Here is a 72,089-nt window from a genome sequence, read left to right on the forward strand (position 1 = left end):
AAAGCCAGCAGAATCTGCCGACGGATCGGGGCAGGGTTGTGAGAGACAGAGGAGTCAAGATGACTGCATTTGGCCTGAGCAACTACAAGTGCGGAGTTCCTGTTAACAGGTGGCGAGTACTATAGAAGGAGCCGGTTTGTGCTAGAAGATTGGAGGTTGGGTTTTGAATGTGTTAAATTTGAGATGCCAATTACATATCCACATGGAGACACAAGTGTGTGCTTGAGTGTGTACAGTTGGAGTTCGGGGAGGAAGTTTGACCTGGGGATAAACATATTTGTGAATTGTTGGAGAATAGATAGTATTTAAAGGCCCGAGACTGGATCCAGTCACCAAGCAAGTGAGTAGAAATTTAAAAAAAAGATTCTGGGGCACCTGGGTGGCTCAGTCAGTTGAGCGTCTGACTTCGGCTCAGGTCGTGATCTCGAGTTTGAGCCCCACATCCGGGGCTCTCTGCTGTCAGTGCAGAGACCGGTGCAGATCCTCTGCCCCGCATCCCCGCACCTCCTCCGCTAACACTCTCTCTCTGAAAAGTAAACATTAAGGGTCACCTGGGTGGCTCGGTCGGTTAAGCGTCCGACTTCGGCTCGGGTCATGATCTTGCAATGTGTGGGTTCGGGCCCCGCATCGGGCTCTCTGCTGTCAGCACGGAGCCTGGAGCCTGCTTCGGATCCTCCGTCCCCCCCTCTCTCTACCCCTCCCCCACTTGTGTTCTGTCTCTGTCTCTCAAAAATAAATAAACGTTTTAAAAAAAAAACTTTAGAAAAAGATTCAAACACTGAGCCCTGGGCAAAGTACAAAGTTAAGTCAGAAGATGAGAGGGAGCTAGGCAAGGAGATGAGAAAGGGAGGCCAGGAAAACAAGAAAAGAGGGAGAGTGGAATGTGGAGTCCCGAAAGGTAAGAGGACAAAGGGTTTCCAGGACTGACCAATTCAGCCACATATTGCTGGTGAGTCAAATAGCATGGGGCACGGGAACCACGTCTTGCGTTTGAAAACGTGGAGGTCGCAGGTGAGCTCGAGAAGGCCGGTTTAGAGTGGAGCGGTGAGAGAGAAAGCCAGCTTGAAATGGACTCAAGAAGAAATGAAGGAAAGGAAAAGAGTGAGTCTAGATAACCCCCGAGCAAAGGGATGGCCCAAGAGTTGGAGGGGAAGCGAGGTGGAGGGAGAATTGTTTTTAACTGAGAGCAATCCCGAGGTGCTTGTACGGCGACTGGGACCGTTCAGAATTGCTGGATCCAGCAGAGGGGGGAAAGTTAATGATGGCGAAGAGAAAAGGAGGAATTACTGAAGGCATGGCGTTGAGTGGGTGGGAGGAACGGGACCGCATGCGCAGGTGGAGAGATGGACCTCAGCGAGGGGCCTGGAGTGTTCCTCCCTAGTAACAGGAGAGAAAATAGCACACATGGCAAAGATGCTGAAAGGCTGTCAGAGAAACAGCAGGCAAAGTCACCAGCTAAGCATAGGGGTGGCTTTTGGAGAAGAAAGCATGCTATGTTCCTCAAGTAGACTTTCAGAATAAATGGATGTAGAGACTGTAATGTGGTTTGAGGTCGAGTTTAACATCCCACCTGAGCTTAACAGCTATGAATTTAAAGGGAAAGCGGAGGGATCATTGTGGTTTCACCCCCCGCTCCACAGGTGCCGGCACAGAGGAGGTAAAGCATGGGGTTTAACCAAGACCGTTGCTTACATAAGTGCCACAAAAGATTCTGATGTGTGACCGAAATAATTGAAGCTGAGTGAAGAGGAGGGAGGGCGTCAGATAGGGAGGCAGTGAAAAGGTGGTGGGATCAATGAAATGCAGGTCTCAGTGGGGTCGACGGATTCCGGGAAATGCCGTGTGAAGACGGATTGAGATGACGAGATAGGAGGTGGTGATCAGAGAGGGTGATGAGGACACCGAGATATAGAAGATTTGCAGTTACCCATCCTGGCCAGGCCTAGGCGTAGTTGATTAAAAACGGCTACACGTTTTTCGCAGCTCCTCCTATCAAACGTGGAGACGGTTTCCCCGTCCCTTGAACCTGGGCCGACCCTGTGACTTGTTTGGACCACGAGAAAGAGGAGGAAGTGATGATGTATGATCTTTGAGCCTCAGCCTCAAGAGGCCCGGCAGCCTCCACTTTTTGCTAAGCTGCTCCCGCCACCTGAACGCACACACTTTGAGGATGAAAGGTCATACGGAGCGAGGCCCGGCCAACCCGGGAGAATCATCTGTGTGTATTCTGCAGTTGCCGGGAAGTTTGAAAGGGGTGGTGTTGGAAGGAGTGACGGTGTGCCAGGAGTGAAAAATCTTCAAGAAACGAGTGGGTGTGATCTGCAGCAATATGGGAGACACTTCAGCTGGGTGTTTTGATACGTACATCCAGGCCTATGTAAATATCTATGTGGATTTTCATACCCGCAAACACACAGATCTGTGTATAGGCATCTCAGAGCACGTGTTACAGATCTGTGTGGACACATCCACCAGGCACGAAAATCTGCACCAAAAGCACGCGTACACACAGTTATACGCGTGAGCCCGCATGCGTGTATGGGTGTGTGCAGGTACCTATGAACTCAGGCCACAGGTGCACAAACACGCACCCGCATAAGCATACATAGACACACAAACGTAGCGCACACAAGCATTTAGGCAAATGCACAGACCCACAGACACGTAGACACACAGTGCCACGTACAGACACACAGAGGCTCTGCCTGCTTCAGAGAGGTGTGCAGAGAACCTGCTTCCACACTCGTAGCACCTGAATGTCTAGATGCGCGCGCTTACCCAGACGTGAGCACGGGCGTGGACGTCGATACTAATGCGTAACCCACAGACCCTTCGCGCGTGCACGCGTGTACCTGAACACTTAAACTCGCCTACAACAGTCATGTCCATACACTCACCGGAATAGAAACGCACACGCACATACAGATACAGGCACCAACACATTTGTGGCCAAACACGACACATTTTGACCGCACGCATGTGCACACACGCGCTCGTGCAAACACACGCACGGGTAGACATACACGTGCTCACAGGCACTTAGAGGCCCCAGTAACACCAAGGCACTCGTGATGCTTTTTTTCATATTTGGAAAGTATTTTTATTTTATTTTATTTAAAGGAATTTTTTAAGTTTGTTCATTTATTTTGAGAGAGAGCGAGCGAGCGTTGCTGTGGGTCAGGGGGCTGGCGGCAGTGAGGGCGGACCGCCGAGCTTGTAGAAATGCGCTGGGACTGGGGGCTGGACAAATAGTGCCTTTAGTGCTTGTGGGTGGCATGGCTTCGTGGCTGGGAGTACAGATTTTGGAGTCTGAGGAGACCTAGTTCAAATCCCAGCTCTCTCACTTACTAGTTGTGTCACCGGGGGTAAGTCATTTTAGTTCTCCAGCTCTCCATTTCCTCATTTGGAAAGTGCTAGTAAATAACAGTTGCCTCAGAGGGTTATGGTGTTAATTGAGCTGATGCCTAGAAAGCACTGAGGACGATGTGTGACAGGCAGTAAGTTGTTAGTGGGAGTTGTTGTGGGTGTTGGTGTTTGCCCTCCAAACCCTCTCAGCAGCCAGCCAGGAGTTCGGAATCCCCACCATTAGCTCTGTGGGTGACTGACGGCCTGCCTCGTCTTCGGAGATCCCTGGGGGCAGAAAGCAGTGGCCTGAGGGGACCGGTCGTGGGACAGATAAGTATTGTACTTATGGGGTGGGAGAAGGGATGAAGACAGGGCTCAGCAAACTCAGAATAAAGGGGACTTTGTGGGAGGGGCAGGCTACGTGAGATGCTTCAGTAGAGGCCTTAGGTAACAGGGAGCCTACGACAGAGCTGGGGTTCTCTAAAGCCTCCTTCCAAAGGCCGGCCCGTAGGCTCCCAGCCTTCTTCTGTTCCCGGTGGTGCTGTGGGGGACGGACACTGAAGGGGACAGCTGTCCCTGTCTTACTAATTGTGCCAGGGCCATGGCAGATTAGAACACAGGGCTTTTCCAAGGTCCTCTACCTTTTAAAAAATTTTTGAAAAAAAATGAAGAAAAATACACCTATCATAAGGGTATGGCTCAAAGCATCTTTACAAATAACGTGTCTGTGTGAGCAACACTCAGATGAAAGAGTCATAAAAGGGGCGCCTGGGTGGCTCCGTCGGTTGAACGGCCAACTTGGGCTCAGGTCATGATCTCACAGTTCGTGGGTTCGAGCCCCGCGTCAGGCTCCGTGCTGACAGCTCGGAGCCTGGAGCCTGCTTGGGATTCTCTGTCTCCCGCTCTCTCTGCCCCTCCCCCACTTGCGCTCTGTCTCACTCTGTCTCTCAAAAATAAATTCATTAATTAATTGTTCCCTTCCAGTCACCATCCCCTAAAGGCAACCACTAGCTTGGTTTCTACCACCATAGAGTTGGTTTTCCTGTTTTCCAATGAGATCATGTAGCTCATCCTCTTTCGTGTCTGGCTTCTTTTACTCCAAGGGATGTCTGTGAGGCCCATCCTTATTGCATATACCGGTGCCTTGTTTGTTTTTATTATCGTGTAGTATTCCGCTTTCAAAATGTACTACACTGTGTTTATTCAGTTGAGTAGATACCAGTTTGGAGCTATATACTCTGAAATGCATACATACTAGGAATGCTATGGCACATCTTTTGGTGAACATACGCCTGTACCTTATAAGTTACTTATTAATTGTCATCCTTTATAAAGACTGCCACCCTCAGTTCGATAGCCTCTAGGCTCCACAAAATACGGACCTTATCCTGCCCGGGAGACAGGCTTTTTGAAGCCTGCCGAAGGCTGTCACATGGCGCAACTCCAGGGGACGCCGTTTCCATGGATTGTACATGACTTGCACCCTGAGGGCACAATACGATGGGTCCGGTGTCCCCTGGATTTGTGCAGTGGGCAGCCCTCCACCACTTTCTGTCCCATCCATTCTCAGGAAGTGAGAGTTGGTTAATTTCACCAAACTCAGAAAGACCTTTTGTCAAAATCTCTTATCCTTAATGTCCTTTTTGATTTGGAATCGTGGGCACAGAATCACAAAAGCCATGGTTCAGTCTAAACCGTGCCAACCACCCATCAGTTAATTCTATGGGAATAACGACAAAGAACCCCAACAATTACAACAGGTGTTTGACTTTGTAGAAACCTAATCATGGAGCTCTTATGTGTGTGTGTGTGTATGTGTGTGTGTGTGTGTGTGTGTGTTTTATACCCATTAAGAGGTTGTGCACACGTTAGGTAGACACCTTCCAAAGGTCTCTTCCAGCCCCTTTGGCAAATCAGCAAAGGAGAAAAAAGTGGGTTTCAGGAAGGGAATTTTTGTTTAAAAGCACGGCCCTAGCTTCTGTTTCTGCCCTAAGATCCAGGGTAGGTGGGTGTGATGTGAAAGTGGGGAGCATGTTCTCTGGAGGCAGCTTGATTAGTCTCTGCCTGGCCAGTTCTGAGCTGGGCAAGTGGCATAGGCTCCCTAGGCCTCAGTTTCTTCTCTGAAATAACTCTTTCCTACATTATGGGTGGGAAGCAAGGGGATAGCAAGGGGACTCCTAACACCAGTGGACGGAGCGGCCTTCTCTACCCATGGCAAAGCAAGGGCAGCAGGCCCAGAAATGGAGTATGGCTGCAGTGGCCTCGGGTCGGGCAGCCCAGCCCAGTGCCCAGCAGGTGGGCAGAGGAGGGAATTCAGGAATTCTTACCTGCCGAATGCAACAGAATGCGTCTTGTTGGGCCATTTAGTGTCTTGAGGGTTTTGCAATTGGACAGAGCACAGGACATGCATCCTTGAGCGAGGTTACAAAGAAACTTCTCCTGAGGACCCAGCAAGGGCTCTGTAGTTAGACAGAACTGAGTTCAAGTCTTGGCTTTGGACTTTTTTTTTTTTAATTTTTAAAGAATGCTTATTTATTTTGCGGGGGGAGAGGGGGAGAGAGAATGCCCACACAAATGTTCACAAGGAAAGAAGGGGCAAAGAGAGGGAGAGAGAGAATCCCAAGCAGGCTCTGCACTGTCAGCAGAGTCCGAGGCGGGGCTCTGTCCCACGAACCGTGAGATCCAGACCTGAGCCAGAATTGAGTGGGACGCTCAAGCAACTGGGCCACCCAGGCACCCATGGACTTTTCATCTTACCTTCCTGTTACTTTGACATCTTACCCTCGGAGCCTCAGTTTCTTTATCTGGAAATTAGAGAATAATGATTCCTGTCTCACGGAGTTTCTGTCAGGATTAATGAGACCATATATGGAGAAATGATACCTTTCACCCCATTTCCTCAAGTGTTTTCAGATCTCTGAGTTTCTGCCTCATGCAGTGGTCCAGAACCACATCAGACCCCGTGCCCCCTGGATTAAACCCCTATTTTGTAATGACCTCTTTACTATCTTGAAAATAAGTGCATTGATGAGATGCCCTTTACTACTCAAAGTTTGGTCCATGGACCAGCAGTATCATGTGCATCTCCTGGGATCTTGATGGAAATGCAGAATTTAAGGCCAATCTTAGGCTCACCAAATCAGATTCCATATTTTGATGAGACCCCAAGGTGGTCTGTATGCATAGTAAATTTCGAGACTCATTTTGACAATGGACTTACGCTCGTAATTAAATATAAAGGAACGAAATGCTCTAACTGTAATATAAAGTAATTTTATAAAATGTTTTCCCTCCACAAAGGCCCCCGTGCAGCTACCAGTTGTAATGAAGTTAGACTCAGTCTGAAGGTAACCCCTCTGCCTGCCAAGCTGGTGTGCATCAGTGAGCAAAATACCAAAATACCATCAGCGTTATCCTGGTTGGTGATGTTTTGAAATGGTAAGCAGCTTTTCGTAAAGTACTGAACTAGACAAAGTATAGCGCAATCTTTCCTGGATATATGCGCCATGGCATTCCTGGAACACGCAGTGTACGTTAAAACCAATGTATATGTAAGACGAAGTTGGGTTCGGTATCCCAACAGTTATAAAAAGGGTTTCCCACTACATGAAGGCTTATTGGGACCTTCTTCACAAGTCATGTGTGAGACCAGTGGGGAAAGGATAGTTTCTTCAGTGAATCATGTTGGCAAAGCTGGATATCCACATGCAAAAGAACGAAAGTGGACCCCTGTCCTACACCACTCCCCAAAATTAACTCAGAATGGGTTAAAGACTTAAATCTAAGACCGGAAGCCACAAAACTCCTGGAAGAAAATATAGGGAAAAGGCTCCTTGACATTGATCCCGGCAATGAGTTTTTTGGATATGACACCAAAGTCACAGGTAACATAAGCAAAAATAAAACAGTGTGAGTACATCAAATTAAAACACGTCTGCAGAGCAAAGGAAACAATCAACAGAGTCAAAAGGCAACCCAAAGAATGGGAGAACATATTTGTAATAAGCGATATATCTAATAAGGGGTTAACGATATACCTGATAAGGGGTTAAATTCTAAAATACGTAAGGAACTCATACAACTCAATGGCAAAAAGACAATCCGGTTGGACAATGGGCAAAGAACCTGAATAAACATTTTCCAAAGAAGATATAAAAATGGCCAACAGACACACGAATAGATGTTCAACACCACTCATCATCAGGAGAAATGCCAATCAAAACCACAGTGAGATATCACCTCACACCTGTTAAAATGGCTATTATCAAAAAGAGAAGAGGTAACCAGCGCTGGCATGGGTGTGGGGGAAGGGGAACCCTCCCGCACTGTTGGTGGGAATGTAAATTGGAACAGCCACTGTGGAAAACAGTATGGAGGTTCCTTGAAAATTAGAGATGGCACTACCACGTGGTCCAGCAATCACATGACTGACTATATATATAAAGGAAATGAGATCAGTACCTTGAAATGCTACCCACACCCCTATTTTCGTTGCAGCATTATTCACAATAGCCAAGACCTGGAAACAGCTTAAATGACTGTCAGTGGTAGAATGGATAAAGAAGATTATACAGTGGATTATTATTCAGCTATAAAAAAGGACATCTTGCCATTTGGGGCAAGATGCACCGGGAGGGCATTATGCTAAGGGAAGTAAGTCAGACAAAGACAAATATTGTATAATCTCACTTGTCTGTGGAATCTTAAAAAAAGCCGAGCTCATAGAAACAGAGAATAGAGTGGTGATTACCATGGGCTGAGGGGTGGGGGAAATGGGGAGATGTTGGTCACAGGGTACAAACTTCCAGTTATAACATGAATAAGTTCTAGGAATGTAATATACAGCCTGGTGGCTGTAGTTAATGACACTGAATTGTGTACTTGAGATGTGCTGAGAGCAGATTTTAAATGCTCTTATAAAAAAAAAGGGGGGGTGGGTAACTATGTAAGGTGATGGATACAGGAACTCACTTAGTTGTGGTGACCATTTCACAATGTGTACATATATCGAATCACCACGTTTGTACAATTTAGATATATATAGTTTTATTTGTGAATGATTCCTTAATAAATCCAGGGGTGAAAAAGGCCATGTGTGATGTGGGGCACTTCTCTGTCATTTGAGGTTGTGTCTCGCCTCCTGGTGTCCCACTACTAAATGCCAGTAGTGACTCACTCAGTCACTGTAACAATCAAAAGTGCCCTCCTGTTTTTCTGGTAAATGTCCCCCAGGGGCTGGCAGTGCCCTCATGAAAACCAAGCACATCTGAAACTGTAGAAGCCTAGCGTGTCAGAATGGAGTGGTGTCCCAGGGAGACTCCTGACCAGTCCCTTGACTTGCGAGATGGGAAAACTTAAGCCCCTTTCTGCCCTTATCCCTTTCCCCGGAGAAGGTTATTCTCTTATTTAATGTTTCTTCTCAGCTTTGTGTCATATGTTGAATAAAGATAGATATTTTGTGTGTTTCAAGTAAGTTTCGCTTACTTGATTTACAAATGAGGAAACCGAGGTTCAGAGATGGATGAGACTTGCTTGACAGATTAATTTGCTGAGGTCCCTGCTCTGATAGGGTGCTCTGTAGGTCCTTATAGTTTAAAGTTGTTAATGATTCATGTCTTCTCATTTCCTTCTCTTTTCCAGGTATATATTGTCTTTTCCTTTGACCATATCCAAAGGTACCCAAAACGATGGTGCAAATGTTGAAAACGAACATTTCTGCAATTAAATATGCCAAATCTTAAAAAAATTTTTTTTAGTGTTTGGGGCACCTGGGTGGCTCAGTCGGTTAAGCGTCTGACTTTGGCTCAGGTCAGGATCTCGTGGTCTGTGAGTTGGAGCCCCGCGTCGGGCTCTGTGCTGACAGCTCAGAGCCTGGAGCCTGCCTCGGATTCTGTGTTTCCCTCTCTCTCTGTCCCTCCCGTGCTTGTGCTCAAAAATAAAATAAACGTCTCTTTCTGTCTCAAAAATAAAATAAACGTTAAAAAACTTTTTTGGTGTTTATTTTATTTTTGAGAGATAGAGTGAGCGTGAGCAGGGGAGGGGCAGACACAGGATCCGAAGCAGTCTCCAGGCTCTGAGCTGCCAGCACAGAGCCCGAAACAGGGCTCGAACTCATGAACCACGAGATCATGACCTGAGCCGAAGCTGGCGCTTAACTGACTGAACCACCCAGGTGCCCCGTGGATATGCCAAATCTTAAGTAGATCCCCTTGTTGTGGGGTTTTGCAGATTGTTCATATCTTATGTAGAAGTGAATTTATTACCAATTTATATCGTCCCAGAGTTTTACGGATCCCTTGAACCGACTTGCACTTGTTTCCGAGTCTTTATGAAGGAAGTTTGCTGATTCACAGCACCATAGAAGAGTTAGATGGGTGTGGGCTTGAGTCCTCGCTTTATCATTTCCCAGCTGTGGGACCTTAGGACAAATGAGTGAACGTCTCTGAACCTCATTTACGTTATCCGTTAAAATTAAGAATAGGATAACGACTTCCGTTTACTCACAGTCTCTCCCTTTCCCAAGTAGGCCGGGACGCTTCATACTGCTGAGCTCCTCTGCTTGGCATCCCCTCCCCCCATGATCCCCAAGAACTCCTTATTGTCTTTCAAAGCCCTGCGTGACTCATGCGTCTCTGTGACGGTTCTCTTAACTCCTCCCCTCAGTTACTCCTACTCACTTTGGGATCCCTCAGAATTTTTACCCTTATCTGTCATGCTGAAATGGTCTGTTTACAGGTCTGTCTCTCCCACTGGACTCTGAGCTCCTTGAGAACAGAACTCTGTCTTACTCATATTTGGATCCTTGGTGCATAACTCAGTGTTGGCTCAGGGTAAGACCTCAATGAGGCTGTATTTGAACATCAGTATCAGTTCCTACGGCCATCACTTTCCTTCCTGGCATCTGTTGTCCAGAACCATGCCAATTGTTATCACACTAAGTCATTTTCCTCCTGCTACTGACTGCTCTTGAATGGTTTCATAGACGTTGCTCTGGGCTCCCCAACATGACTAAACTCCACAAGAGCAGGGAATTCTTGTATTTCTTTTTGTGCAGTGCTTAGACATGTAATAAGTTGCCAACCGCCACAAGTTTGATTTTGAAACAGCACCGTGCTGTCGGGATGCCACCATTTCAGTGGCTGTGCATTGACAACAATATGCCAGAAAAATGGGAATCTGTGCTTTGGTGGAAATTGATCTCCTAGCCTAGGGGATTCTCTCCTCCACTCAGCTAGTGGCAGTAGATTGTATCTTAACATATGAGCACCGGCAAAACTCAACTTGCTGGGTATCTGGACTCTTGCCCAATGTTGATTCCATTTGGTGAGCCTAAACGTCGTGGTTACGTACGCAGTCATTCCATTTTGGAGATTGATACGGACAAAAAGATATCCGAGTATACAGTAAACCATTGAGAGGCCAGTCCGTAGAGCTATTGAGGGATTTGAGCGTTTAATGAATGAGTAGTTTTACAGATTATCGAATCTGAGCATCAAAAGACATTCTAAATCTTTATGCACTTCCAAATATTTACAGATCTTTTAAAGATCAAGTCTGTCATTATCAGTCTCTGTGCTGTATATTGTCAATATCCACGGTGACCCCAGAGGAGCCTGTGCTGGCAGGAGTAATGCTGTGGTATGTTCGGCTCTGCCGGATCTCCATAGAAGGGGGCTGGAATGCCTTGCGGAACAATGCCCTGGGCTCCCGAGAGCGAAGAATGAAGGGCAGCCTAGTTTGATAACCACATTAAAGCACTACCAACATCTGTTCAAGCCAAAGACAACACTATCTCTAGGAATTAACCTTCTGAACCACTGAATCATTACCCTCAGCAGAGTGAAAGTTGGACAACAAGAGCCTATTTGTCAGTGGTCCTCCGAGAGACGTGGTAAGCCATATTTTACTGCAAACAGCGTGAGAAGGCCTGGCTCGGCTTTATACATTTGAAACACAGAATATATTTGTGTGGGAAACAAGCAGACAATGAATGTAAATAAACTTTGGATGATACCTTGCAACTTTCAGCGTTTATCCGGCTCGGGAGCAAATGGACCGTGGAGCATTGCCCCAGAGAATAGAATTTCCTGGATTTGTACTTAAATGTTTCCTTCTTATTTTAATGAAACACTGGGTGTCAATGGTAAGAGTATTTACAATGTGCGAGATGCACTTTACACTTGCACTAATAGAAACAAAATCCAACCCTTTGCTGGTATAATTCACTATACATGTAAAAATAACCCGTTAGATGGACTTTGTGCAGCTGCGTCAGATGGAGAGGGGAGGCAGGGAGGATGGAAGGGGAAAATCTAATGAGAAAAAATTTTAGAATGGAAGCAAATGTAGAAAGCCTGTCATCAAGACGTTAGAAGACTCTGGAATTTGGAGTTGTGTCTCTTGTAATAAAGACTGGCTGCGGCTTCTTCTATGATAGGTTTTAAGCCTTGTCCACACTAATTGAAAAATCCATGTCTAGCTCTTTATTTTCTGATGTACTCGCAACTGCAATGAGCCATCGTTAATAGACATGAGTTTTATATATATATATATATACACACACATATATACAAATACATATATATACATATACATATACATATACATGTACATGTATATGTAATCTCTCTGCCCAACATGGGGCTTGAACTCACAACCCTGAGATCAAGAGTCATGTGCTCTACAACTGGGCCAGCCAGGCGCCCCAACGGACATGAGGCTTTTATGCCAAATATGCCTCAGAAAAATGAGATTAAATTGATTAGTTTAATCTTTGACCTTAGATTAGTGCCTGAGACATGCGTATTTTATTTTGCACTTATAGAGTACTTCCTGTGCACTATTTTTAAAATTTGTTTATTTACCTGCTTGCTTATTTATTTATTTTACTATGCATGATTTTGAAAGAAACATATTAATACTGTATGGTAACTGGGGCGCCTGGGTGGCATTAAGCATTAAGTGTCCGGCTCTTGGTTTCAGCTTAGGTCATGATTTCACGGTTCATGGGCTCGAGCCCCACGTCGGGCTCCATGCTGACAGTGCAGAGCCTGCTTGGGATTCTCTCTCTTCCTCTCTCTCTGCCCCTCCCCTGCTTGCTCTCTGTCTCAAAATAAATAAATAGACTTAAGAGATACTGTATGGTCACTGACATCTGTAACTGCTATAAAAGTATTCCCATTTTTTGATGATTCGAAGTATGTAGACTATCCACGTATAGTCTGTATAACATATGAAGACTATGCAAGTATATAGATCATATGTAAAATATGTGTATACGCATCTATAAACTACATAACATATATACAGAGGTTGTAGACTACAGTAAGGCATAGAGAAATAGGGTTATGGCTAACTGTACTCCCCTTCCTAGAAGTCATGAAGTCTGTAATATTGGGGACGGGTGAGTGGCATGGGATCTTTGAGTCAGTAGAAAATAGCGTGACACTATTTGGGTCTGGACAGAGAAGGCTGCATCGGGAAACAGCAGCCTTGCAACCACCCAAGAGGACCCCCTCATAGAAGTATGGAGGAAGAGTTCTGCTCTAGTTCTAGCCTCTCAGTTTGCTCTGGATAGCAGATTGTAATGGTAGAAAACATAACTACGGTCTGGGGGGCCTGGAACACAGCAGATATTTAATAAACGTGTGGCAGTGAGTGAGCGAAGGAACGAAAACTTTGGACGCAGGACGCACTCGCCCAGCGTTTCTGCCAACATGGACGATGGACTCGGGGTCCCGAGACCCTTCAAGGGGCTTTGTGAGGCCCAAACTATTTTTACGATAATACTAAGACATCAGCTGCATTTTTCGCTGTGTTGACATTTGCACGGATCAAGACGGAGGCACAAAGCTGCGCTAGCAGTCCTTGTACACTTTGCCACCACTCACGGGGGGCGGGGGCGGGAATCCAGCCGTAGGAATGTCCTTGATGAAACAGTAAAAAAATATAAATATTCATTTTATTAAATTTCGACTCTTGAGTACTCGTATGCAGAAAACACTCGCGCAGTTGTTTGAATTACACGCTGAATTAGCTGCTTTCTCTCCCATGGAAGACCATGGTTTTTTTTTTTACTTAAAAGCACAACTGGCAAAAACACTACGGTTATTCCGACTTGGGTATTTGGCAGATATTTTCTCAAAAATGGACAAAGTAAGTCTGTCAGTACCAGGAAAACCAGCTGACACTATTTGATGCCAGCGATGAAATTTGAGCTTTCAAGCCAAATTAGAAGTTTTGGAAAACTTGTGACCACCGCTGTGAGCTTGACAGGTTCCCAGTAGTGAAAGAGTTTTCTGATGCTACTGGCAATATTAACAAATGTGATTTTTCTTTTGAATATTGTCTAATTAAAAGTGTAAATATTTGGAAGATCTTCACAACTCGGAAATCCGTATTTTTGAAATGATCATGTACGATATTATGACATCATGCACAGGTCAAAGATCAATGCAAAATACAAGATAGATCAATGGACTTTGGGATAACAGGGTATGTAAAGTTCACGGATATGATTCAAACTCTACAGTGCAGATGACCTTTAAGAAACTATCACTTTCTGAGTTTGGTTTAATATCAAAGAATATCCACAGTTGTCTCAAAAGGTAAGTGAAATGCTGCTCTCTTTTCCCAAAGCATATATTTGTGTGAGACCGGATTTCTTTCATGTACATCAGTGATAACAACATATTGCCACAGATTGAAATCAGAAGCAGATATGGTAACAATGAATTATCTGAGAAAGAAGTAAAGAAAACAATCCATTGATAATAGCATCAAATATAATAAAATACTTAGGAATAAATTTATTTATTTATTTATTTATTTATTTATTTATTTATTTATGGTTTATTTATTTTGAGAGAGAGAGCGGGGGAGGGGCAGGGAGAGAGAGGGAGAGAAAGAGAACCCCAAGCAGGTTCTGCACCATCAACCAGGCTCCACACTGCCAGTGCGGAGCCTGATGCGGGGCTCGAACTCATGAACCGTGAGATCATGACCTGAACCGAAACCAAGAGTCAGACGCTTAACCCACTGAGCCACCCAGAGGCCCCTAAAACACTTAGGAATAAATTTTCAAAAATTTTACTTGACTTTTATTTTTAATTAATTAATTAATTAATTAATTCTTAATTCCAGTATAGTTAACAGTGTTAAATTAGTTTCAGGTGTACAATATAGTGATTCAACAATTCCTCAGTGTTCATTATGGTAAATGTACTCTTAATCCCCTTCACCTATTCCACCCCACCCCCAACTTCCCCTCTGGTAACCATCAGTTTGTTTTCTATAGTTAAGGGTCTTTTTTTTTGGTTTGTCTTTTCTTTTTCTTTTCTTTTTTTTTTTAATTTTTAACGTTTATTTATTTTTGACAGACAGAGACAGAACATGAGCGGGGGAGGGACAGAGAGAGGGAGACACAGAATCTGATGCAGGCTCCAGGCTCTGAGCTGTCAGCACAGAGCCCGGCGCGGGGCTCGAACTCACGGACTGTGAGATCACGACCTGAACCGAAGTCAGATGCTTAAGTGACTGAGCCACCCAGGTGCCCCTCGTTTGTTTTATTTTTTAATCACGAATCAATTTAACCAAGGAGGTGAAAGATCTGTACACTAAAAGTGATTCGATATTGATTGAAGAAGTTGAAGGAGACGCAAATAAAATGGAAATATATTCCGTGTTCACAGATTGGAAGAAGTAATATTGTTAAAATGCCCATGCTACCCAAAGCTATCTATGGATATAATGCCATCCCTATCAAAATTCCAAAGGCAGTTTTCACAGCCATAAGAAATAAACAATCATAAAATTTGTACAGAACCACAAAAGACCCTGAACAGCGAAAGCAATCCTGAGAAAGAAGAACAAAGCTGGAGGAATGACATTTCCTGATTTCAAACTATATGACACAGCGATAGTAGTAAAAAACAGTACGGCGCTGGCATAAAAACAGACGTACAGATGAATGGAAGAGAATAGAGAGCCTGGAAATAAACCATTATGGTCAACTAATGTTTGCCAAGGAAGCCAAGAATCCTCAAGGGGGAAAGGATAATCTCTTCAATAAATGATACTGGGAAAACTGGATATTCACATGCAAAGACAGCTGGACCCCTGTCTTACAGCACTCACAAAAATTAACTCAAAATGGATTAAAGACTTAAATGTGAGGCCCGAACGTAAAACTCCTAGAAGGAAATATAGGGAAAAAGCTCCTTGACATTGGTCTTGGCAATAATCTTTTGGCTATAAGACCAAAACTGCAAGCAACAAAAGCAAAAATAAACAAGTGCAACAACATCAAGCCAAAATAAAAAGCTCTGTACGGCAACAGAAACCATAAGAAAATGAAAAGGCAACCTACAAAATGGCAGAAGATATTTGCAAATCATTTCCCTGGTAAGGGGTTAATATCCAAAATATATAAGTAACTCACACAACTCAATAACAATCCCTCCCCCCAAATAACCTGATTTTAAAAATGCACAGAGGACTTGAATAGACATTTTTCCAAAGAAGATATACAAATGGCCAACAGGTACAGGAAAACACGATCAATATCACGAAACATCAGGGAAATGCAAATCAGAACCACAATGAGATATCACCTGACACCTGTCAGAACAGCTGTATCAAAAGGACAAGAGATAACGAACGCTGGGAAGGCTGCGCAGCGAAGGGAGCCCTCCCGCACTGTTGGTGGGAACGTAAATCGATACAGCCACCGTGGCAAACAGTATGGAGGTTCTTCCAAAAACCTGGTATGGTATGGTATGGTATGGCATGGTATGGCGTGGAGGTGCTTCATGGTATGCTATGGAGGTTCTTGAAAAAAATTAAAAATAGAACTACCATATGATCCAGCAATCCCACTTCTGGGTATAGACCCGAAGGAAGTGAAATCAGTATCTTGAAGACATATCTGCACCCCCATGTTCACTGCAGCGTTATTCCTAATAGCCAAGACATGAGAACAAGCTAAATGTCCATCGATGGATGAATGGGTAAAGAATATATATGATATATATATATATATAAATCACATATAATATTATTTAATCATGAAAGAGAAAGAAATCTTGCCATTTTTGATGGCTTGGAGGAAGCTGGAGGGCATTATGCTAAGTGAAATAAGCCAGACAGAGAAAGATAAATGCTGTATGATTTCAGTTACATGTAGAACCTAAAAAAGGTGAACACATAGAAACAGAGAGTAAAATGGTGGTTGCTAGGGGCTGTGAGGTGAGGGAAATGGGGAGAATTGGTCATGCTCCCAGCTCTAAGATGAGTAAGTTCTAGGTATTCGGTGTATATCATGGGGACTATAGTTCACAATACTGTATTATATACTTGGCAAGTTACTATCGGAATACATCTTACATGTTATCACCACACACACACACACACACACACACACACACACACGTGCGCACACACACACGCGTGCGCACACGCAGGTATTTATGTGAGGTGATGGAGGTGTTAATTAACCTTATTGTGGTAATCCTTTCACAATATGTATGTGCACCAAAGCATCCCATTGTATACCTTCAGTTTACATAATGTTATATGTCAATTATATCTCAATAAAGCTGGAAAAGTAAATAAGTTTCAGAGCAAAGAGAAGCAGATAAGAGAATCCAACTGTTCTCTGTTAAGCCAGGTATTACAGAAATTTACAAAGGGGGGGCCTGGGTGGCTCAGTCAGTTAAGTATCTGACCTTGGCTCAGGTCACGTTCTCCAGTTTGTGGGTTCTAGGCCCCGCATCAGGCTCTGCACTGACAGTGTGGAGCCTGCTTGAGATTCTCTCTCTCCCTCTCTCTCTGCCCCTGTCCTGCTTGTACTCTCTCTCTCTCTCTCTCTCTCTCTCTCTCTCTCTCTCTCTCTCTCAATAAATAAATAATTAATTAAACAAACTGAAAAAAACCCTTAAAGAAAGCCACTTTTCTTACTCACTTTTTGCTTTTTAAAATAGGCCATTTTCATAAAATGTGTTAACATATAATACATTTATTGTTATTTTAAGTAAATTAATAAATATATTTAAAATTTCCATTTTAACTTCTACTATAGTACCTATAGACATATAACCCACACAAACAAAGCCTCTTTGAAGTTGTCAGTAATTGTTAAGAATGTGAAGGAGCCTTGAGACCAAAAAGTTTAATAATTGCTCCAGTCAGTGGTTCTCAAAGGGTGGTCTGGGACCACCAGCATCATGTAGGAACTTGGTAGAAACACTGCCCACTCCAAATCTATTGAATCAGAACCCCTGGGTGAGGCTGCGTGCTCTATCTTAGCCAGCCGTCCAGAGGGTTCTGATGCTGACTACACTTTAAGAACCGGCCTTAAAACTTGGACTTGGTTCGTGCCAAACCCTGGCCCCGCCTATAGATCAGTGTCCACAGTTACCTTAAGACCTGATGACTGGGGACCGTAGGGAAGCTGTCTTCCTAAGACAGCTCTTCCTGTCTTGAAGAGCAAGAGCTTCAAGCTTCATTATGCTTCCTCTGTGGCCCCTGCCCCATATGTGTTTCTACCACAGTTCTTGCCTGAGCTCATTTTCAGAAGCCCGACACCAGAATAAGTATTATAATATTGTTGACATCATCTCTTGCCTTGCTCTGTCTCCATTCCTGACAACTGGACACGGCTGGAGCAAACTCCTGAGGCCAGAGAGCTGCCCAGCATTCTCTCACCTGGCCTTTGGCGGCACCTTTCACACTCTCTGCAGTGCCTTTTTCTACTCCCTCACTGCCCTGCCTTCAAATTCCTAGGCCTCTGAATTATAGCATTGAGTCTTGGCTTTTACCTCATCGAGAAAATGGGTGCACATACTTTCTCGTTTTATACCCAGCTATCTAAGCAAGAAAACTGGGGGTCATCCTTAACTCTTTAGTCTCCATCACCCTCCACATCCAGCTGCTGACAAACCCGGCCTATTCTCTTTCCCTCCCACCCATCTACCCCTTCATCCAGTTTTCTTTCCTCCCTCCCTCCTTCCTACGTGAATTACCCAGAATGTATTAGGGAGTCAGCCGACTCAGGTGGTTAAGAACATGGCTTTTGGAGTCAGATTGCCCGAGTTCAAATCCTACCTGTACTAATTTCTTACTGTGTCATTTGGACAAATTTCTTAGCTTCTCTGTATCTCAGTTTCTTCAACTATAAAATAAGGTTATGATAATAATGATACGTACCTTGTAGAATTGTTACAAGAATTAAGCAAGACCATTGTAAGATGCTTAGAACAGTGCCTGGCCTATCTGTTTCATTTAACAAGCACTTCCGTATGGCCTGCACAGCTCTAGGTATACGTGTTTAGGGAAATTAATGACCCTCTAGATCAGATCCCAATTGTGTCTCCTGTGGTCTAAAGGCATCTTCTTTTTTTTCAATTTTATTTTTAAATTTTTTAGATCTTTATTTTTGGGGAAAAAAAAGTTACAGAGAGGGAGGGAGGCAAACCATAAGAGACTCTTCAATACTGAGAAAAAAACTGAGGGTTGATGGGGGGTGGGGGAGAGGGGAAAGTGGGTGATGGGCATGGAGGAGGGCGCCTGTTGGGATGAGCACTGGGTGTTGTATGGAAACCAATTTGACAATAAATTATATTGAATATAAAAATTATAAACATAATATTATATATATAATTTTTATGTTGTATATATAATTTATATATATATGAACATTACAAATTATAAACAAAAAAACGCTGTAAAAGAAAAAATATTTTTGAGAGGGAGAGAGAGAGAAAGAGAGGGATTGTGAGTGGGGGAGGGGCAGAGAGAGAGAGAGAAAGAACCTGAAGCAGGCTTCAGGCTCTGAGCTGTCAGCACAGAGCCCGACGCAGGGCTTGAACCCACGAACGGTGAGATCATGACTTGAGCCAAAGTCAGGTGCTTAGCCGACTGAGCCACCCAGGTGTTCCTGGTCTAATGGCATCTGTGTGTTTACTGGTCTCCCTGGCTCTGACTCCTTTCAGCCCATTCAGCACCCAGCAGACAGAAGAATCTTTTCTAAATACCAATTGGATCATTTCCTCTTGCCTAAAACCCTTCAAGGGCCCTCCATTGCCTGCAGGATAAAGTTCAACCTCTTTGCCATGGTGAACAGCTTCTTCTTCCTGAGTACTTCATGATTTGGCCTGGATGACCTAGCCGTACCGGTGCGTGTGCTCCCCTCCCTGTCAAAGTACCTTCCACTTTCGTTGTGCTAATCTCTTTACACACCTGTCTCTGCAAATGGGCTTTGAGATTCTTAAGGGCAAGGACTCTATCCTGGTCACATTTGTGTTTCTGGTGCCCAGTTCAGAAACCAGTGAGGAGAGAATGGCTCAGACTGTTGGAACACATGAATGGATAAACAAATGAGTAACCTCTTGAGGCTCCTTCTCCTTGGAAGTCTTTCTCAGAACTTACGTGGGATGTTCTTGCGTATGGATTTTCACGGGCCAGGCCAGACACTGGAAGTTTCCTTATGCACGACTTCTGACCTTGGCTCTGAAAGAGAATCTGTTACAGTGCAGGCCCCTGCGTCCTCTTCCCTGGGAATTATACTTTATAAAGTATGAGGAAGGGCCTGAAATCCAGATTTTAACAACTTCTCCCTGGGTCTGTGATGATCAGTCAAGATTAGGACTCACGGACTTTAGTGAATCCAACTCCCGTTTGGAGTTTTGCCGGTGGGGAAACTAAGGCCTGGAGGTTAAGTGATTTGTTCGATGTTCGTCACATAACCGGTCAGCGGAAGAGCTGGGAGCCGCGATACCGGGGTCCCCACCTCTCATCCACCCGGAGCGACTCCGTTTTTATGTGCTTTACTTGTGGGAGTTCAGCAAAAGAGGGATGTCTTCCGTTTTGAATTGAAAAAGGGTGCAGGCTCGAAGGCCCCCTATATTCTAGCACGCTCGCTGCCCTTGCTGGAGGGCTCCTCGCACACAGCTGCGGAAAGACAGTGGGGTGCAGCGGGCCGAGCAGGGTCTGCATGCTCTCCTGGCTTTGTCACTAAAAGGCTGTGCGATGGGAGCAGTCGCTTCCCTGCTTGGGTTCTGAGTTTCTTCAGTCGTGGCAGGGGCGCCATCCGGCCCACCCTGCGTAATGAGCAGGGCGCCTTTTCGGCCAGAGCCAAGCACCGGGCGTTGCACGTAGCAGGAGTAGCCGTGCACGTTCAGAGAACGAATGAATGAAAGCGGCTGGGAAGCGACTGCTCTGGTCGCTCGGCCTGAACAGTCACTTGAGTCAGAATGGTTCCTTATAGGACCAGACCACCTTAACAGACCTCTGTTCCCGAAGGTAAGGAAAGGACAACTCGCACTGACCAGTCGTGTCTACGGGATGTCAAAAGAGCCAGCTAATTTGGTCGATGCAATGAAAAAGCAAGGCCAGCAGTATTGGGCATTCTGCTTCAAAGGAGGCTAAGTGGCTCGGAGCCCTTTCCATTGCTGCACTCTGGCTTGGCGTTATGTACACACAGCTATCCTTTCAGTTTCCACAAAATGGCTTATTTTCATTTCTGGAACGGCAGCCACGTGGGAGCCTCCGGTTGCTGTGGAGAAGGCAGGGACGGGCCCAGCTGGTTGACAGCCGCTGGGCTCCTCCAGCCCTCCGCTTCGCCTTGGCCGCCGTGGGGAGGCGGGAGTCCAAGGTTTTTATAGTTCCTCTCTCGAATCAGTGCCCGCAGACTCTACAGCTATGAACATGCAATTAGTCTTTGTTTGTGCACAAAAGGGAGCTTGACCCTTGGCCGTCTTTGATTGGCATGTACAACCCTTGTAGCTACTTACCTAAGGCCCTCTCCAAGGGGCACAGCGTCTTGTTCCTGCACCTGCCTTCAGTTTTTCTCTTTTGTGACTCGTTTCACATAATATTCGGCCCAACGTGCAGCAAGGTTGCAGGGATGAAGGCATCATGCAGGCACAGTAAGATTTCCTGTTTTTCAGGGAGGCGGGGGAGTAGGTGGGAGGGAGGTTTGAATCGGTAATCTGAGTTTTGGATAATTGCTGAGCCCCCAAACACTTAGCAGGAGCCCAAAGAACTGGTTTTTCTTAATAAATGAACACTTTGCTTGCTTTCAAAAGCAGACCTCCCATGTCACGGAAAACAAGCCGTATGCACAAAGCTTTACATTTCTTTCCCGGTTCACCTGCTTTCTTACCCACACAGAAACTTTGTAGTTGTTTTGAAAGACAATCGCCATGAAAGACATGCAATTATTGCGGTCGGAAACTTTCTCTGTAAACCGTGCTTCCCAAGATACTAGAGGAGTGTTTATTAGCAGCCTGAATGAGTTAAATACCGTGGGGATGCATTGCATTTTCAAGAAGTGTTTTCGGGGAGCCCTGTTTGTTCTCGAAATGCTCTCGTTTCTTACTATCCATGCTTCGATGCGCTATGCCGTGCGGGAATAAACTACGCAGCTATGGCACTCGGGGTGGAAATCTCCAAAATGCATCGGGTTTGAACTACAAACCATCTCAAACCCCCAAATCTGCAGAGAATGTCTGATACATGGTTCAGAGCAATCTTAGCTGTCTTGTTTGGAGTGGCCATCTAGGTTCGGGCATGGTACTGGCTGCTTTCTACGTTTTTTTTTCCTTTGCGTCTTCCTAAAACGGCTCTCTACATTGGGGTTTATTGTCTCCATTCAGACAGATGAAGGTACTTGACCGCGTGTGTTCAGTTGCTGAGAGGCAGAGCCGAGATGTGGGTTCGTTCCTCCGTGGCAGGGTGCTGAGACATTTTAAAAAACCAAAAACTATGCTAGATTTTACACAGTCCAGACTTTTGTCTTCGAATGTAGTCACCCTGGGTCACTATATATAGTGACTATAGTTGTCTTTAGGATGCTCCTGGTGAGCTGAATCATGTATTGCATGGAAGATCTGCCTCACTCCGTTTTTTTTTTTTAATTTTTGGGGGCGCCTGGATGGCTCAGTCGGTTAAGCGTCCGACTTCAGCTCAGGTCATGATCTCGCTGTCTGTGAGTTTGAGCCCCGCGACGGGCTCTGCGCTGACAGCTCGGAGCCCGGAACCTCCTTCAATTCTGTGTCTCCTCCTCTCTCTGCCCCTCCCATGCTCATGCTCTCTCTCTGTCTCTCAATAATAAATAAATGTTAAAAAAAAATTAAAAAAAATTTTTTTAATGTTTATTTATTTTTGAGAGACAGAGAGCGTGCAGGGGAGGGGCAAGGACAGAGGGAGACACAGAATCCGAAGCAGGATTTTTTTAAACGTTTTTTTAACGTTTATTTTTGAGAGCGAGAGACAGAGCGCAAGTGAGGAAGGGGCAGAGAGAGAGGGAGACACAGAATCGGAAACAGGCTCCAGGCTCCGAGCCATCAGCCCAGAGCATGACACGGGGCTCGAACTCACGAACCATGAGATCATGACCTGAGCTGAAGTCAGAAGTTCAACCGACTGAGCCCCCCGGGCGCCCCTGCTCTTCCCTTCTGAATGGACACCTGTGTGTCTGACCTGTACCGTTTTCCTTCTCTAAAAAGAACCTTTAACATTTCTTGCAAGGCAGGCGTACTGGCAACAAAGTCCATCATGTTTTGCTTTTCTGAGAAAATCTATATTCTCTGTCACTTTTGAAGGATCATTTCACACGATGCAGAATTCTAAGTTCGTGGGGTTTTTTTTTTTCCTTTTATCCTCATAACAGGATTTTATGCAGTGCCAATGTTTTTTTAATTTTTATGCAGTCCAAGTTATTAATGTTTTATTTTACAGAATGTTCTTTTGGTGTTATGTCTAAGACTCTTCATGTAGCCCCATTTTCCAAAGACACTCTTCTATGTTTTCTGTAAAAATGGTTATAGTTTTATGTTTACATTTATTTATTCTTTTTAAGATTTTTTAACATTTATTCATTTTTGAGAGACAGAGAAGAGACAGAGCATGGGTGGGGGAGGGGCAGAGAGAAAGGGAGACACAGAATCGGAAGCAGGCTCCGGGCTTTGAGCTGTCAGCCCAGAGCCCGACGCGGGGCTCGAACCCACGAGCCGCGAGATCGTGACCTGAGCCGAAGTCGGACGCTTAGCCGACTGAGCCACCCAGGCGCCCCTGCCTCACTCCATCTTTTACCCATCATACTGCTGACCGTCTTGGCGTTGCCTGGTTTGATCATGTACTTTTTCATAAAACCTGACTCCCAGTCACTTTGGGCTCTTTTCAAAAATTGCCAACTCTGATGGCAAGGATTTGCCAAAGTTGAGGACCTTCAGAAGAAAGCGCTTCCGGTTCTAGAGATGATTCTAAAATAAGTGTTTCTAGAATGGCCGCGACAATATGGTTGGCACAGGTGTGCATGCCGTCAGCCTTTCTCTGAATGCATGAGCTGTGATGTGCGCCCTGAGTTTGAATCCTTTCCCCACCAGGTTATTAGTTGCATGCCTTTGGGAAAGTTATTTAAGTGCTCTAATCTTAGTTTTCTTGCCTATAAAGTGAGGGTACTAATAGTATGTACCTGAACAGGTTTGTTGTCTGGATTAAATACTAATATGTGCCACTCCCTAGGTACATAGTAAATGCTCAGTAGACATTAGTTTCCTATGCTTGCTTCTTCTGCTGAGGTGCTTGGTAAAACGCAGCCTTTCTTTTTATAGTCTGTCATTCATAGAAGGTTAGTGCTGGAAGGACCCTCCCTTTAAGATAATCTTATCCAGTAGGTCTCTTTTCTTTTTTAAAAAATTTGTTTAATGTTTATTTATTTTTGAGAGAGAGAGAGAGAGAGAGAGAGAGAGAGAGAGGCACACACACACACACACACACACACACACACACACACAGAGCATGAGTTGGGGAGGGGTAGAGAGAGAGGGAGAGGCAGAATCTGAAGCAGCTCCAGGCTCCAAGCTGTCAGCACAGAGCCTAACACGGGGCTTGGTCTCGTGAACCGTAGGAATCATGACCTGAGCCGAAACGGATGCTTAACCCACTGAGCCACCCAGGTGCCCCTGTCTAGTGGTTTTCAGACTTCATTTTAACAGCGGAACCTGCAGTTCAAAGGGACACTTAGATGGAACCGAATTAACTACAACAGCCCAGGTGCAGCTTCTGGTTTAAGTGGCTGGGTCAGGGGCAGGAGGGGGCAGGGCACCAGTGTCTCAGGCTCTGTTTTGCCTCCCCCCTCAGTTTGAATTGCACTGTCACGGGTGAATCCCTCCTTCTCCACCCTTCCAACGTGGTTTCCAAAGGAAGTCCTACCCACACCCTAAAGCTCCACTTAAATGCTAAAATCTCCACAATGCTTCCCCAAAAGGAGCCTGCCAGAATTAATCTCTTCTTTTCCAATTCTCCATTGGCAGGGTGTCTCTATTTAGCAAACTTTGCCTTGTGTTAGAGTTATTTTTATCTATACTTTTTAAAAAATATAGCCACATGTATATAACCCTTGGTAAGTGCCAGGAATCATTCTATTTGTATAAATAAACTCATTTAAGCCTCTGTATTACCTATTCCTTATGCCAAACTTTTTAGGGGTAGGGCCCCTAAAAGTATCTCTGCGTCCCCCACAGTGGGGCATTTATACATAGGAAGCCCTCAATTACTACTTATTGGATTGTTAAATAAATGGCCAGAGAGAAATCCAAGTCATATTAAGGTCTAGGAAACCAAGGGAAAGATTCCCAATAAAATGTATTCTTTGCTTTTTTGAAGTTGTCCTCTTCATAAGGTAAGTAACTTGAGACACTTCATGGATCCAGACCTCACCCATCTATGTCACTCTGGCACGATGTGCTTGCCTGATTTCTTAAGTAAATATAGCCATTCTAATACTCCTTTGGCTCTTTCTCCATCATTTGAAGGAAAAGGAGTTAGAAAAACTATCTTCCACACAGTTAATACCTGAAAATATGCAAACAATTTGAAAACCTTTAGACCAGGTTCTAAAGCATGCCTACGAGAAAAAGGAGTATGGGTGAATGTTCACAAACATCTGTTTTAGAAAGTCAGCTGAAGAAACTAACATTAGGAACTTTATTTAGAATCACAGAAATGCTGTACTTTATAATGGGGAAGCGTGTGGGGGGGGGAATAATTGAAGAAGTCTTAGAAAATATATTGGGTCAAGTTCAAGTGAGGAAAGACAACATAGGGAATAGCAGGAAAATGTAAGAAATCCAAGGCGATCTTTCTTCTGACTTACAAGAGAGAGATTATGTGGCGTAATCAGTAGCCAGTTTCCAAGCATAGTAAGAGAGAAGTCAGAGTAATCAGATGCCACAGTACTTACAAAGGAGAAATTTGTTTTTGAATAATATGCCAGCATTTTAAGTCTCACGTGTTTAACTTTACATATTGCAGAAGAGTATAAGATTTACAGAAAACATTATTTTGCATTCCATAAATATAAGGAAACTAGAATGCCTATTTTTTTAATGTTTATTTATTTTTGAGACACAGAGAGAGAGAGAGAAAGAGAGAGAGAAAGTGGGGGAGGGACAGAGAGAGAGGGAGAGACAATTCCAAGCAGGCTCTGTGCTGACAGTGCAGAGCCCAACGTGGGGCTCGATCTCATGAACTGTGGGATCGTGACCTGAGCTGAGATCAAAAGTCGGACGCTTAAGCTGTCGAGCCACCCAGGTGCCCTGATGCATAGATTTTTAGCTCATACTTTAGTGCCTCGCAGGGTGTGTTGGTCAAAGGTTGTTCATCAGAGATGAGGCCAGTAGGACTTTAGTTGGATGTAAGATACAATATCGACATTTAGAGGAGTGAGTCCTGCTCTGTTTGTTTTTACAAGGGTTAGTCCTATTATTTCATAATCATTTAATATTCAATTCTTAACTGATGATAAAAGGGAAGAAAGCAGGGCTCTAATGATGGTTGCGATCTCTGACTGTCAGGTCAATGTAGAAATTCTTTTCGTGTTGTGGATCTGGGATCAAAACTCAGGCCGGTGCCCATTTAGCTTTGGCCGTCATCAAGCCAGAGCTTTGAGGTTTTTCAGTCTTGCGAAACAAGTCTCCAAGAATCAAAGGCTGACAGATTCTGTGCAAACAGGGGTTGGTGTGGGCATTTTCAAGGGAGGGGGCTGGCTTGTGTAACACTGTTGCACAGACTTGAAACTGCTGATCCGGAGGAGATGACAGCTGGAGAAGGAAGAAACTTTGCAGGAAATGTAACATTGAGAGGAAAAGCATCTAGAGGCAGCAAAACAATTCTCTTTGGATCAAATTTTTAAAAATACTGCCAATTGGTCATCCTTCTACAAAGTCTTCTCAAGTGTTCCTGGGCGAAATTCCCCGGAGAAGCCCTTTTTGAATTCTCTGACCTCAGTAGTATTCCTGCCCCCTCTTGATTTGTCGCGGCAAACGCGAGGGGACATGGTAAGGCAGGATGAGAGAAAGCTCTGTGGTAGACTCTACACTAAATACAGGTTAGCCCAAATCCGGGCTCCAACCCGCGACCCTGGGGTCATGACCTGAGCCCAAATCAAGAGTCGGACGGATGCTCAACCGCCGGAGCCACCCAGGCGCCCCATGTTTTACATGCACTTTAGAAACTGTTTCCTTGTATCAAGATACCACTTGTGGTTCGTGGTTCCTCTCCAGAAATGTGACCCCTTGCTACGCCAGTGTTCTCACCTGCAGGGTGGCCATACCCTGGCGTGGGAGTGGGATCGCAGCAATGTCTTCTTACTAATATGTAAGGGTCTGGAGTTTGTGAATGATTGCCTGTTTTAGTGAATTGGACCTAGTTTAACGTTATCCTTCTGAAAACACTACTCTCATTCCCTCGCATTCTGAAATGCTTGCCTGGCTGGGACAGAATGAGGTGGGAACTTGCATCGTCTCGATTAAGCTTCTGGGAGCCAGCTGTGTATTCGAGCATCTTCTGTCCTGTGGCCGTGTGGATATAAGGCTGAGAGTGGCCACCTATCTCATTGTTTCTATGAGAAACTCAGATATGAATTGGGGCTCCCTTCCAGGAACGTAACCTCCCCCCAGGCCTGCTCCCTGATCCATTGGGCGGCTTCAGCAACTCCCAGAGAAATTAAGCGAGGGATCACACGAACCACGGGCGATGTTCTTCCTTCAGCTCGACCTCGAGGGGTGAATAACTGAGGCCGTTCATTTGTTCAGTCACTCAACCAACACTTACTGAGTCTTTTCTTTATGTAGCAAAGCCCCACTTCGCAGGAGAGATTTTGCACCTGGCGACACATAAAGGAGAAATTGGATCTTGTAAGCTTGCGAGGAGGGCAAAGCATGAGCAAAGGCGAGGAGGGGGAAATGGAGTTTTCATAGAAGGAAAACAGTCCAGGGTGTTTGAAGGCCAGGGAATTTGGAGAGGTCTTGGGATACGTAGCTGGATAGTTCAGAAGGATCCAGCCGGAGGGCGGAGGGACCTAATTCAGCCGCCGGTAATTAGAACTCGGAAGGGACTGTCGCTGCTGTTTATCATTTGTATTAATCTGTCACAGTCTATCCTCGATAAATCCCTGCTAATACATCTGAATGTGAGTCTTTCTGTCACACGGAGAGATTGTCAGCATGACCGGCCCAGATTCGCCTCCCACACCTCTGGCTCTTGGGTGCTACTTTTTCGGATTTAGAAAGTTGAGATGTGAGTCATGCACCATAAAATATACTCATTTAAAGTGGAGCCTTCATCCCAATCCATTTCCAGAACACTTTCATCAATCCCAAAATAAACTCCGTACTCCTTAGCAGTCACTGTCCAATCCCCGCCTTAGGCAACCGCTGATCAACTCTGTTTCCTTAAAGTTACCTGAATAAATATTTTAAATATCATATAAATGGGATCGTACAATGTGGAGCCTTTCTGCCGGACTTCTTCCACTTATAAGAATCTTTTCAAGGTTCGTCTATGTGATAGCATTCATCCATGCTTCATTCTGTTATCTGCCAGACTGCTATTCCATTGCATGGATACACTACATTTTCTTTATTTGTCAGCTGATAGACATCTGGGTTGTTTCCACGTTTTTGGCTATCGTGAATAAAGCTGCTATGAACATGCATGTATGAGATTTTGTGTGGACGTTTGTTGTCATCTATCTTGAGTAACTACTTAGGAGTGGAGTTTCTGGGTCCTATGGTAACTCTATTAACTCTATGTTTAACTTTTGGAGGGACTGCCAACCTGTTTTCTAGAGTGGCAGCCCCATTTCGTGGTCCCACCAGAAATGTATGACGGTTCCCGTTTCTTTTTTCCACATCCTCCCCAACACGTGTTACGACCTTTTTTATGCATAAAAAAATAGTATGTCACGGTGATTGCGATTAGTATTTTTCTTTTCTGTAAGTTTATTTATTTAAGCGATCTCTACACCCAACGTGGGGCTCAAACTCATGACCCTGAGATCAAGAGTCGCATGCTCTTCTGACTGAGCCAGCCAGGAGCCCCTTGATTGGTATTTTCCTCATGATGTCGAACATATTCATGTGCTTATTGGCCACTTATCTTCTTCTTTGGAAAAATGTCCAGTCAGATATTTGGTTCACCTTTCAGCTGTTTTTGTCTTTTTTTAAATCATTGAGTTATAAGAATTGTTTATATATCCTGGATACTAGATCCTTATCAGATATACAATTTGTAAATATTGTCTCCCATTCTGTGGTCTGTCTTCCCTTTCCTGATGGTATCCTTTGGAGCACAAAGGATTTTAATTTTGACAAGCTCCAATTTCTCTCTCTCTCTCTCTCTCTCTCTCTCTCTCTTTGTTTTTCTTTGCTGCTTGTGGTGATGGAGCTGTCTTAAAGGAAAGAACAACCCATGCAAATGGCCACTGGCCAAAGAGGTTTGCTAGGGGTTGACCTGGCTGGAATATCTTTAATCCTATTACTGGATTTAGATAATTATTTAGTTGCCAACATTTCTGTTATTAACTTGTTGTATATAGGGGGCTTGGACGGGAATGAAAAGACTCTCACCCCCAGGTCTCCATTTTAAATGGCCTCCGGTTGCAGGACTACAGTGGAAACCTGAGGGTTGGGCAAGAGCAAGGGCATTTTGTTGCACTTAACAGAAGCTTTGAACTCAAGGGTTGATTTCTTTTTTTGATTTTTTTCTTTTCAAATTTGTATTTAAATTTCAGTTAGTTAACACACAGCGTCGTCTTGGTTTAGGAGTAGAATCCAGTGATTCATCACTTACATACAACACCCAGTGCTCAAATCACAGCAAGTGCCCTCCTTAATACCCATCACCCATCTAGCCCATCCCCACCCACCTCCTTTCATCACAAGGGTTAATTTCTAATTCACTGTTTAAAACTTTGGACTTCATTTTTTAAAAAAAAACTTTGTTTATTTATTTATTTTCAGAGAGAGAGCACATGAGCAGGGGAGGGGCAGAGAGGGAGGGAGAGAGAGAATCCCAAGCAGGCTCTGCACTGTCAGCGTAGAGCCCGATGTGGGGCTCCATCCCACGAACTGTGAGATCATGACCTGAGCTGAAATCAAGAGTCGATGCTTAACCAACTGAGCCACCCAGGTGCCCCACCTTTGGCCTTGGTTTAAATAAAATTTGCATTTGAAAATAAAATAAAATGGAGTATTACTCGGCAACCAAAAAGAATGAAATCTTGCCATTTGCAACTACGCGGATGGAACCGCAGGGTATGATGCTAAGCGAAATTAGTCAGAGAAAGACAAGTATCATAGGACTTCACTCATAGGAGGACTTTAAGAGACAAAACAGATGAACAGAAGGGAAGGGAAGCAAAAATAGTATACAAACAGGGAGGGGGACCAAACAGAAGAGACTCTTAAATATGGAGAACAAACAGAGGGTTACTGGAGGGGGGATGGGCTAAATGGGGAAGGGGCACTAGGGAATCTAGCCCTGAAACCATTGTTGCACTAGATGCTAACTGACTTGGAGGTAAATTTTAAAAAAATTAAATAAAAAAAAAAGAAAGAGGACCCCACCCACAAGACTGTAAGGAACATTTTAAATTATGAAAGTGGTTAAAAATTGCACACAGTCTAAAAACCGAGAGAAAGCTGTAGGCAAGCAATGTATGGAAGGGTTGAGTCGCTATATTGTACACCTGAAGCTCACATAACACTGTATGTGAACTGTACTGGAATTACAGTTTTTGAAAAAGCGAGTTCATGGTTGTGCTGAGTAGATCTTTGCTAATTTCTGCTGTTGACGATCTCTCTTCCTCTGAGCACTTTGCTCAGAGAATCCACTCTCAGAGTTGGTAGGAATCTTGAAAGTCACCTAATCCAACCCCCCACCCCTTTTTCAAATCTCTGCTCTAACAATGAGTGGAATGTGGCAGGGAAAATGCCAGTAAGAAGCATGAGGGGATGGGCGGCTTAAGGATGTTATGCCTGCTTCAGAAACAACAGACACTAAAGAAGGGAGAGAAATGAAGTGGGGAAGGGGGTTGAGCGAGAACAAAATAAACAGGGTTTGTAAAGTCTAAGGAAGAAGTCCAGCTTGTGCGATTTAGTTGTGTCAAAAGGTGTCGTTTTCCCCAATTCCTGCCGGTTACACCGAAGTGCTCCCCTTCTCGGGGTCCTGTCCCATTTTATAAATCCTATTCGAGCCGGTCACCATGATATCGGTGAACATATCCGTGTGTCCTTCTAGATCGGGAGCTCCTGGGGACAAAATAAAAATAAAAACAAAATAAAGCTATGGTCTCACTCAGGCACCTTTCCAAGGCTGACCCTTGGCTTCAATAGCTCCAGATTGGAGATCCCTACCTGGTTTTGACCGGCTCTGTGACTTCCGGAAAGTTATCTAACCCATGACCTCGTATGTAAGATGGGAAGAATTGGACCTTTTCTCTCTCTGACTTTTGAGGATGAGGGCTGGGCAGAGTTCTTGGTGCGTGGCAAATGATTGTTACTGAGATGTGGATTAGCAGGCCTCAAGAAATGCTTGCTGGGATTCTTTGCATGCGGCAGGTAGAAAAGCCCCAAACCCATGAGACACCCTCCAGCTCACTGCCCATAGCGCTAAAGCTGTCCTCACTTCTTGCGCCTCGGAGTGGCGACTTCCGGACTCTGGTCAGCCGGACTAGCCAAGTTCAGCTGCCTTATTAGTACATGGCCCTGTCGTAATGTGGACCTGTTGGATTGGGTTTACCTGTCCCTTAGTCCAGGGTGGCAGGTTGGGGTTCACCAGTGTTGCATTCCCGCCGCTGCCTGAGGTGGGGACAGGTGGATTTCATCCTAAGGAGTCAGGAGGCAAACCTGTGTTCCCTGTTCCCTTCCAGGGCCTGACAAGGGATAACTTTTACCTCTGGGGTCCTTGGGTGGTTTTTCTCAGACAAAATGGCAGGCTGCCCTGTCATTGGCAATCACGATCGTAATGGCGGTTGCCGTCATGAATCATTTCTTCGGTAAATGTATCCGTGCCTACTCTCTGCTAGATGTGAAGGGGAGAGGAATGACAGAGATACTCTCTTGTCCTGGGAGAGCGGACAGTCTAGTGCAGGAGACCAGGGATTACAAGACAGTGTGGTGAGTGTCGTTGTGGGGGAAGCACACAGGGTGTCATGGGGGTACCGGGGAGGGGCACCCTTCTCATCCTTGGGACCTTCCGGAAACTTCCTGGAGGAAGTACCTCCTAATCTGAATCTTGAAAGGGAAACCAACTTATTAGACAAAACCAAGACTGGGAATTCAGTTGAATTAAAGGAAGAGATGAGTAAAATGTGAGGAGGGGAAGAGAGTGAGATGATGATGATGATGATGATGATGATGATGATGATAATAGCAATTATATTATTATACTATAATGTATTTAGAGATAATTATAGATAGATTATTACTAACATCAATATATTATACCATATATTATTAATTATATACATAATATTAATTTATATTATGTTATATATTGTTATATTATTATAACAGGTAACAATCACATTGCACTTAACGTGCGTCAGTCGCTATTCACTAGTTAACCATTGATAACCAATTTAAATGTCTGAGCAAGAAAGATAATAATTTTAACAGCTACAATTTTATGAGCACATGTTGCACAGCAGGCACTAGACTGAATGCTTTTTCTGCATGATCTAATTTTATCTTATCTTATTCCCAGCATATAGATGAGGCAAATGAGCTTCGGAGAGATTTAAGTCATGGGCCCCCAGGCCACATAGATGGCAGATGGCCGGGTTGGGATTTGAACCCTAAGACTGTCTGATTCTCGAACCACTAGGCTACAGAAAGGCAGCTGTTCCCTTTCTGTGCCTGTTGGGCAGACGCCACTGTGGTGAAAAATGATCCCACATTGGCCAAGATTGCCTGGACACTAATTCAGCCTCTTGGAATTCTTTCTGGAATAAGGCAGGTTATAATAAAATCACACACCCCCGAACGGCTCCTGAAGCCAACAGAGGGGTGAAATTTGATTACTCCTGAAGAAGGTTCTTTCTGGGCAAGACTTGAGAGAGTTCAGAAAACGTTATTAGGCAGAATCTCTGCGTTTGTGAGAAATTCCGGGGTCCCGCAAGGTCCGTGGTAGAAACGCCGAAGTCCTCAAACTCGGTTGCATCTACCTGGCTCGACACCGCGTGTGCAACCTCGATCGTGGCTGGGGCTTCAGCTCCGCTTGCTTTTATGGCTGAATCCTGGCCCTGGCGCCCACACCGGTGAGTGGGGTGACTGCGAGCCCGCCCCTTAACCTCTGAGCTTACTTTCCTCACCTCTCATGGGCAGCTGTTGGTACTCACCAGACCGTCGGGGGCTAGGATGAGGCATGGAGAATGAAACCCGTCAAATAAACACAAGGGGTGATGATTCTTCTCTGTCCATTTGGCTTGTCTCCGGCCTTGACGCTTTTCAATTCATGAAGGACAGGAGACCAAATTTCTCCTGACTTTTGGGAACCCGAGAACGTGACTGTGCTCGTCCCGACGAGCGTGTGCCCAGAGGCCATCTTTGTGCTTCTGGCAAGCTACTTTATTAGGCCCCAGCAGCTGTTGACTTCTTTCATATTATTATGATTTCATTTTGTCGAGTTCCTAGAGAGTGCTTCAACCCCCCGCTCCCCGCTTCCTTTTGAAAATAGTGGCTCTCGGTTGTCCTCTGAGCTCTTAAAGAGTAGTAAAAGCCCCAAGCAGGCCTCAACAGACTGCTTTCACTTGTGCGGGTGAGCACACTAATGGCAGTAATTAATTGCGCGGGGCAGGGCTTTGTAAACTAAGGACAAGTGAGTGAGTCATGGTACACAGGCTGACCCCCTCACCTGGGCAGCCTCTGAGGACACCTGCCTCAGATCATTAAGGCCCCTTGCCCAATTGAGTCTGACTGCCTCTGCTGGTGGGAGGTGAACAAAGCCAAGCATTTACTAGCTGGAGTGCAGGGATGAATAGAATTAGGCCCTTCGGCCAGGCCTGGCCCAGACAGCTGCTCAGGCAAAGGGGTTTCGAATGAACGTGTTTCTATTTAGAGCGTGTATGTTTTGATTGAATCTGAAGAAAAGCATGAGGTGGCTCCTTCTTTGGAAAACAAACTAATTATGCACCCCCGTGTTGTCTGGTGGTCGGAAGCTGGACACGTCCACAACAGCACTTCACGGAAAGAATTTTCTTCCCTGTCGAACGTGAGACTTGTCTGAGGACCACAGCTGGTGCTTTTTCAAAATCACATGGCTGGTGGCTTAAAAGGACCCTGTAGGGAAACGCTGAGCCCAGTACATATTTTTTTTTTTTTTTTAATTCTGAATGACTGCTTCACAATTTTTGTGTTTTGTTACTTTGAATTGGCACATATTGGGTTCTCCCTGGAATTTGGATACAGGCTCCAGTCAGGTGATTTGCTGTTCTGTGTGCGGTCGCAAAGGTTCCAGGAGGGCGAGAGCTGGTGGACCAAGTGACACCCCAAAGCGGTTATTGGACTGAACCATTTGCATTTCCATTCAGGTCATGCTGTCTCGGCCAAGCTGTTGACTTAGCGCTGTTTTGACTTGGGTGGCTTTGACTCTTCCATTCAGGCTTTAGAAACATCATTGAGTTAACAGGCCACACACCAATTCACCCTTCTCCCTCCCTACTCTTCAACCCCTTTGTGTTAGATAAGGAGGCCTTTCCCTGCTACAAAAAGGTAGCAGGCCTAAGTTTCCATGAGCTCTATGCCCCTGGTGCCACCCCCAATTTAGTCTTTGTGCAAGGCTGCTTTTGTTTCCCTCCAAGAATTAAAAGTTAAGTGATACCTCAAATGGATGTTGGTCACAAAGCATTTCAGCCATCCAACGCAGTCCCGCATCCCATTAGATTAACCCTCTTCTTCAGTTCATTGTAAATAAACATCCCCCAACAAAAAAAAGCTCACCTACCTGAAGAATTGTATTCATGTGGGTTCTGCAGTGGGACTGAAATTCTATGACAATGTCACTGGGTTAATTAATTTAGATTAATGACTCTTGGAGTCCTGTTTTCCTTTGCCTTTCCTATTTGTCACACAGACTGCTGAGCAAGTATTTCCAAATGCCTGAATTTATCAGGTTATCCAGAGTTCTTCCAGGGATGGGTAGTCATCTCAGCCCTAGACCTCTAATTGCACTACTGTGAATCGTCCTAAGTGAATCACATGTTGGATCCCGACGTGGTGATCCAATATGGACAGACTGTACGTTCATATTATTCTGAGAAGAGTTTAGTTTCAGATAAGAGAAATATGTGGATTTTTTCCCAAACCTGCAAGAAAAAATTTCCATGGGGTCAACTCAAGGCGCAGGGGGATTCGCTCACTCAATTGAGAAATAAACAAATACAGAGCGCACTTAGCTTACACGTTGGCTGTTACTCCAAAGAGTACAGTGTTCTGACCTGTCCGGGCAGAATCTGGGTTTCAATGAGATGTTCTGGAATTTTGAGGCTGAGAGGCAAAGAAGTTGTTATTCATGATAAACCAACCATCCCCATTAGCTAGTTTTTGTTAACTCTTAGCTAATAGAAAGGCCACACAAATACAATAATTTTTGCTGCCGTGAGAAAAATGGGTTTTCTTTTTCTTGTAGGTTAAACTAATTGTTCAGTCAGTAACATAGTGGAAGCACTTGATGGACATTTAATATATGCTTGATCAGTGTTCCTATTTCTATTCCAGATGGTCCCACCTGCCGCATAGTGTTTCCCACACCTCTTGGTGTATCGAAACGAAACCGTGACTTCTCCCAAGAAGTTATACAAATGGCCGGCCGATAAGAGCATGCAAAGATGCCCAACTTCATTAGTCGTAAGGGAAATGTCAATCAAAACTCTAATGGGAGATTGCTTCACACCCACTGGAGTAGCTGTAATCAAAAAGTCAGATAGAGCACGTGTTGGCCAGGATGTGGAGAAATTGAACCTCTCTTACATCGTGGGTGGGATTGTGCAATGGCGGAATTGTAAAAATAGCCATGGTGGCAAACAGTGTGGCAGGTCTTCAAAACGTTAAACATAGTGCTACCACATAACCCAGAAATTCCGCTTGTAGGTGCATATCCAAGGGAACTGAAAACATAGGTCTACACAAAAACTTGTACTCAAATATTTATAGCGGCATTATTCATAATAGCCAAAATCAACGGATGAATGGCTAAGTGCAATGTGATATAGCCTTACTGTAGAATATTATTCAGCCATACAATGGAATGAAATACTGATACATGCTGTAATGTGGGTGGATCTTGAAAATATTGTGCTAAGTCGAAGAGGCCAGACACAAAAGGGCACATATTGTAGGATTTCATTTATGCGGAAGGTCTACAAATAGGCACATTCATAAAGACAAAGAGTAGATTCGTATTTTCCAGGGGTTAGGGGAATGGAAAAATTGCATGTAGGGGGATGATGGCTAAGGGATGTAGAGTTTGTTTTGGGGGGGGGGGGTGGTAATGAAAATATCTTTTTAAAAATTTTTTAACGTTTATTTATTTTTGAGAGACAGAGAGAGAGAACAAATGGGGGAGGGGCAGAGAGAGAGACACACAGAATCTGAAACAGGCTCCAGGCTCCAGGCTCCACGCTGTCAGCAGAGAGCCCGATGCGAGGCTCGAACCCATGAGCCGAAGTCGGACGCTTAACCAACTGAGCCACCCAGGTGGCCCAGAAAATATTTTGAAATGGGTTGTGATGGGTGCACAACTCTGTGAATGTTCTAAAAGCTATTGAATTGTATACTTAATTTTTGTGTAGTGTCTAGTTTTTGTTTAAACTGAATTGTACACTTAATTTTTTTTTGAAGTTTATTTATTTTGAGAGAGAGAGAGCAGAGAGGGAGAGGGAGAGAGAATCCCAAGCAGGCTCTGCACTGACGGTGCAGAGCCCGACTCGGAGCTCAAACTCATGAACTGTGTGAGATCGTGACCTGAGCTGAAATCAAGAGTCAGATGCTTCACTGACTGAGCCATCCAGGTGCCCCCTGAACTGTGAATTGTATCTCAAGAAAGCTGTTAAAAAATTTGAAACCATGATTTTGGACTTAGAAAAAGCAACCTTTTGCCTACCACGTTCAAGTCCTGAAGAATAACTAAAATAATCCCAAAGCAAGACAACGGTATATGATTTTCCTTGACATGGGTACTCAAGGGCTTAAGTGTGTTTGAGTGGCTCAGCATTTCGGGTACTTTCCCTTAGTCTGCATTCAGACGAAAACAAATGAGCCCCTATTCGTTTTCTAAGCTATACATAACATTCTAGTTGTATTTTGTATTTTTTTTTATGTATTTTATATTTTTAAGTTTTCCAGTTTCTTGGTTAAGGTGATGGTGCGGGGGGGGGGAGGGTGGTGGCAAATTGGTGGGTTGAACCTTTTAACCGACATTTCCTTTGAGTGGCAATCAGGTTTGTCAACGCTCTAAGCTGGCAGTGAGACCCACTGAGACTTGCATACTGAGATATTTCATTGGAAAACAAATAACAGTAAAACCTTGGTTTGTGAGCACAATTCGTTCCAGAAACATGCTTGTCATCCAAAGCACTTGTATATCAAAGCGAATTTCCCCATAAGAAATAATGGAAACTCAAATGATTCGTTCCATGACCTAAAAATATTCATATAAAAATGATTACAGGGGCGCCTGGGTGGTTCAGTCGGTTGAGTGTCTGACTTCAGTTCAGGTCATGATCTTGCAGTTCGTGAGTTTGAGCCCCGTGTCGGGATCTATGCTGACCGCTCAGAGCCTGGAGCGTGCTTCAGATTCTGTGTCTCCCTCTCTCTCTCTGACCCTCCCCCACTCATGCTCTCTCTCTCTTTCTCAAAAAATGAATAAACATTAAAAAATGATTACAATACTGTAATATTGTAATATAATACAAAATAATAAAGAAAATACAAAAGATAAAGAAAAATAAACAAATTAACCTGCACTTCTCGTTGAAAACCTTCGTGGCTGGTGTGAGGGAGCTGAGAGAGGAGGGTTATTGTGTAGGACGAGTTTCACTATCACTAATGGAATCACTGTTATCTATTGGCTCAATGGAATCTTTTACTTTTCCTGCAAGTTTAACAAGGAACCTGTGGAGTGACACTTGCTTTTGCCTCCTTTTGAGGCTTTTGCAGAAATGTGACATTGCATTGACAGTCACCCACATTCTCGCAGTGAGAGAGAGAGAGAGAAGAATCATTGACTCAGTTGTGATCATGTGACATTCAGCGTCATGTGCTACTTGCAAGACATTGCTCATTTATCAAGTTAAAATATATTAGAAATGTTTGCTCATCTTGCGGAACCCTCGCAGAACAAGTTACTCGCAATCCAAGGTTTGACTGTACTTTCTTCTGGAAGAAGAATCGCCTGCGCTTGTATACCTGCAGATTTAAGCTGATTGGAAATATCAAGCCCTTTTTTTTCCCTTTAGTACCAACCTCTCCTTGCTCAGACAGATGACAGCGGTCCTGTCACTGTGGCACAGAAACTGGAGGGAGAGGTGGACCCAGCCCACCAGCTTCCTTCCCCATAAGGATAGTGGCTACTGTGTTTGAGTTCTTACCGTGCATCATGAATTCCCCAGATGGTTTACATGGATCATTGTTTAATCTTCACAACCTCGTAAGTTAGATTTTATTATCATCTCTACTTTACAAATGGTGAAACTTTAGCACATAAGGTCACACATCTAGCAAGTCTTGAACCTCAGATTTGATCCCACATCTATGTGATGCCAGAGTCCCGTCCTGAGCCACAGTAGTATTATTATGCCCCTTAGCCTTTCAGACTATTTAATCAATTTTTTCGATGCATGGAGTTCCTAGGGCTCAATGACAATAGCACCGATTCTCAACGTGGGGGGTGTTTCCGCCCACCCCACCCCCGGGGATGTTTGGAAATATCTGGAGACAATGTTGGTAGTCATGCCTGGGGTTTAAGGTGGGAAATGCTACCTTCAGTTTAGTAGGGAGATGTCAGGGATGTTGCTAACGAGGGCAGCAAGAGAATCAGTAACAGTGCCATGCTGAACCATTTTGGAGCCAGAGACAAAAGGAAAAATCAGAAATGCTGATCCTGCCTTTAGTCAGTCTTGACATTTTGTTCGTTGTGGGTTTTTTGGCATTGATTTCGATTTTAAACTATATGAAAATGTTATTTATCTTCGTTAGTAAAATTTTTGGCGCCCCCTTACATTTTGTGCCCAAGGCAGGTGCCTCGCTATCGTCACTCGCCTCGCCCTAGTCCTGGCCGTGCTGCTAAACATCCCACAGTGGACAGGACAGCCCCCGAAACCAAGAATTATCCGGCCCCAAATGGCAGTCTTGCTGAGGTTGAGAAACACCATCTTGAAGTATTGGAGGGATTTTCCCTACAGAAGGGCAAAGGGAATAAAACGGAAGTGCGAATACTACTACTCCAATCTAGGTACTGCCACACGTTTTATCTCACACAGGTGTTGATCTGTCCTTTGCCGAACCCAACCCAGGAGCCGCTCGGCTGTCCTGCTCCAGCTCAGAGCTGGCCTCTAGCTATTAATTAGGCCATCGAACTGCACATGCACAGGGTCACAGAACAACATGCACCATGTTGCTGCAGCTATACGTGTAGACTGGGTTTTGTTTCCCCCTACGACAAAGGTATGTTTCAGATCCTCTCCTGATAAATTTGGGGGCCGTTTTGCTAAAGATTGTCACCGATGTAACACTTGGAGCTGCCGGGAGACACAATCAGCTGTTGCAATTCAAAGGCTCCGGATCGTCTTTTCTGATGTAATTTAATAATTTGATAAGGAGTGTTAACCTAGTTTTCAGCCACCCAGCCGTTCTTAGCAAAGGCTCCCTGTATTTGTTTTATGCTACTCTGAACGGTAAATGACATGGTGATGCGTAAAGCTTGGGGGCTTCAAGGGGAGACAGGACTAAGTTCAAATCCTTCCTTCACTATTTAGTGGCTACATCACCTTGGGCAAATTAGTTAACCTCTCTAGGCCTCAGTTTTCAGGGCTGGGAAAGATAGGATTACGTGGCTGCTTGAAGCCTTAAGAGGAGAATGTTAGATCTCGTCCCCCCTGTGAAAAGTGAATCAGGACAAGTGAATTTTGTTCAAGGGAAAGGCTTCGTTGTCCTGATTCTTTAGACCTATAAAGCTTACTTCTCTTTGGAGAAAATAAACTCGATTTCCTCATCTTTAACTGAAATAACAGTAAAACCTATGTCACTTGGAAAGTTCCTAGAAGTTTTCGCCCTGAAAATCCATTAGAACATCTTCCCTCCCACGCTTCCCATCGCCTTAAGTCTAGTGAGCTGTTGATTTGTTTCTCCAGTTTTTCCTGAAGTAGATCTTTACCTTACTCCTAAAGCCATCTGGGCTGGTTTAGCTCAGCCAGAACCCAGAGCTAACAAGGCCGAGGTCAGGGCTGGATGCCCATAAGGAGCAGTTCGCTTTGCGCCCCTCTTTGGCCCTCCCCTGCTTCCCTAACCCTACGAGCTGACTTTCCCCCGTGTGTTTGCTCCAAGGGGGAGGGGCGAGAAGAAGAGCGTGGCTGTGGACCCTCACTGCCAGCAACGCAGCTGAATGCCTGCGTCTTTGTGCGAAAAGATCTGCACGTGAAAACCAATTCCCCAATTCCCCTGGGCCTTGAGGACAGATGATCAGCACCGATGGCCATATAAAGGCACCGATCACGGTACAGTCTGTAATTATATTCTTTCGAATTTATCCCCTTTTCCTGAACGACCGGCCCCATTGGACAGCGACAGCCGCTTCCTGATGCTCTGACATGGTCCTTGGTTATTTAAGGGCGCAGAACCGATGCCTGCTGTTGTCAGCAGCGCTATGGCAAGAACCTGCTGCGAAACTTGCAACCGAGGTTAAACGTTGGGAAGAGATTCTTGTTCGTAGCCTCCCATCACTGTTGCTATGATACATTTGGTGCACTGATTACAAGGCATCAACAAAAAAACCTCCTGATCTGAGGCGGAGACAGTTTTTCATGTGGTTTTTATCTTCTGCTGCACGTGTGTCTTTTAAAGGGCGTTTGCTAACCCACTACACCTGTATCACAGAACAGCATGTGTCTCCCCATTGGGGTGGTAAACAGAAAATTATCAGACAAAGACCTCAGGACAGAGACAGTTTCTTCTAGGTCTTCTTACCTATCCCATTCGTTAGCATCAAAACAGAAATGAAACCGACTGAAATCTTTTCCAAAAGAGCGTCTGATTTGTGCTCAACCGTCTTCAGTGTGAGTGCGTACAGGATACAGACCTTCCACCCCTTGGGAGGTATTTCTGGCAGCACCGTATGGAAAAACAAAAAAAGAAACTATGTTTTGTATAAATACAGTAGTTATATACAGCTCAGGTAGAGAAGCGTCAGAGGGAGGGCTAAGAACATTTTGGGGGCGGAGCTATTTATTATGGAAAATTTTCAACATGCAAAAAAGTGGATTAATATAATGAACCCCCGGTACCAATCACCCAGTTTTCATGACCATGCTTGTTTCATCTCTACCCTAAATTACCCCCCTTCCTAATTATTTTGAAGCAAACTGGAGATACCTCATTTCATCCATAAATACTTTAATAGATATCGCTACAGCATAAAGACTTCAAGAACATTTCAAATAGGTCTGAAAAATAGAAAATCAAGTGATGGGGGAAAATATCTTGAGTAATGTTGGCTCTCCTGGTATCACATTTTTTAAAAAAGTTTATTTTGAGAGAGAGAGAGAGAGAGGGAGGAGAGAGAGAGAATCACAAGCCGTCTCTGCCCTGTTAGCACCGAGCCTAATGTGGGGCTCGAACCCACAACCCGTGAGATCGGGACCTGAACCGAAACCAAGAGTCGGACGCCCAAACCGACTGAGCCACCCAGGTGCCCCTGGTATCACAGTTTTTGCATCACAGACTTAAAACCTGAAGAATTGATTGAGGCGGCAGGAAGGGAACAGGATGTTTCGGAGGCCTCAGAGGACTGTCACCCGATGAGGCAAAGATACTGAAATCAAGGTGGGTAGTCCAGAAGAAGACTGCCACCAAGCTGTCCTGCAGACCGTAGGTGGGAAGAAGTCAGAAGAAGAGTTGGATCAATGATAAGAAGAGTGAGATTTGAACATATTGCTGTTGCTCTCATTTCTTTAAAAGGTACCCTGAGGGGCTGAGTCAGTTACGCGTCCGACTTCGGCTCAGGTCATGATCTCACAGTCGATGAGTTCGAGCCCCACATCGGGCTCTGTGCTGACAGCTCGGAGCCTGGAGCCTGCTTTGGATTCTTTGTGTGTCTCTGCCCCTGCCTCCTCTCAAAAATAAATAAACATGAAAAAAAAATCTTTTCAAAGGTACCCTGGAATCATCATAATAGTCACTAACATTTGATGAGCACTTACTAATACACTATGTAGAGTTCAGGGATTATCACTTGCAATCCTCAAATATCTGTGATACGTAGTGTTATTATCCTCATTTTACAGAGGAGGAAACTGAAGCCAAGAGAGGCCTGAGGGCAGGGCTGTCATTCAAATGCTGCAATCAGTCTGACCCCGGTGCCATGTATGTAACTACTATGCAGGTCTGCCTTTCAACTAGCTTAGGAAGTCGTGGGTTAATGGTCAAGTGTAGCTGTTTTAATACTTTAATTTTGGCCAATAAGATTTCGAAACTGTAGTCACGGGGTGCCTGTGTGGCTCCGTCCGTTAAGCGTCCGACTCTTGATCTCATCCCAGGTCTTAATCTACGGGTTATGAGTTCAAGCCCCACGTTGGGCTCTGTGCTGGGCGTGAAGCCTACTTAAAAAAAAAAAAAAAAGTATAGTCATAAATTCATGGGCACTGATCCTTTTCTGAATCTCACCTAAAGCTCGTACCTAGTGATTGGGAACACACGCCTGCATTCGTTCAACAAACGTTAGGTAAGCAAGGAACTCTGGTATGCCAGGATCATTCCTGCCTGGGTGAATCCTTGAGTGCAAACGCTTTGCTTTAGGGCGAGTGTACCTCTTTCACAAGTGAAGAATGCCAAGATTAAAGTTTGGACTCTTGTCTGTAAGTGACAGAGACCTACTTTACCTAGTTTAGGCAAAAAGGAAGAGTTTATACAGACTCTGGGCTTCTGGAGGAACCCAGGGAAGAATGCGGCCAGACTTCAGGAATGACCTGGGATCAGACACTGGGTTAGTGGTTGGGACTTTCCTTTGCCCTCCCTCTTGTCCCTGCGTCTCTCTGCGTGTCAGCTTGAATCTTTCTTTCTCTGTTCCCCAGGCTGCATCACACCTGCGTTCACGTTAATAGGTCCGGCTACTCAAGAGACAAGTTTCTCTTTGTCTCAATTCTAAATTCATGGACAGCTGCCCACCCCTGGGCCAGTCACCTGGGGTCGAGGAGGGGGTCACACTGTACAACGTGGCTGCCCGTAGCCACCCCTATCCCCCCTATATGAAGAGGGAGGGGTAGTATCCAGGAACGGAAGACAGAGGGGAGGCCAGTAAGACAATCTAATAGGCATTCAATGAGGACAGTGGTGACACTGTAGAAGCACATTAAAGTTCATGGATCCAAGTTTCGTATACTTCTTTCTCAGATGAAAACTAGGAAGCCAAATCGGATAATCCTCAAATATCTGCCATAGAAAGTAAAGAGGGAATTTCTTTTGCAGGCTCAAGAACTTAGGTAAGCAGAAGGTTTATAAGCCTGCACGTCTCTTAGCACTGGCAATGGTGCTTTTAGAAATGACAACATTTCCGGCCCCAAATTATATTCAGAATTCATCTAATAATGCCCCCAATACGCATTGCATCCTTATAATGGGTGTCTTTCACCTTTTAACATTAGCCAGTATGTCCTTGCCCCTCGCAAATAATACTGCCTACTGTATGCTTGGCTTTGCCTATAAAGTGTATTGTTTAAAGTGGGAAAAATCTCCTTGCCCGGGTGTGGTGGTGACGTTCAGCTATTTAAACCAGTTTTACGCTCCGTGAGGAAGGTGGAAATTCCATTTTGAGATCTATAATAAGAACACTCAGTAGCATTTTTATACTGCTGTACCATTTACAAATCACTTCCGCGTGCATTTTCCCTTTGGATTAGAGCCGTCCACTTTGCAGAGGAGGCTCTCTGGGGTGAGAGAGAGTAAGGGACACAGCCAGTAAGTCACAGAGGCAGGACCGAAATCTAGGTTTTTGGCTCCAAACCCTGTTCTTTCCCAAGCACACACACACATTGCTTCTCATGGGTATGTATTGCTGGAAAATCTTCATGTCTCGAGGGAACTTGACAAGACTTAAGGACGGTTGTGCAGAGCAGGGATAATCAAGTGGCTACTTCATGGCCCAACGTTTGGTAAACGAGTTATTACAGCGAATGGTACCTTAAGATTCCTCACAATTGCTTCAAAAAAAAAACCACACACTTTGGGACTTCCAGAAGCGAGGTGCAGAAAAAAATAAAGCCTATTCAGATAAGATGTTTGAAGACCTTCGTTAGTATTTACTTAACCTACCTCATCTTCCTGTTCTCCGAACAACCCCCTCTGAAAAAGTGGGAAGGACATTTGGGAGGTTAAAAATTTTTAAAGACGTGATTGAAGTCGGATTTATTCAGACAGGCGCCTGGCTCTGGGGAGATCTGTAGAGCCACCTTTACAAAGTGAGCTCCGTTTTATGATTTTAAAATTATTTGCTTTACTGAAACCTAATGGCTTTCTCTAAGAGCACGGCACTAGCACGAAGGGAGATCAGCCTGCAGTTCTAGAACGCTTTTCTTACAGGATTGTGTTCGCCTTTCTGTTATTTTCTGCCTTGGGGATGCTGCTGCAGAGCCGTTGCGTGTCTAATTTTCAATTATCAGCAGGAGTCCATTGGAGACTTTATAATTATTTTCACCCCTCCCTTGCGGATTCCTAACTGGAGACACCACCGACTACACAGCCAGGACATGCTGCTGAGTCTCTTTAAGTTTGTGTAAACCTGAAATCGAAATACCAACCTCACTGCACCCCTTCCCCCTCTGGAAAAGGAAAGTTTGGGTGTCTGTGCAGTCAGAATTTTCTACATATAAATCGCGGAGAGAGGGGAGCCGGGTTTTAATGGGTGATAATAGTTGCCTTACGGCCAGTCACTTGCCTCTTCGTTGAGTAGCAGAGTGAACGCCGTGCTTGACACATTCCCGCCTGAACCAAACACTGTTATCTTCCCATTTTTTGCCCCCTTTCCCACTCACCTGGAACCGAACACTTCCCCTTGTTGTATCTTATCTAGGAACAAGGAAATGCCACTAGCTACAGGTAAACATGACCTTTGTGAACTGGCAGAAACCTTCGTCAACGGGCTGGCTTGGAGCTCTGGTTTCCGACACGAGATTCATTTCAAAGTGGCCTGGTCAGACTTTATACTTAACCATGGATTCCTTGGGAGTTGCTGGTGGTTTCTTGATGCAATTGTGCCGAATACTAGTAAAAACCCTATTACCTGCATTTAGGGAAATTTTGTCAAAGTTTCTTAAAATATTTCTTAAAATATTACAACATTGAAAAAAATATAATTAGTCGACTTTGTGATACAAATTAGTGGTAGTGACTGCTACATGGATATGCTTTAGAAAACGTCATCAAATTAACATATTTAGAAAGTTGCAAAAACAGATTGTGGTACAGAACTCGGCTTGTCAGATCAAATACACAGTGCTCGGGCAAATATGAATGTCAGATGAACAATGAATAACTCTTGTGTCTACGTCCATACCATGCAATATTTGGGACCCAGTGACGCTAAAAAATTTTTTCGTTTACCTGTAATTCAGATTTAACTGGGCATCTTGTATTTTTATTTGCTAAATCCGGCAAGGCTAGGAAACAACACCTATTTCTTCCCGATGTGAAGCCATGAGATCAAATATCAGTCATTCTTAGCACACAGCTCAATTGAAATAAGCCTGTTAAGAATGGGCAACCGACTGGAAAGGAGTATGTTTCAGCAGAATATCTGTTAGCTAGTCTATTTTACAAGTAATGTCAGAATTGTGCATATCGGAGGCATATGCTTTTATTCATTCTCAGAGTTCGAGGACTCCACATTGTAATTAACCAGTTTCCAGTAGACCACCCAGCCTTCTCACGTACGGGACCTAAATGTTTGATATATTTTTGTTCTGTCGTTGTTATTTATTGTTCTTATTCTTAGCAACAGCAGCAACAAGAACATAAGGGCTCGCTACGTGCCAGACTCTGTACTTTCAATGCCTTTACTAGGGTCGACTCCTAATAACAGCTCCATGAGTAGGCTTCGTTATTATTCTCCTTTTCAAGATGGTGAATCCGTAGCTCAGAGAGGTCATATGATTAGCCCAAGGGTTACTTGGCAGAACTAATTCTAGAATTCTGAGTTTCTAGTCACTCTGCTGAATTCCTTGTGTAAATGGCTAACTCTGCCCAGAAGGATCTCAACTTAAAATGTGGGCCATGCTTTCACTGAAACGTTTGTGGTATGGATTAACGGTGGAAGGTTCTGCCTTGGTTTTCAGAACTCACAAACAGTATAATATCGATTTAAGGGCATTGTACTTTAAGAATCAAAAAACTGTCGAGAAGAAATTCATCTCATCCATTTTATTAATGTTATTTTGGACCTCATTCCAGAAAGCATTTCAAGTGACTTGTTAACTTTTGTGCTTATTTATTTTCTGTTAAGGTCAGGTGTTTTTTTTGTTTTGTTTTGTTTTGTTTTGTTTTTAATTTTGCTGGAAGTGTGCTACTCAGTCATTTATTCAGCGGGCCGTCTTAGGACCTCTCTGTGCTTGAGCATTGACCTTAAGGAACATCCCACGCTCTGGGAGGGAGACAGTTAAAACTGAATTCTGGCAAAGTCATCCTCTCAAAGACTTGGAAGTAACCAGAGATTAAACTCTGTTCCAACACAACCCGAAACAAGAATAAAGACAATATAAGTGATTTCCACCCATCCCTAACCCAATTCAGAAACTAGCAGAAGTCATGTCTCTTGCAAGATGAGGGCGGTGATCGCTTCTCTGTTTTGCACTTTATCTGGGTGCTCACTGTTAGCACCCTCTGGGCTTCCCTCCCTTCAGGAAAGAACTGGCTGCACTTTCTCAGCTGCCCCTTTGTCACCTGATCTAGGATAAAAAGGAATTGGGAACTTTTGATGACTGCTCCTGCGAGACCACATCTGATGGACTGCCCTTCGGTGGTGGGAAGATGAGCCTTTTGATGGATAGCCTCGCTTAACCAGATGGCCTTCCCATGAGATTACACTCAGGATGTGCTGGTTCCTGTCCTTCCTCCTCGCCTCAGTGAGATTCCACGGAGTTACAAGAACTCTGATTTTCTGGACGAGGAGATTGTGCTTCAGAGAAGGGAAGGGACTTGTAGAAACAGAGCTAGGTAGTTACGGAGGCAGGACTAGAACCTGGGCCTTCTCATTCCTAGCCTCGAAGTCTTGGTCTCATACTGTATAGCTTTGTACTGTGTGCACACACGGACTGAGTGTGGGTCCTCACGGTCTCCTCTTCGGTCTAGAAACAGATTCTGTGGAGTCGCTCATAGAACGTAGCCATCACTTACCAAGAGCAGAAGCATGCCCGGTGAGAGTTGTGAAATAAAAATGAGATATTCTTTTGAGTTAGAGAGCTTTCATATCTAAAGGCACAGATTTGAAGCGTAGATTAAAATAGCAGCTCTTCCCCACCGAAACAAAGCAGTTGGTGGTTTGTTATTATTCCCGGGGAAACATCTTTTTAAAAATGGCTTTTGGAGCTCTTTGAAGGAAAAAAACTGGAAAGTCGGGGAGGTACAGTAATCATTAGGTGCACGATGTGGCGTTGCAGAGGGTGGAACTATAAGAATAACCGAGTCGCTTCTGCTGATTGGGAAAGAGGAAGAACTCACGCATGGACAGGGGCTCGAGCTCACGACCTGGGAGATCACGACCTGAGCCCAAATCAAGAGCCGGACGCTTAACCGACTGAGCCACCCGGGCGCCCGCATTTTCACTCTTTATATGTGTGTCCTGAGTAATAACATTTGGTCTCCAACTGTATCTGGGCTCTCTGTGAATAAACAAGAGCTGTGACCAAACCGTTTGGAAACAGTTTGAGAAATAGCCAGAGAAAAAGACAATCAGGCTGGTTATTTGGTGATGCGTAGACCAAGCTGAATTTGTGTGGCACTTTGGTCGAGCAAGCCAGGATCAATAATTAACGTTTCCCAAATGCTTTAACAGTATTCATTGATCACAATAGCACATCTGTAAAGAGATTTCCATATGAGAAGCATAAGGCTCTGATCTGTTTAGATCGGGCCACCTGGTCCCCAGTTGGCAGCCCCCAATTTACAAATGAATCGTGCCGTGTCCCCGACGTTAGTATGTAAGTCAGTTGGAAACCTGGGGCACGTTTCCTCCCCTGGAAACAATATTATTTATGATGGTTCGTTTTTTCGGCTAACTGGCAATCACTCTTGCCCTTTGATTACACCAGGGGTTGGCTAGACCTCAGATCCCTCAAATTCAATCCGCCCCGATCATTTCTCGCTCGTAAAGGGCTGAGCTAGAATAATCTGGCGCGGTGCCGTCCGTGAGGCGGCTGCCGTAGGGAGACCTGGCGCAAACAGCCGGCCTTGAGAATTGCGTGGCGAGGGCACTGTCGCTCATTTGTTCGGGAATATTGGACAAGTGATCCCTGGTCCCTGAGTGGCACTCGGGAAAGGAGAGTAAGACCCATGGGGGGATGTGCCCCTGGTATGCCTGGGTTCTGGCTGATGTCCTGTCCCGTCCTGGCCCCGCTGCTTCTACCTGGGAGAAGGGGATGAAGGAATGAAGAGAACCCATGCAATAACAAGGTGTTCAAGCTCCTGTTTTAAAAACTAACAATAGAAATATATATATATGAATATAGAAGCAATACGTGCCTGTTGTAGAAAAAAAATTTGTGACATGGCAATATTAAAATGGAGAAAGTCAAATCTGTCCATAATTCCACCACCCACAGATAACCACCGTTAGTATTTGCGTGTATATGCTTCAGCAATTTTTCCATGTTTGTGAGAGAACATACCTTTTAAAAAAATTACAATGGGATCGTACTAATATTGTCAGATGACTTTAAAAGCTCTTAATAATAGCATATGGCAGATCTTTTCCAAGTTAATAAATACAGATGTACTTATTTCAAGAGACTGGAAAGTTTAGAAATAAATGACTATAGAGGCACACGAGCATTTTTAACAAACGCCTGGTAAGCCTTCGTATGGACAGAGTGTCGTTTGTTTAACCGCTCCCCAACTCCTTTTTACAAACGTTTTATTTATTTACTTGGAGAGAGAGCACGAGCAGGGGAGGGGCAGAGAGAGAGGGAGAGAAAGAGAATCCCAAGCAGGCTCTGTGCTGTCAGCGCCGAGCCCGACGCGGGGCTCGAACCCACAACCTGCGAGATCACGCCCTGAGCCGAAACCAAGAGTCGGTCGCTCAACGTGCTGAGCCACGCAGGTGTCCCAATTCCTTTTTGTACAGACTTTCCTGCTTGGTTCACGCTGGCTCCGGAGGGCTGTTGTCCGTATCTGTTCCCAAACTCACGTTCAGTGCGGTCGCACTGGTCGTTTGAAATGGCCATCGAGGGTGCGGTTACACCAGAGAAATAAACAAATGCTACACATAGGGGCCCTTTCCTTCTCTCTCATCACACAAAACTAGCACCTCGCACAGAGCCCGTCTGCCCTCGGCCTGCCTCGCTGCTCGGCTGGTCTGGTGAAGGGGGAAGGGTGGGAGAAAAGGGACTGACAACAGCCCGTCACGGTGACAACCGGCCCTCCAACGTCGCTAACAGACCCGTTTGTGGCTGATGCTCCCTCCCGTCGCAAAGTACATTGCATCTTAACAATGGCGTGTAAATAAATACTAATAAGGTTCTGGAGGCCACGTGTTTGGGCCAACGAATGAGAGCTGTGTTATCCGTGAACCTAGTGCCAAGTTTCTGATGGAGCAGATTACAGACGAGCAGCCAAGCCGGCAGTAAGGAGGGTCTGAAAGAGGGACCACAACGGGTGTGTTTGCCGTCCGTTTTGGATTTTTGTCGTTTCTGTCAGGGAAAGAATGCTTTGCCGGTGGAGTGGCTCCTGGGATTCCCCAAATGATTGCTGTGTTTCTTGTGGGACTTTAAACCTGTGGGCGCAGTACCAAGGGTGAGGGATGGCATTTCTGGATTCTTCTGTTCTGGTCGGGGCAGGACTTACCGGGTTCCGGTTTGGGGGAAGGGCTAGAAAAGAGGGCAAAAGAACCACGGGACTTAGTACCCTTAGGGATGCCATAGATATGTCACATCACTTCAAAAAGCGTGTGTTGCTTTTGCCGTGGCAAAGTAGCAAGGATATAGTGTTATAGGACACCTCGTGAACCCAAGGGTTGTTACCCGAGCCAGCTCGTTTCTCTGCCCCTGACACAACACAGTACCTAAGGCGCCTCAGAAACTACGTTCTACAACATTCCTTTTCCCCCCACCCCCACATTACCTTTAGTGGCGTAGAGGGGTGGTGAAGAGTGTACCCGGAGCCTGGCAGATCTGGGTTCAAAGCCCAGCTCTGCCACTTACAAACTGTGACCCTGGGCATGTTTCATAAAATCCACCTTCTGCCTCCATTTCTTTAGATATAAAGTGGGATGATCATGTGCCTGTCTTACAGTTCTGTTGTAAGACTCAATTGAAATGATGCACATACAATTCTTATTCCAAGGGCGCCTGGGTGGCTCAGTTGATTAAGCGTCTGACCTCGGCTCAGGTCATGATCTCACGGTTCGTGAGTTCGAGCCCCGCGTCGGGCTCTGTGCTGACAGCTCGGAGCCTGGAGCCTGCTTTGGATTCTCTGTCTCCCTCCCTCTCTGCCCCTTCCCTGCTGGCACTCTCTCTCTCTTTCTCTGAAAAATAAATAAAACATCAAAAAGTATTTAGTATGAGTATATCCCAAATATCGTGTGGAGGAATACTTACGCTAAAAATTATTTCTCATTTAGGGGCGCCCGGGTGGCTCAATCGGTTGAACATCCGACTTTGGCTCAGGTCACCATCTAGCAGTTCGGGAGTTCGAGCCCCGCATCAGGCTCGTTGCTGTCAGTGCAGAGCCCGCTTTGGATCCTCTGTCCTCCTCTCTCTCTTCCCCTACCCTGAGGCAATTGACTCACACATACCTCTCATCCCATATTGTCATCTGGGTTCTCTGTCTACCAAGGTGGACATGTCCAGTTGTGCACTGGGCACTCCCAACGTCAGTTTGTCTGCATACTGTTAACATCAAGACATTTATTTATTTCGAACCATCTTCTGGCAGACGGCAGTAACGTGTCTTAATCTAACAAAATCCACATATTTGGACAGTTTCTTGACAAATGGAGTTAAACATCTCACGGAAGGACACCTTTTCCTAGTTTACACGAAACATGCTGCAGGGGTTCTCAAACCATGAGTTGCGACCCATCTATGGGCTGGGAAATCATTTCAGCGGGTCACAGCCAACATTAGTAATTGTAATAATCATGATGATGATGACGGTGGAATAGAATGGAATATCAGAATGTATTCCATGCAACAAATGTGGTGCTGTTGGGAGTTTTGATTTGATTTGATCGTTTTAAATTTATTTAAAAAAAATTTTTAATGTTTATTTTTGGGAGAGAGAGAAAGAGACGGAGTGCGAGTGGGGGGAGGGGCAGAGAGAGAGAGAGGGAGACACAGAATCCAAAGCAGGCTCCAGGCTCTGAGCGGTCAGCACAGAGCCCGACGCGGGGCTTGAACCCCCGAACTGCCAGATCGTGACCTGAGCCGAAGTCAGACGCTTAACCGACTGAACCGCCCAGGCACCCCGATTTTATTTTATTTTTTTAATATTTATTTTTGAAAGAGAGAGAGACAGAGACAGAGCGCACAAGCCGGGAAGGGGCAGAGAGAGAGGGAGAGAGACGGAATCCCAAGCAGCCTCCACACTGTCAGCCCAAAGCCCGACATGGGGCTCAAACTCATGAACCACGAGATCATGACCTGAGCCAAAATCAAGAGTCGGACGCTTCACCAACTGAGCCACTCAGGGGCCCGGAAGTTTTGATTTTAGTATACATGTTTTTGTTCCCTGCATGGTGACAAAAATATATTTCTGATTGTGTTTCACTGTCAAAAAGGTTTGGGTGACACTGATATGGTGGTAAAGACCTTGAAATCTTGAGATCAGCAGATCAGGGTACAGATTTTGGCTTTGCTACAGGATGCTGTATAACCTTAGGCAAACGACTTGACCTTTCTGGGCCTTGGTCACCCCATCTGTAATCTGGGGATAATAATTGTACCTGCCTCATTTAATGAATTAATCTACACCAAGCACTTAGCACAGGGCCAGGCAGGCAGCAGGAGATCGATGCAATTTTTGTTGTTATTATCAGTGATTAGTGGAGATGTGAGAGGGCGGGAAGAGACAGACTCACTAACTGTGGGCGAGCAGAATTCAGAATAACGCAAAAGTAGACGAAACACAATAAAGGACATTCATATTGATGACCCTGAGTCATCAGGAAAAGGTTAAATCATGCCCAGAATGTTCTGCCGCATAAAACAAATTTGTAGTACGTTCAGAAGCCTTTCCAACGAGCACTCCAAATAAACAGGATGAACACTTGACAGACCATATCAGTTAATTGGACAATCAATTTATATGGAGGTTTGGTTTTCCGGTAAGTTTGGATAAATGAGATACTCCAGTGCTGGATTTTTTCCTGTAAGCACATCTTGACTCCCAGCTAGGCTGCAGGCTCTCTGAGGGCACAGACTGAATTTTGCATTCCTTCTGGATCCCCTGCAGAGTCAGCATGGGGTCAAGCCACAGCTGTGGTATCTGGGCTCCCCATTCCCCGGGGGCTAAAATGTGGGGGCATCCCCCCCCCATGCGGGGTACTTCTGCCAATTGGACCAGGTGCTAGCCCACGCTGGGTGGAGGGGTGTTGGGCTCCCTTCACCTTGCTCCTAGCTTGCTTTGGGAGATGAAGGATGGGAGCAGGGATCGTAGGTTTGCAAGCCTTCTCTTTCATAGGCATGTTGCTGCTTGCTATTACTTCTCAGATGCTCGCCAGTGTGTGTGTGTGTGTGTATGTGTGTGTGTGAGAGAGAGAGAGAGAGACAGAGATTGAAGGAGGATGCATTAAGACTAAAGAGCTTTTTGTTAGAGCAGTGGTTCAAAATTGGTTTGAGTATGAATACTCGTTTTTAAGATAATCATTTTGACCGAGCAAACCAGACAGCTAATCTTGAGGAACCCTTGATAAAGACATTTTTAACAATCGGTCAATAATCACTGCCAAATGCATTTTGGGTCCGTGGCACAGCAATGCAATCTTCATTTAGAAAGGCCAAGGTTTCTCTCAAAGTATAGACACATGTGAACCCCTCCCCCCCCCCGCCTTTTTTTTTGAGAGAGAAGTGTCGGTGGGGGAGGGGGGCAGGGAGCACAGGGAGAGGGAGAGAGAGAATCCCACGCAGGCTCCACACTGTCAGCACAGAGCCCAACCCAGGGCTGGATCTAAGGAACCTGAGATCATGACCTGGGCGGAAATCAAGAGTCAGGCCGCTTAACTGACTGAGCTTCCCGGGCGCCTTTGGAAACCCCTTTTTCCTGTTTCTAATTTTCATCTGCCCTCCCAACTGCCATAGTGATGATAACTGTGCTATTGGAATTTGGTGGTTGAGGAAAAAAATACATGGGCAGAAAATAACTATGAATTCAATAGCACTTTATTTATTTTGTATTTATTTTTTTAATGCTTATTTATTCTTGAGACAAGAGACAGAGCGTGAACAGGGGAGGGGCGGAGAGACAGGGAGACGCAGGATCCGAAGCAGGCTCCAGGCCCCGAGCTGTCAGCACAGAGCCCGACGCCAGGCTCGAACTCACGAACTGTGAGGTCATGACCTGACCGAAGCCAGACGCTCAACCGACTGAGCCACGCAGGCGCCCCAACAGCACTTTAAATGAATCCATCATAGCTACATCTATGGGCATTAAAAATATATAGCCCGCGTACGAGCCAGACACATTTTTAAATCTTTTGCTCCCAGTACTAATTCCTTCTTTGCAGTTGCACAGCTTGTAATTATTTTTTATTTATTCATTTTGTGAACTAATGCTCATTTGCCCGCCACGACTCTGTGAGCCCCAGGAGGTCAGGGACCACCTCAACTTCTCGCTCTGGTTTCTCCAAGGCTCAGCGTGGTCCCTGGGATATGGTAGATGCTCATTAAATATTTGCTAAACGCGAGTGAAGGTCAAGTTCCTGACGGTCTTTGAACCCCTGCTCTTGCCCTGTTGTCAGTCAGGCAAAGCCCCGAGCCTGCCTCTGGCGACGACGCTTAGAGGAAGCAGGGGACTTGCTCCCACTTAACCCCTTCCCTGCCGCCCGCCCAGTCATCCCTGCCGCCACTCACCCCCCTCTTCCTGCCCCCGAGGAACTGCTTAAGATAAAATGTCCCCTGAGGGGGAATTGTCAGCTTCCACTTGTGTAAAATAAATGAATAGATAAATAAGGAAACAAACGAATGAGTATTTTTCTTCTTTTCACCCCCTTCGAGACTTACACCAGTAAACCTATTGCTGACCGTCCTTTCTTACTTCTTTCTCAGCATGTTTGCACGCACACCTGTACTTGTGCGTGCCCATGCACACACACACACACACACACACACGCACACGCACACAATATTTTACCTAAATGGGAGTATCAAATACAGGTTTTCGCCCTGGACATCTTTCTTTATTGTTTTTAAAGCTTATTTGTTTATTTTGAGAGAGAGAGAGAGTTTGAGGCAAAGAGAGAATCACCAGCAGGTGCCACACTGTCAGTGCAGAGCCCGATGTGGGGCTCGAACCCACCATCCCGTGAGATCGTGACCTGGGCCCAAATCAAGAGTCGATCGCTTGACCGGCTGAGCCACCCAGGCGCCCCTCGAGATCTTTCTTGAAACAACGCGAAGCCTTGCTTCTTCCACTCCATGCTGTCGCTACAAAGGTAACGGATGTAAATAACCTGCTATGTATCTTTCCCTGCCTGCAGCCGGGCTTGCATAATTACACCGAACGTTTATATTACACATAGATAAGGGGTGTTCTGCACATTTAATTTTACAGCAGTGGCATGCTAGTATATATACGGCTACACCTTGCTTTTCTCGCTTAACAATCCACCATGGAAACCACCTGATTGCGTTACACGGTGGCGTGAAAGGCCAGGGTTTGGGTGTGCGATGAACTCAGCCATCCCTCTTCTCAAGACATTCCTTCCGCGTACCATGCTTTTATTTCTATGGCATAGATTCCCAAGAGTGGCATTGCTAGGTCGAAGTGTATCTATATTTTTAATTTTAGTAGATAATACCAGATGCCTCTTCAGACGAGCTCTAAGGATTAGGTGGGTTTTTTTGTTTTTTTGCACCAGCAATATATGAGAGTTCACTTTCTCCAGCATTTCAAGCATCTGCTTTGGTGAAAAACCAAACTTAGGTTAATGCTTCAATCTGTGATCAGCTATTTGTTGACTTAAATTCTGAGATGTTTTTGCACGTGGAAAATAACTTGGGTAGACTCAGCTTCAGAGCCAGAGCCCCCGCCATAGGAAAATGCTGTGACTTTACCCATTTTATCTTGACGCAGCTTGGGTTAACAGTAAACGTGATAGTTACTGGTTGCTGAGATCCGCTGTATCTAGCACTTCATAAGCACCATCTCATTTAGACCTTAGAGCCACGAGGAGGCGCTTTCTTTTTTTAAATTTTATTTCTTTATTTTGAGGGGGGAGGGGCAGAGAGAGAGAGAGAGAGAGAGAGAGAGAGAGAGCATCCCGAGCAGGCTCCGCACCGTCAGCATAGCTCCCGACGCGGGGCTTGAACTCAAGAACCGTGAGATCATGACCTAAGGCGAAATCGAGTCAGCTTAACCGACCGATCCCCCCAGGCACCCCAAGGAGGCACTCTTATTACTTCTACTTTACAAATGAAGAAATTAAGGCACGGAGAAATTGAGAAACTTACCGAAGGTCCCACAGCCAGGAAGTGACAGAACGGGTCTAAGTTCGGCAGGGGACTTTTAACCGCAGCGCCACTAGACGTCCATGGCGCGGATACCTTTTCACTCCTGGAGGCTTGAGGCTGAGCCCGATATTTGTAGAGGTGCACCTTTGCTCTTTGTAGACATAATGAAGAGTACTGGGGGACAATGGAGAATAATGGGGGACATGTCCAAGGGCCCAAGTGCCTCATGTTTGGACCAGGGTGGCTGAATGTGGGTGGGTCTGTTGAGAGGGTCAAGCCCCTGCTGAGGGCACAGAGTGAGGGGCTAGAGTCCGTGTGTGCAGCAGGCATCGGGGGGCTGGATTTTTATCTCCTGTCCTCAGGCAGAATCTCTGTCATTCAGGAACTGGACATCTTTCCTGAGATGCTCTTTCTCCACAGCCACTTGGCTGCCAGAATCTTTCCAGTCTGTCTCAGCGAAATCCGGCAGGCTTCTGGGGAAAAAGTACCAGAGCAAGTAATCGCCAGGCCTCAAGTGTGTTTTCTTCCCTGGCAGCTCTGTTTCAGATCAGGATGCTTTTCCTTAACGTCCCTGCGATGGTGTAAGTACTTATGCAAATAGATTCGCAGAGGCCGATCATGTCCTCGGTGCAGAATTCCAGCCAAACCTTCCTCACGGGAGAGTGAAGGACACATTACACTTCTGCCCTGAGAGATACTTACAAAGAGTTCATCAGATGCAGATTGGTTCATCAAATAAAGGGAGTCGCTGATACTAATACTTTGGCTGGAAATTGTTTCCCCTTGAAAGGGTAATCATGGCTTATCATTTATTGAGCACCCCGTAAACGGCAGGTGATTTGCATGCATTATCTCATTTGATCTTCGCCACAACCTCCTTAGAAAAGGAGGTAGGTACCGTTACTGTGCCCATTTTGCGGATGAACCGGTTGAGGCTGGGAGGTTAGGAGGCTTTCTGTCTAAGATCATACAGTGAGCAAGTGCTAGAAGCTGGGGTTGGAAACTAGTGGTGTCTCAGCCTTCCTTAGCCTCCTGCTCTGCTCCCAGCCTGCTCAGGCTTCCAGAGTCATTCCCTCTTCTTAGACGATTGCGTCTAAGCATCATCAGACATCATAGTGACGACAGTTTCCACTCATGAAAGACCTACTATGTGCCACACGCTTCACATCTACGTTCTCCAGCCTGCATGACTCTTTTGTTTTAAAAAATTTTTTAATGTTTATTTATTTTTGAGAGAGAGAGTGAGTGGGGCAGGGGCAGAGAGAAGGGGACAGAGGATCCAAAGCGGGCTCTGTGCTGACAGCAGCGAGCCCAACGTGGGGCTCAAACTTCCGAACTGCGAGATCATGACCTGAGCCGAAGTCGGACGCTCAACCGACTGAGCCACCGAGGCGTCCCCCCCCCCCGCCCCCAGTCTGCATGACACTTAAACATGAGCTTTTAGTTCTTTATTCTCTATTCCCCCCCCGCCCCGTCTCTAGAGGTGAAGTTTCCCTATGCAGAACAAAATTACATGCTTTATTATTTGCAAAGGTGACTGTTTTCACACAGCTTGTCACAGATGGGTCTTGTGTCTGAGTCTTACAAAGCATAAAACAGACTTAGCCGTTTGCGCTAAGGAATGTGGCAGAAGTTAGACCGAGAGACCTGCTGACAGAGTCCTCAAGGGAGAGTCTTCTTGTGGTGACAAGCAGTAATGACCATTGAACAGTTTAGAGCGCAGGGGTGGGCAGTGGGAAGACATTGGATTTTCGAGACAGAACCTCTAAAAGTCCAAAGTCTGTCCTTTGCCAGCTGTGTGCCCTCACGTAAGGGAATGTGCACAACCTTTGTGAGCTCACCCACGTGTAACAGGTGATCAGAATGGGAATTTTCCTGTCCCTTGTCCATCTTTCTCACAACAGAGCCAAGGGCTGCGGGCCCCCAAACCTTGCCTTAAATCTCACTCCCTCCTGCCTCCTGGGCTCTGATTCTCTTTGCCCATTCTATCGGAAACACCCACCATTTAGAGTAAGTAGTCAGTGGTGCTCAGTCCTGGCTGAACATTAGAATCTTGTGCGGAGCTTTTAGAAAAAGCTGTCATTCCCTGAGCACCCAGCAAGTGACAGGTGATCTGTATACATTACCTCATTTGATTTTCGTCACAACCCTAATGTGGAAGATACCACCACCGTGTTCTTTTAGAGGTGAGTAAACGGGGCTTGTTCTCTCCCCTAAAAATTGGATTTAATTGACCCAGTTCTCAGAATTAAAAAAAAAAGCTTCCCAGGTCATTTTAATGGCAGCCAGACGTGAGAGACCCTGACTGAGAGACCGATGAGTCTTGTTATGGGCTGAATATTTGTATTCCCTGAAATTCATGTGTTTAAGCCCTAACCCCCAGGGTGATGGTATTAGGAGATGGGTGTCCTTTGGGAGGCAAATAGATTTAGATCAGGTCATGAGGGTGACACCCTCACAGTGGGATTAGTGCCCTTATGAGAAGAGATAGAGCTGGCATACTCTCCTTCTCTGAGCACACACTGAGGAAGGGCCGTACGTGAGCACACGGCAAGAAGGCAGCCATCTACAAACCAGGAAGAGGGTTCTTACTGGACACGAAAGCTACCAACATCTTGATCATGGATTTTCCAGCCTCCGGAACTGTGGGAAATAAATGCGTGTTGCTTAAAGCCACCCAGTCTGTGGTATTTTGTTACAGCAACTCGAGCTAAAACAGGTCTGAACCCTCGCGATACATCAGAATCACCTGGGGATCTTGGACAAAATCCACATTCCTCGGCCAGACCCCAGAGGCAGTGGAAACCACAGAGTTGGGTAGTTGAGGACACAATGTCTCTGGAGACCACTGCTAAAATATGACTCACAGGAGACGACGAGAGGCCTGCCTAATTTGGACCCTCACTGACTCTCTTCCTTGAGTGTCCCAGCAGCATCCTGCCTGATCTTCTGACCTTGATTCTTGCTCTCCTCCAATCAATTGACGTATATATCTCAGACTCGGAGCTGAAGACAGAAACTTACCAAAATCAGGAGAGAAAGAGGGGATGTCACTACAGAACCTACAGACATCAAAAGGATAATACGGAATAATCCAATTACAAACGCATACATTTGACATTCAAGATGAAATGGACTAAATTTCTCAAAAACAACCTATCACAACCTACCCAATATGAAATAGATAATTTGAACAGCACTATAATTATTAAGGAGATTGAATTCATAATTTAAAACTCACAAAAAGGAAATGTCCAGAGTCAGATGGTTTCCCTTGAGAATTCTACCATACATTAAAAAAGAAAATCCCAATAGCATCTCTTCATAGTCTCTTCCAGAAATAGAAGAGAAAGGAACACTTCTCAAATCGTTATCTGAAATTAGTATTAATCTGATACCAAAACCAGACAAAACCCCAAAAATATAGACTGCTATCCCTCCTGAATATAGATGCAAGCATCCGTAACAAAACATTGGGGAAAGAGAATTCAGCAATATATAAAAATATGTAAGTATATACCTTTATCACATGGGCTTTATTTTAGAGACTCAAGTCTGGCTCAAGCTTCAGAAGTCCTTTACTGTGATCCATCACATCAACAGGTTATGGAAGAAAAATCACATAAATTGATGTAGTGAAGCATTTCACAGAATTCAACTTGCTTCTGATAAAAACTCTCAACAAATAAAGAATCAGGGGGCAACTTCCTCAACTTGATAAAAAGCAACTATAAAACTATAGCTAACATCACACTGACTAACAAAGGGAGAATGGCTTGTCTCCAAAGACTGGGAATAAGGCAAAGATATCTGCTCTCACAACTCTTATTCGGGATAGTAGTGGAAGACTTAACCAACTCAATAATGCCAGAAAAGAAAACAGAAGGCACACACATTGGAAAAGAAAAATATCTCTGTGTGCGGGCGACGTGATGGTCTACATAGAAGTTTTCAAGGAATCTACACAAAAACTTGTAGAGCTGAACACCACGTTCGGCAAGTCACAGGATACAGAGATGAACTTGCCGAAAGATGTCAGCAAGATGGCAGAATAGGAAACCCTGAACTCTCCTTATGTCCTTGGATCCGCCCTCCGTGGAAAAGCGAGAAACTAGTTGAGAGTCTCGTGCACCCCCGGCTAGTGCAAAACCAGCCGCGTTAAAACTGGTAGGAAGAGGTGAGGCAGCCACTCACCATAATCCCCAGTGCAGCAGCGTACGATTGGGAGGAAACTCCCAGCTCCCGGTCTCCTTGGGGAGGGAAAGAGCTGGGCCGTCCACCGGGCGTTCCGACTTTTCTGGAGGCTGCCAGAGGGACTGGCTTCTGTCTCACCTGTCTCAGAGTGATGACAGGACCCAGTGTATTCTAAAGGCCCAGGGTCACGGACAACACAGACAGTGGTTTGAACCAGCATGCTAGTACTTGCCATAGCTCTCTCACCCAGCACAGAAAAGTGAGAGAAGACCCCCAGTTGCCAGCTTGTCAATGGCCGAGGGAAAGAGTTGGACGGCACGACCAATGTCCCAACTTCTCTGACTGCTACCCAGGGGACCGGCTTTTGTCTCATCTGCCTCAGAGCACCGATTGGATGTTTGAGGGATGCGAAGCGCCAAGACAGGGGTTAGGACTCGCACAAAGTTTTGAGGATGTCACAGAATCTCTGAGCTGGCTGACTGATGACTTTCTACCATGAGGCCAGTCTGCGAAGATTGGAAGAGGTGGGTTTTTTTTCCTAATGTGTGGATACCGACACAAAAGGTCAAGGAAAATGAAGAAACAGGGCAAACGAACCACACGGAGGAACAAGACGGAACTCCAGAAACTGATGAAACACAGGTATCAACGTACCTGATAGAGAATTTAAAATAACCGCTACGGGCGCGCCTGGGTGGCTCAGTCGGTTCAGCGTCTGACTTCGGCTCAGGTCACGATGTCACGGTTTGTGAGTCTGGGCCCCGCGTCGGGCTCTGTGCGGACAGCTCAGAGCGTGGAGCCGGCTTCGGATTCTGTGTCTCCCTCTCTCTCTGCCCCTCCCCTGCTTGCGTGCGCTCTCTCTCTCTCTCTCTCTCTCTCTCTCTCTCTCAAAAATAAATAAAAACATTAAAAAAATTGGGGCGCCTGGGTGGCTCAGTTGGTCAAGTGGCTGACTTCCACTCATGGCTCATGAGTTCAAGCCCCACGTCGGGCTCTGTGCTGACCGCTCAGAGCCTGGAGCCTGCTTCGGATTCTGGGTCTCCCTCTCTCTCTCCCCTCCCCTGCTCGTGCTCTCTCTCTCTCTCTCTCTCTCTCAAAAATAAACATCAAGAAATTTTTAAAAATTTAAAGAAAAGAAAGAAACCCATATGGGTATGCGTCTGTGCTCTTTGCTACTAAGCACGTTATTGCTCGTAGGCCCTCTGAATGACAGAGCCGGGAAATATATGTGTATGTACTAACCCATGTATTTACACATATTTATAAATATTTCCCCATCAAACGTGCCAACTCCTCCTTCAGTTCTGCAGCCTAGGGACATCAAAGCGCCGTAGTCTTATGCTAAACTTGCCCTGCTGGGTGGGAGCCTCAGTTTAGACTGTTACCCTGCTTTGCTCCTTCGGGAAGCTTTCCCTGAGGTCCCCGGTCTGGATCCCAATGACCTTCATTTGTGTTTCCACGACACATGTGCATCCCTTTATGGCTGCAATATTTGAATGACGTTCTGTCTCTCTCCATAGACTGTGAGCTCCCTGGGGGAAAGGACCGGGTCTCATCAGCTATGATCCGCTCGGCACCCGTCTCAGGGTTTGCGTGTACACCATCTCTCACGGACAGAGGTGAGCACTCACTGCCCAAGTACAACTAGAACTTGTTCGTGAACTGATTCCTTCAAACAAGGGATGGTATTCGTTTGAACTAAATGGCTACTTAAGTGTACTTTTAACTTACTTTTAAAAAACTGAGCTGGAACGTCTTTTGGGCATGGCTTAACTGGGATTTCATCAGAGAATTTAGACTCTTCAGTATCAGCGGAGGCAGCGTAAAGGTAAAATGAGTCTCAGAGGAAAGACAACCCATTGGACGATGCTTCAGTTGCCCTCTCCCTCATGCTCTGGTACCCGCCTAGTTAACAGTCTAGAAACCTGACCTCAGCAGTCAGCCCTAAACTTCACCCTCTCCTATGTCGGGCCTTAGAGAGGCCTTTGCCTGGATGTTATTAATGAAAAAGATAGATCCTACCTTCTTTCTACCAACTCACAGAACATGGCTGTGCGGGCGGTCCCCCTTAGCCTTTGCTGGTTTCACATTCTGGAAATAGAGCTCAGCATTTTCCTTTAATTTTCAATCAGTTCCGTAAAGGTTAATACCAGTGAATGCAACAATGTCCTCTTACGTGTCACGCTGACTGCTGACTAGACAAGCTAGAGATGGCTCCAGCCAGTCATTTTTGGCTGGAAGGATTCTGTTCTGAGCCCCCTTCGCTGAGGTGAAGAGGGCTGTGCAATTATCTGCTTTAATGACAAGCCTGGGGTTGAGCTGGTCCAGGGATTTTGGTAGCTGCCCACTTTCTCACAACATCAGGAAATAATCTCTAAACATACTGGCATGGATTTCCCCTCAAGTTAGCTTGGCATAATTATATTTTTCTTTTTAAAAACATTTTTAACGTTTTTATTTATTTTTGAGACAGAGAGAGACAGAGTATGAGCAGGGGAGGGGCAGAGAGAGAGAGAGAGAGAGAGAGAGAGAGAGACGCAGAATTTGAAGCAGGCTCCAGGCTCTGAGCTGTCAGCACAGAACCCGACGCGGCACTCGAACTCATGAACCGTGAGATCATGACCTGAGCCAAAGTCGGACGCTCGACCGACTGAGCCACCCAGGCGCCCCAGCTTATTCTTATTTTTAGTAAAACCAAAAGATACATCTCTTTCAAATGATTTCTAGAGCTGTAAATTATACACCCAAATCAGCAAGATTTGGAGAATGCCAGTGTGTTGCTGATAAATGACTGGTGCTATGCCAAAGCAGGACCCGTAGCAGGGGAGACATATCCGCCATCAGGATTTTGCCTTCAAAAGCTACATTTTGGGGCGCCTGGGTGGCGCAGTCGGTTGGGCGTCCGACTTCAGCCAGGTCACGATCTCGCGGTCCGTGAGTTCGAGCCCCGCGTCGGGCTCTGGGCTGATGGCTCGGAGCCTGGAGCCTGCTTCCGATTCTGTGTCTCCCTCTCTCTCTGCCCCTCCCCCGTTCATGCTCTGTCTCTCTCTGTCCCCAAAAATAAATAAAAACGTTGAAAAAAAAAATTAAAAAAAAAAAAAAAGCTACATTTTAACTCCTACTTTAAATAACTCCAATCGGAGGAAACAGATTGGTGTCAGTGTGTGGGTTGTGTTTTGTGGCTGGCCATCATAGTTTAGCCCTTCTAGGAATGTAAGAAAGAAACCAGCTTTTTAAGTAAAGCATCAAACCTGCAAGCTTTTGCAGGCCAACAGTTGATTCTAATATGGAATGGCTGAGAGGAAGGTTCCTCATCCCACATGACTCAGATTGTGTGTGTGTGTGTGTGTGTGTGTGTGTGCGCGCGCGCGCGCGCGTGTGTTGGGCAGGAAGGAGTGGAAAGTAGTTGCAGAAAAGCACGGCATCTCACCTCCTTCACATGAGCATCTCTTCTTGGCCCCTTCTAACATTCCCTCACCACGTCCTGCTTTCCATGAACTTACTCGTGTTGTTCTCAGCTCACGTCCGATCATTCTTGCCCGGGCCCCGTGTCAACAACTTCATTACACAACCATGATGATAGTTATGCATCTATTGAGTCAGACTCTGTGGTAGACACTTTACACACACGATGACATTTTGCCTCCACAATACATTGTAAGGCTGGTGGCGATTTGGAGAAACAAGCAGGAACCAGGTCAGGGAGGCACTTGTTGGCCACAGCAGCAATTTAGATTTTATTCTGAATGTGAATATCGCTGGAGGGTTTGAGGCAGAGGAATGGTATAGTCTGATTTACAACCATGAAGGGAACCCTCTGGGTATCTGGTAGAATGTTGAGCGGAAGGGGTCAGGAGCACAAACATGGAGACCAGTAAGTGGTTCTTGAAAGGATCCAGGAAAAAGAGAATGGGATCTTTGACCATAGAGGGAGTGAGGGAAGTGGTAAGAAGTGCCTGGATTCTGGATATATTATGAAGAAGAAAGAGCTGACAGCTCTTGCTGATGGATTTGATGTAGAATGGTGAGGGAAAGAGGGTCAAAGATGACTCCAAGGTTCGTTTGTTTTGTTTTGGTTTGGTTTTGCCTGGGCAACTGGGTAAATGGTGGTGCCATTTACTGTGGTGAGGAGCACTGGAGGGGGACTTGGAGTGAGAGTGAAAATCAACACTTCAACTGTAGGCATGCCGAGTTTGAGATGCCTATCAAACACCCAGAGGGAAAATCAGGTAGGTATCTGGGTATGTGATATGCGTCTACAGCTCAGGCAAGTTTACTACACTTCTCTCAGTGTTGGCAGATGGAACAGTATAGGAAGCTGTGGGCCTGGGGTGTAGACGACCGAGGAAAAACTTTGCCACTGACTTGCCATATCCTCAATATCACTATATGTGACAGAAGTCCTAAAAATCTGCAGTGAGACCTGGCTCACGTAGGGTCAACACAAAAGGCCAGTAGAAGGGAGCATGGAGCATTGACAGTGCGGGAGAGGAACAAAATATCCTATTCAAATGAGCTTCCACACCAAAATTTTTAAATATGTGGGAAAAAATGACACTAAGAAAGACCAGCATGGGGCACCTGGGTGGCTCAGTCAGTTGAGCGTCTGTCTGACTCTTGATTTCGGCTCAGGTCATGATCTCCAGGAATGTGAGCTCAAGCCCCACATTGAGCTCCATGCTGACAGCAAGGAGCCTGCTTGGGATTCTCTCTCTCCCTCTCTCTTTGCCCCCCCCCCCACTCATTCTCTCCCCCCACTCTCAAAATAAATAAATTTTTTAAAATTTTTATTTATTTTTTTTTTTGAGAGAGAGAGAGAGACAGAGACAGAGTGCAAGCTGGGGAGGGGCAGAGAGAGAGGGAGACACAGAATCCGAAGCAGGCTCCAGGCTCCGAGCTGTCAGCACAGAGCAGAGCCCGATGTGGGGCTTGAACTCATGAACCGTGACATCATGACCTGAGCCGAAGTCAGACTCTTAACTGACTGAGCCACCCGGGCACCCCCAAAATAAATAAATTTTAAAGAAGAAGAAGAAAAAAAGAAAGACCACCACGGAAATAACAATCAGAATGTGAATTCATTCAGGATGAATTGATTTTATGGAGAGGTCCATCAAAGATTTTTTTTTTTAAGTATGTTGAAGATGCTCGAAGAGATATGCAGACAACTTTAATTTAAAAATAGCAGGAAGTGAAGGGGGTGCCTGGCTGGCTCAGTTGGTGGAGCACACGACTTGACCTTAGGGTTGGGTGCAGAGATTACTTAAAAGTAAAATCTTTCTTTCTTTCTTTTTTAAAAAATAAAATCTTAAAAGAAAGAAATAGAAATGGCAGGAAAATATGAAACAAGCAGCAAATAAACAGATGAAAGATGAGACCAGATGGATATAAAAGAACCAATTAGAAATCTTGGAAAGGAAAATAGAGTCATTAAAATGCAGACTCAAGAGAGCACATACTTGAGATTGGACGCAAAGAGAAAATAGCAAAGTGTCAGTACTGAGGAATGCTAAATGTAGCACGAAAAAAAGAAGGATATTTAAAAAAATATAACAGTGAAGAGAAGTGGACTATATTGAGAGGAGTTCCAGAGGCGGTAAAGAAGATTACAGAGAAATAGTATTTGCTTACATAATAGAAGAAATTTCTAGTATTGAAGAAGCACCTGAGTCCTTAGTTGTTGAGTGTACTTTGGGTATTGAGCAGGATAAATGAAAATAAATACCCAGCTAGATGCATCGCGGTTCTGCAGAACCTTGAGGATTAAGATAATACCTTAAAAACTACCAGAAAACAAAGATTATTTATGAAAGAATGACAGTTAGATTCAGTAAAAAGAGTATTGTCTTCAAAGTCCTGAAGAAAAATAATTTGCAAGAGTGAGGGTAGAATAAAGTATTTTTAGGCCATACGAAGACTCACCAAATTTAGAGTCCAGAGACCCTCACTAAAGCAACTCTTAAAAGATATACTTAGTGGGGTGCCTGGGTAGCTAGGTCGGTTCAGTGTCCGACTTTGGCTCAGGTCACAATCTCCTGGTTCGTGAGTTTGAGCCCACATCAGGCTCTCTGCTGTCAGTGCAGAGCCTGCTTGGGATTCTCTCTCTCTTCCTCTCTCTCTGCCCCTCCCCCTGCCACAATAAATAAATGAACTTTCAAAAAAATATGTACTTACCAAGAAGAAAGAGAAGGTTAGGGTACAAAAAAGTGGTTAAAACAGAAATGGGTAGTATATATATAGTGAGATATTTAATTAACTGGATATAAAAACTGCTTTTTGATGATGTTTAAATAAATGTAAACTTAATGCTTTAGACAAAGTAAATAATATCGGGGTATTCAGTTTGTAGTTATGCCAAAACCTGTGTCATATTCAGTAGGGGATTGAAAATTCTGAAGGAGAATGGAGGTGACAGAGGAAAGAGTAAGTGTTCTTGAAGCAAAATCAATAGGAATAATTCAATCTGAACAACAGAGGAAAAAAATATCTTGAAAACTATACAGGGTTTTAGGGACCTGTAGAACAGAGCCAAGAAGTCTAATGTTCATATTATCAGAATCTCAGGACGAGAGGAGGGTGTGGGGCAGGAAATACATTAGGGCTTCATCAAAGTAAAAAATGTTGACTATGAGAATGACAAGACAAGGTACAGCCTGGGAGAAAATTTGCAAGTCACATATCCAACAAAGAACTTATAGTCCGAATATGTAAAGAGCTTTGTAAACCAAATAATAAGGAAACAAGCCAATTTAATTGAAAAAAAGGGGGGGGGCAAAAGATCTGTAGAGAAACTTTACAAAAGAAAATGCATGTATGGAAAATAAGCACATTAGTCATTATAAAAACGTAAGTTAAAACCACAATGGGATACCATGACGCATACATTAGAATGGGTAAAATTTCAAAAGATTGCTTCCATATCTTGGCTATTGTAAGTGATGCTGCAAAAGGCATAAGAGTGTATATATCTTTTCAAATTGGTGTTTTCATTTTCTTTGGGTAGAAAGATACGGAAGCAACCTAAGTGTCTATCGACTGATGAATGGATAAAGAAGATGTGGGTATATACATGTATACCCACAATGGAATATTACTGGGCCATAAAAAAGAATAAAACCTTGTCGTTTGCAAAAACATGGATGGACCTAGAGGGTATTTTGCTCAGTAAAATCAGAGAAAGAAAGACAAATACCATAAGATTTCACTTAATATGTGGAATCTAAAAAACAAAACTAACGAAAAAACAAACAGAAATAGACTCGTAAATACACAGAACACACTGGGGGTTGCCAGCAGGGGGAGAGTGGAGGGGGGATGAGAAAAATAGGTAAAGAGGATTGAGAAGTACAAACTTCCAGTTACAAAATAAATAAGTCATGAGGATGAAAAGTACAGCACAGGGAATATAGTCAATGATATTGTAATAACTTTGTGTGGCGACAGATGGTGACCACACTTCTCATGCTGAGCACCGCATGATGTATAGGGGTGTCGAATCACTGCTTTATAGATCTGAAACTAATATCACATTGTATGTCAACTATACTTCCATTTTTTTTTAAAAAAGGTAACAGGGGTGTGGTAGAGAAAGGAGAAGACAGAACCAAAGGTCAGAAAAAAATGGGTTTACATTGAGGAAAAAACCAGACCGATCATATCAGGCGGTGAGAACGTGGAGGAACCAGGACTTTTGTGCACTGCTGAACTTTGGAAGAAAGTTTGGCAGTCTCTTAAAAAGTTAAAAACCTACATGTGTTCTAGCTATTCCTAGGTATTTACCCGAGAGAAAAGAAATCATATGTTCATACAAGACACGCACATGAATGTTTCTAGCACCTTTCTTTGTAATAGCAAAGCACTGGAAACAGCCACCTACTTAACGACAGGTGACTGGACAGTGTATGGCTTAAAAATTTTTGGAACTACTGATATACACAATATAGATAACTCCCTGAATAATTATACCCGGTGAAAGAATAGCCACAAGAGTACCTGCTCTGGGATCCCATGTATATAAAATTATGGAACATGTAAACTAATGTATAGTGACAGAATGCAAATCAATGGTTGCTTGGGGTTGGAGGTGGTGGTGGGGAGGAGGGATCACCAAGGGGCATGAGGAAATTTTAGGGGATTATGGGTGGATACATTCACAATTTTGTTTTGGTACGATGGTTTACCAGATGTATATGTATATTGAAATTTATCAAATTGCGCACTTTACACATAGGCAGTTTGTGGTAAGTCAATTATCCCTCACTAGAGCTGTTAAAAACAAAAATGAAAACCAAAAAAAATAAAAAATAAAAAATATCAGAGACTAGAGCCAAATTATGAAGAGTTTCAGACAATAAAATATTGCTCTCTCATGGTGCAATTAATGTATTTGTCACACAGAGAGGCATAATTTTTTATTAATGTTATTAAAATTTAACCCATCTGCCATACAATTCAACCATTTAATGTACAATTAACCATATGCACAACTCAGTGCACAACTCAGTGACTTTTAGTGTATTCACTGAGTTTTATTTTTAGTAATATGCATGAATTGAAACCATTATGGTCAGAAAATGCAGTGCAAATTTTCTTTTCTAGAACATTTTGTTAAGTTTATTTTTTTAGTAATCTCTACATCCAATTAGGGCTGAATCTCATGACCCTGCGATCGAGAGTCACATGCTCTTCTGACTGAGCCAGCCAGGCACTCCTAGAGAACATTTTATATATAATTATCATCACAAAAATCATAAGGAAATTTTGAGAAGATCAAAACATGTGCTAATGGTACAATTTAGGCAACTATTAAATAATACAACTGATATAAGATTTTATTTTGATTTTTTAAATTTTGTCTAATCTTTATTTTTGAGAGAGAGAGAGAGAGAGAGCCAGAGTGTGAGTGGGGATGGGGGTTGGAGGGGTGGGGCAGAGAGAGAGGGAGATGCACAATCGGAAGCAGGCTTCAGGCTCTGAGCCGTCAGCACAGAGCCCAGTGTGGGGCTCGAACTCACAAACGGTGAGATCATGACCTGAGCTGGAGTCAGACGCTTCACCAGCTGAGCCACCCAGGTGCCTCGTATTTGAAATGATTTTTAATGTAGTACTAAAATAATGAAGCATTAAGGAATACGTTTCATGTTTAAAGATATTATTTAAAGTCAGTAAAATATTTATTTTCAAATGTGGTCAAAGTTTCATTACACCCCCAAATTTTATGCTTTGATCGCACACTTTGTTTCACTGATTTAGACATCAGTAAAAAAGAGATTACATGAAAGCACAGCTGAATTAACTCAGGTTTGTCTTTGTCTTTATAATCACTGTGCTATCGTTTTAAATTTAGAATCTACTTTTTAAATATGGGATATGTATATTACGTATTACCACAGGGATTGCAGTCGGGGAGTCTGCTCAAAGCAAGCTCAGATTATTTTAAATGGTTAAGAGTTACTGTAGGAAAGAATAGCCTGTGCCTGGGGCCAACTATTTAACAAGGATGTATCAAATTAACTTCCTTGTAGGATAAAATGATTATTAAAACACGAATTCTAAAAATTGGCTAATTTAGACCATATATATATATATATAAACAATGTTAACCACAGCAGCCTTTTATTTATTTACTCAAATTTTTATTGAAATTCTAGTTACTTAACGTATAGTGTAACATTGCTTTCAGGAGTAGAGTTTAGTGATTCATCAGTCACGTACACCACCTCTTGCTCAACACAAGTGCCCTCCTCGATACCCGTTAAGCCCATTCCCCCCACCGACCTCCCCTCCAGCAGCTCTCAGTTTGTCCTCTATGGTAGAGTCTCTTATGGTTTCTTTCTCTCTCTCTCTCTCTTTTTTCCCCCTTCCCATACGTTCATCTGCTTTGTTTCTTAAATTCCACATATGACACGCACGGGCGAGGGGCAGAGAGGGAGGCGGGAAGAAAGAGAATCCCAAGTGGGCTCCACACTGTCAGGGCAGAGCCTGACATGGGGCTTGAGCCCATAAATCAAGAGATTAGGAGATCATGACCTGAGCTGAAGTTGGAGGCTTAACCCACTGAGCGACCCAGGCGCCCCTACAGCAGTCTTTTAGAAGTTAGACCAAAAGAGGATTTTGGCGAGGCGGGGGGGGGGGGGGGGGGGGATTTAGAAATGGTTGGTTATGGTGCTAATAAAAACAAGACTGCCTTTTACTGGGTTCTATTGTTCTTATATTAAAATTCTCTGTGGAGAATTTTCCTTTATTGCCTGCAGGTGGGCAGACCACGCCTACTCTCCCGACCCATCATAGGCCCCTCTTCTACCGCAACCTTCTTAACAAGAAAATGGCCTAATTGTTCTTGGGTTTGTGGCCTCCAAGCACCATTATTTTAGTGGGGGGGGGGGGAGGGGGCTGTCGGTGACTCTCTATAGGGTGAGCCTTTTTGTCCTTCTGAAGGCCCTTAGTTGCTTACAGCGACAGTCATTGTAAGCACCACACATTAAACCCTCTTCCCAACTGGGGTCTGGTAATCTCGACTCTGACCCTGTGCCCCCTCTCTACACCAAACACATGGAGAGCCACCAAAGTTCTTTTTCTTCCTGCCTGTGGGACAGAGTGTTGAGAAAATCTGTCTTGACCTCTCAGTCCTCACCCAGTCCTGATCCTCAACGTCTGGCTAACTGTGGGCCTGCCAGTCTGGCCCCCCCACCCTCTGCCAGTCTGCCCCCCCCCCCCCCTCCAGCACCTCACCTCCCTTCCTTCTCGCGTGCCTGTCTCTTCCTTTCGTTTTCTCCCTCCATCTGTCACGGACACACATACACAGCTCCTTTTCACAACTTGTTTTCATTTTTATCAATGGCTGTGTACCCTGTTGGTCTAGATCTGGCCCCTAGGTGTCTGAACAGTTCTCTATAGCCACTTCAAAATATGCCGTAGCTGATTCTAGGTTTCTGGCCCAGGCTCTGCATTTACTGGCCGCACAAGATGTTATTTGGAATGGTTGGAGTTTCCAGTGTTTCTTGTTCCTGCTCTGCTCATTTTCGCTTGGTGTCTTGTTCAGCTTGTGGTAGCAGATGAATATCGTTGGCCTTACTCTTCTGTGAGGCATTCTCGAACAGGAGGGGGATGACTGAGGCGGTTTGTTTCTCACATTCCTTTGAAGGGGTCTTTTTGTCTTCTTGGTTTTCTTCTGCACCTGGAAAGGCAACAGGGTGAGTCAGCATGGCATTTGTTTGGGGGAAGGGGACGGGAATGTATAGGAATGGGGCTTCATGAGTAGAGAGGTGGGTTGAGGAAGGGGGTTGTGTCAGGCAAGGTAGGGTAAGAGACTTGGGGAGACCTGTGGGGAAGAAGAAGAAGAAAGCATGGGTGGGATCATCTGACCTTGCCGCCGTGCCTGGTCTTGGGTTGACAGGAAGTCTTCTTCCCCTTCTTTCTTTTGGTTCTTGGGGCTGGCTGTTCCATGCTTCTGTTTGATCGTTTCATACTTATATAAGGCTCCTCTGGTGTGCAGATCTTACCAGCCTTATTTAAGCCTCCTAGTGGTCTACCCCATGGCTCCTGGCCAGGCTCCTGACCAGTGAGGAGCCACACCCTTCAGCTTTGTTTGGTCAGGAGCTCCCCTGGCCAATGGTAATGTTGAAGTGGCTTGGGCATCACAATGCACTGCTCCTGACACCTCTGTGGTGGCAGGGAGGACAGGATGCTACGGTTGGAGGAAAGGGATGTTTCCTCAATACCCCCTAAAGATCCATCTCAAAGTGACCTGCTACCCCTCCTCATTTCCCCATGTTCAATTCTAGTGGGTCCCATGGAAGGGAGAGAGTGTTTCCCCAAAGACATTCCCCCCAGCCACTCCATCCAGGGGTTCATTCTGTTCTCTCCCATTCTTTACCATAACCTATCATCTTGGATATCTCGCCTAAAGTCTCTCCAAGGTAATGTGGCCTTATTTACTTTTCTAGGAAGATGTGAATTGTTCCACTTTCCTCCAACAGTTTTCCCTTTTGTGCCTGTTTTTGTATGGCCCATGAGCTAAGAAAGTTTCTTTTTCTTTTTTTTTAGCATTTTTAAATGGTTGAGAACAAAATCAAAAGGAGAATATTGCATGATGTGAAAATTATAGGAAATTCAAATCTCGTGGCCC

This window comes from Prionailurus viverrinus, chromosome X, assembly GCF_022837055.1.
Source record: "Prionailurus viverrinus isolate Anna chromosome X, UM_Priviv_1.0, whole genome shotgun sequence".
Lineage (NCBI taxonomy): Eukaryota > Metazoa > Chordata > Mammalia > Carnivora > Felidae > Prionailurus > Prionailurus viverrinus.